Raw genomic sequence first — 72,089 nt, forward strand, 5'->3', positions numbered from 1 at the left:
TACCACATCTGCCCTTGAGATGGCTGGCCTTCTGCAATCCAAGGATCCTGGCTGGCCTATGTTGGCTCAACAGCTTTATCTGTATTTGCTTCTTAATTGTCAGCTGTGATAAAGAATCCTCCCTACAAGGCTTTATTTTATAAATTAATAATTCCAAATTAGGAACAGTCAACCGCACACATAATTTACTATAAAGAAGAATGTCAGTGAGCTGTCAGAATCTCTCCTTTCTAACCTTGGCTTTGAGAAGGACAGAGTTTCTGGTAATTGGCAGACTCATATTCTACATTACTTTTTATGATCAATCATAGAAATAGGGCTTATAAAAAAAGAAAATGGCATTTTAAATCATATCTATTTGTATATAAGGCTTGGGGCTGTTATAATACTTCAATATAATTCATCACGTTGAAGTGAACCATTTATCTCGATGACTGTGATCTGTAGCTTCTTCTACAACGGATATGCCACATGTCATATTGAAATTGACAAAGCCTGCAGTTCTATGTGATGAAGAACAAACGCTGAAGGATGCTTTAGAAAAGACTTTCCCTACTCATGCAAGGCGGCTTATGTTTAGATAACAATGTAATATGATCATTTGCACTCAAGAATGGTGGAAAAGGAAAATATCTCAGAAATTGCCTTCCTTATTTTCTTTATTGCTCCCATTTTTTCTTTGTTTTTTAAAAAAGAAAATTCAGTACTATTAGCTGCCTTAAATCTTTATTGAAAGTACACATATTTAAAAAGGAAGTAATAGAGATTCGTGCATTTAACAAATACTCATATTTCATCAAGTATTGACTTGGCCCTGAAACCTAGCGTTTGGATATGAAGTCTTAAAGAATTAAAGCTACCGTCTATTAGCTTTGATTTTCATGTCCTGTATTAGTTTTAATTAGTGGATATCTGCCTCTTTTGAGCTTTATTTTCTCTCCAGGTTCTCCTCAACAAATTTCCCTTTACAGGTCACTGCCAGAGTTCACTCTGGCTCTTGTTTAGTTTCTGCCTCTAAGCTAGGAAACTCTGAGTTTTACTTCCAAAGTGGGAAAAAAAATCATGCATGGATGAAAACTGGCATCAGTTAAATCGCTCCATTCCCCTAGACGTCAATTAAGGGAATTGCAGAAGTGTTAATTCAATTGCATTTAAACACTTCAACTTCTAATTGAAAAGCAGAAGTCCACTAGCTTCTTGGTACACAAACAGTTTGTGATAAAGGTTTCACAAGGCTCCATCTCAATGTTATGAACAGAATCATTGACACGCATATGTTTGACATGATCCTTTTTGTTTCAATGGTTCATACATTAAGTCTAAGGCCATATAGCTTTCTGGGATCACTAGCCCAAGTTTTTTTCAGAAATTAATATACTAAAAGTTTAGAAGGTAAAGAAGGAAGATCATACAGAAACTAGTGGGGCAGCTGATTCCAGAAAACGATCCTCAAAGACACACAAACAGGCCCAACCTGCCAAGCCAATGGCCGGGGCCTGCCAAGCCAATGGCCGGGGGGAGGCATTTAACGCGGCTCTGTCCCTGAGGGCACGCTGTCCCTCTGGCCTCGCTGGGCTCCTGCGTCCCAAGCTGAGGTCCAGACCCCTAGCTCGGCAGGTGCAGCAACTTGTGCCGGGGCAGCGGCTGAGCGTGGCAGGCTCTGAAATGCCATCGTGAGAGAAAAGAGGGGCTTGTTTTGTCTTCCCTCCTTCCTGCTGCTAGTTTAATCGGGTTCTCACCAGGGGACATTCGGCAGAATGCCCAAGACAGCATTCGACTCCCCTGGTGGAAATAGTGTGTGTTTGAATAAAGGCTGAAAATGAATAATATCGGATGTCCAAGTCCAAATATTTCCATAGAAGGAGGATGACTGGAACAGGTTTTCTATTTTCTGAAGCTTTGTCAGAAGGCGGCTGAAGACCACAGGGCCGCTGTGGAATCTTCTCAGGACAAGAGCTCTTGTGTTGTCCGCCAGACTCTGTTCTAAGGTCCTTGAGGGGGCTAACTCCATAATCCTTACAATAATCCTCTGCAGGAGGCATGCTAGGGTCCTTTCTCCCTTTCCACACACGAGAACCCTTGATGGAGAAGCTGACCAGGAGCTTCCGGTTAAGTAGACCTGGAACTTAGGCCCGGTTGCTGGTCTCCAGGACCCACAGTCCTGCCTACCAGGCTCCACCACCTCTTCAGTAAGAACGGGAAGTTCATCTGTGATTTCCATGGGAACTTTGAGGTCAGGAAGTAAAAGGCATGAGTTCCTTATTGCCCTCAGGGCGACCACAGACACTGTAGTTTTTACTTTTAAATTTTATTTTTAAATTTAGATCTATTAGTAAGCACTAGGAAAAACTATCCCTGTTCTAAAAAAAAAAAAAAATTTCCCATAAGACAAAAATAGGGAAGAAAGGAAGGAGGGAGGAAGTGAGAAATGAAGGCTCAGCAAATGGAAAGCAATGGCAGGAGTTCAGAGGGTTGGAGGAAGGGCGAAGTCAGAGTACCTCTTCTCCCTTTCCGCCTTAGACAGCATCCTGGCTGTTGCCACACAGACCTGTGGCCCCTACCTGTCAGGTCATCCATGTTCCCAGCTTCCTCCAGGTGGTCCCTCTGGTAACATCCTCCCCAGCTCCCCACCGCCACTGCCCGCACAGCACCGGGGAAGGGCGGGGTAATGGCTCATCAGCCCTCGTCTCCTTTGGTCTGTCAATGCTCCCATCAACTTTGCAACCAATTTCTTTTTTAAAATCCCTTTATGGAAATAAAGGGTGTCTGTCCCCTTGGCTGGACCTGTCTAATACACCTTGTAATACCTTTCTTAGAATGCAGCAACATGGGTCACATCCATCCCTTCCAAGAGCAGAGAATGGGCTTAGAAATCCCTTTCCCAGTCCAAAAATCTATATAAACATGGTGTTTAGTAAGCCAAATGCTCCCAGTTTGTGACCAGAAATGAAATTATAAACTCAGAGTGCCAAGAGTGTGGATGTTGCACTTGCTTTAATCCCATCCCGCCACTCCTCTCCGCAAATACATACCCTTACTCTGCCCATAATGATGTGGGTTTTGTTGTAATTGGTTTATGTCACTACCAAATCTGAGAGACCCAGGCTCTCTTTTTTTTTCCTCCAAGAGTTTCCCACCAAAAGTGCAGAAAATGTTTTGGTGAAGTCACCCGATCATCCAGAGATGGCATCAAATTGCAGGGATTCCCTGCAATGTGAATCCTATCAGACAACAATTACCAAGCCCTGACCATGGACCAGGCCGTGTGCTGGGTGCCCAGAGGACACCAAGCTGAACCAGGCTTGGTTCCTGTGCTCTGAGAGCTGAGAGTCCAGTGGAGGGCTTGACTCGAGGAAGAGGATGCAAGTGATGTAGGAGGGAACACCAGGGATGCTCGTAGGAGAGAGATGAGCCCAGCCTTGGTCTTCCCCAGTAGAAGTCTGATTGGAGAATCTGGGGAGACTTCTCCAATAAAGTGACAGAAAGCTGGGCCTTAAAGGATGGGAGGATGAAGCTGGGAGAAGTATGTGGAACAGATGTCTGGGTCTGAGCAGGGAGGGCAACCGTAGGGGATTAAGTGGCACCGAAAATGGCCTAGTTTGACTAATCAGGACCCTGTGTGGGGAAGCAGACCGTCTGAGTGATGGTGGGACACCCCGATGCTGGATTCTTGAGTTAGTTCTCTTTTATACACTCTCTGAATACATGCTCAGCCGAGCGCTCTATCTGTCTCTGTCTCTGTCTCTGTCTCTGTCTCTCTCTGTCTCTCTCCCTCCAGATATCCGAGTCTGGTGGAGCTGGTCCTTGGGGACTAGGAAAGACTGTTAGCGCCTCTGTGACTCACATCCCCAGCTCCTCTCTGCCCCCAGCCCACTCTGCCCTTGCCCTTTCTCCAATTGTGCCTCTTCAAGCCCCCTTTGGGGGTTTCATTTTCCTTCCTTTTGGTGGTCCTGTTCTCTGGTTGCTGCTAAATGATACATACATTCCAGGCGGGATCCAAGACAGTGTGTGATGAAAACCAAATGCAAATCAGCTAGAAAAAAAAAAGCCAGAGTAAACACAAACTTCAAGCCCTCAAACTGAGTTTCCAAAGCTGAGCCTCCATCCAAGCTGTCCTCTAGGGCTCAGCCGCTCCACCAAAGCGGTCCCCAGGGGACGTGCGGGGAGCAGGAGAGAAGGTCTCTTGGTGTTCTTTCTTTGCTTTTTAAAGATTGATGTGATCTCAGGGCTTACACAGGGAGCCTCTGCTGGGTCGGCATTCCCTCTGCCAGCAGAGTGGCCTGTCCCCCAAACTCTCCCTCTCTGCTGAGATTCTGCATCCCCCCATCACCACAGCCCCCTTTGCCCCTGCAGCTCTGTTCCTATACTCTGAGTCAGATCCTCGCCTGCTGAAGAATCTTCAGGAACTACCCTCACCTCCACGGGGAGCGTGTGTCTGGCCCTCACCAGCTCAGACCCCATGGGCTGGCCTGCTGGCTGCTCAGTGTGAACTCACTCCAGATTTTCTTCCTGGGGCAGAACTTTGGACCTACAGCTCAAGGGACTGTGTTTACAACGACTGCTTCCTTTTTGGCTTTAGGGAGCGAGCAGCCTGTGCGCAAATCCCAGCTTTGTCCCTGAGATAGTTTGTAACCCTGGACAAGTCACTGCACCCTTCTGGGCCACCATCTTCTCAGTCATTCAACAAATACTTACATAGCGCCACTGTTCGGGGCGCTGGGGATACTGAGGGAGCATGAGTGATAAGACGTCTTATAATTTAAGTGTGATCATGGAAGACCCTCAATATATGAGTCTTAGAACTCGGTGGTTGGGGGGACCGAGGAGAGCAACTTGATAATTTCTAGTTGAAATATGAATGCCCTTCAGCCCAGCAACTTTCTGCCCAGTTATATATACCCTAGAGAAACGCTGAAGACATTTAACAAGGAGAAAGAATGAACAGGAAAGAATTTAAATGCCAATTCACAAGAGAATGAATAATGTGGGATATATTCCCACAATGGATGGTGCAGAGCTGCGGAAATGAATGAACCAGAGCTTCTCACAACAACGTGGACTGTGTCACAGACGTAACACTGGCTTAGAGAAGCATGTCACAGAAAAAATATGTAAAGTGCAACATCATGTGACATTAAAAATATGCAAAATCGTATCACTTGTTATTAAGTGGCAAATTCACTACACAGGGAGGTTGGTGCTTTCCTCCCTGGAGGGATGGATTTGGGGAAGAACGTAGGAGGCATCAACTGCGCTGATGATGTTCTGTATCTACCCCAAGTTGTGGTTATGTTGTTACTTATTACAGTATTCTTTAGATCTGTGTGCATATTTTAAATGTTGCCTTAATTTAAAAACTTATTAGATAATGACAGTTGCTATGAAGAGAATAAAGAGTGACTGGCCTGGGGCTATTTGGATTAGATGGTCGAAGAAAGCTGTGCAGAGAGGTCACAGTTGAGAAGAAAATGTAAATGACGAAGAGGAGCCAGCGCCACAACACCTGGGGGAGGAGCATTTTAGGGAGAGAGAACATTTATTGCAAGGTGTCAGGAACTGGGAAGGATCTAAGCATGCACCCACTTGCATGCTAAAGAGGTAGCCTGCCAGTTTTGGTGCTGGCAGAAGGCCCAAGGCACCTGGGTCAGACCAGGAGATTGTACCATTCACAGCAGCAGGTAGTGCGACCTTCGTGTTCACCTGGGCTCTCCGTGCTCCCTGCCTGTGGGCAACGCAGAGGTAGACTCAGTAAGACTGCTGATGGGTTTCAATGTGGGGGATAAAAGAAATGATAGAAATTTAGGATGCTTTCTAGATTTGAGGCTCCACCCAAAAAAGAATGAACTGAGGATCCTAGCAAGGGTTGAGAAGGACTCAAATTAATTACTTTGAGCACAAAAGCATCTAAGATGCTTAATAGATACCTAAGAGGAAGTGTGTAGGAAGCAGTTGAGTGTAAGCGTCTGGAGTTTAGGGAAGGGGTCAAAGCTGGAGGTACAGACCTGGGAGGCACCGGCAGACAGTGCGTAATTAAAGCCCTGGGACGGACGAGCTCACTTGAAAATGCTGTCGATGTTTATTTATCAGACTAATCTGGTCAGCAGAACCACCTGGAATACTGGTTAAGACCATAGATTTCCAAGTCCCATTTGGATCTCACATTTAAAAATTGTTTATAATATAGATACATGTATTTTTGCACAAATTCAATCTTTTCCTAATATTTATTGAGCACCTATTATGTTTCAAGTACTGCGCTTGGTTGTGATGAAGTAAGCTATATCATCATCCTGCAGTCATGAAGAAAACCCTGGAGAACCACTGAGATTTTGGCACTGATCTCATGGAAGCCTGGACCTGCATCCAAGCTTGTCATTATGAGGGGAAAATACCCCCCTATTTATTTAAGCCACTATGGTTGGGGGTTTTTGTTTATTTGTTACTTTCTGCCAAAAGCATTCTAACGTGAAACACATGTTTTATTATTACGTTTCTAAGTCTAGTACATTTAAATAAAATAAAACTAATCACTTGGGGGAAGAAGGGCTTTAATTAATGCTTGATTAACCCATGTTGAATAAGCAAGACTCCCTTAAACCATCAGTCTCATTTACAAGCATCATTTATTGAAATCTCTTAAACATTTTAAACTCCTTGTATGGACTTAATCATAGCTGACTTTCTGTTTTAACACTTCATTTAATTGACCTGGCAAGTTTACAACCAATTAAACCAAACTGTTCTCATATACTCAAACATCTCTTCTAAACCTACTAAATTAAATTTATAAATATAAATATATTATATATATTATAAAATATAAATATAAATATAAATAAAATATAAAATCTATTTTAATACTGTTAATGAGCTAAGTCAGATTTTATTATACCTTTCAACATAAAATTATAAGCTTTAATCAATTTTACATTTTAAATTGGAATCATAAGTTTTAAATATTTAAATTACCTAAATAAGAAACATATGCAAGATTATTCTTAAACTTGACATGAAAGTATCAATATTATGGGTTTGTTTTATTCATCATCTCCATATTTAATACTAAACATTCTCAGACTTGGAAAGTCACTTACTCAATAAAGGAACAGATTTTCAACTTCAAGGAAGTCAAAGTTACTGAGTCAGGGACCCATGACCACAAATACGGTGAAATCTCAGATAAGAGGGTTTTTAGGAGCCAAAATCGGGAGGGAGGTGAGCACTCTGACCCTCTCCGTGGTTACTATGACAACAGGAAACACCTTCAGAGAGGTTTGGTTTTAGAACCTTCATTCCAAGTACCTCTTAGTTACTGTACTTTATTTTTAATTATTAGAAAGTTGGCAACTGTAACTCCACCCAAGTTAGCTAACTTCCTTTATTACTTCATTGGCTCGTATATTTACTTGGCCCTCGGCAGACATTGCTAGCATATTTCCATGTTGCTCTAAGGACATTTTAATGCTGTTGAATTTAATCCTGAACATTTGGCTCTATACCATGACTCTAAAATCATGATGATAACACAAACCATTCCTCTTTCTTGTGACTTTTTAGGAATTCCCCAAATGGGATTATAGCATCTCACATTTCATCAGAACTACTGTAGTTAACTTGCAGGATGTCTGCTCTGGATACTGTTCTCCCTCGAGCCTGGACATCCTGGATGTTATCTGAGACCAACCAAAGGGAGCACTTTTCTGGTCCCAATCTCAGATGTATTAGCCCATTCAGTCAACTCCAGTGCGGGGAGTCTCCTTACTGGCCCCACCTCCTGTTCTCTCTAGTCACCTCTCTCTAAAAGATAGATAAGTACTTCCTGTTTTGAATGTCTGGCCTTTTGTGTGTGTGTGTGTGTGTGTGTGTGTGTGTGTGAACATGAAGCCACCACAGCAGAGCTGGGGCAACATTTGTTTCAGACTTTTCATTATTTAAAGATATGTGTGGATTGACTATTTACAATAGCCAAGACATGGAAACAACCCAAAAGTCCATCAACAGACGACTGGATTAAGAAGATGTGGTATATATACATAATAGAATACTACTCAGCCATAAAAAAGAATAAAATAATGTCATTTGCAGCAACATAGATGGACCTGGATATTGTCATTCTAAGTGAAAAAGAAAGAAAAATACTATATGATGTCATTTATATGTGGAATCAAAAAAAAAAAAAGGACACAAATGAACTTCTCTACAAAACAGAAACAGACACACAGACATAGAGAACAAACTTACAGTTACCAGGGGGTAAAGGGGGTGGGAGGGGATAAATTGGGAATTCAAAATTTGCACCTTTTGGGAGTGATGGAAATGTTAGCTATCTTGATTGTGGTGGTGGTTTCATTAGTGGATACAGCTATCAAAATGCATCAAATTGTACATCTGAAATCTATGTAGTTCACTGTACAGGAATCATACCACAATAAAGGTGTTAATAATAAATAAAGATATGTAAGGATTGAAACATTACAATTGTTCCCATTTCACCAAATTATAAGGGAGTGCTCTGATGATATCCGGCAAAAGAATAGTTATGTGCCTCCTGCCTCTCAAGCATAACAGTCATTGATAACTATGTTTTATCTTAGGTTATAGATAATTCTCAAAAATGTTTACTTTTTTTCAGTGTCATATCAGTTCAAATATTCTTTGAAAACTCCAGTATTTAGATAAATTCATTGATGTATCATCTTTCTAAGGTGAATAATCACCCCTATGTTTAGGAAGGAGATATATATGTTTATATGGATTTCCTTGGCCCAAACTGATGTTATATTTAAAAGCTGTATCGGACAAATACCAACCAATCTTAATGTTTACCTTTCAGAAGAGAATCTTTAAGCCTTTCACAATCCTAATTCTAGTTTCATCCATTTCTTCAGCCTTCCTTTCTCCCTCCACTTTTTTTAAACATTTTTTATTGATTTATAATAATTTTACAGTGTTGTGTAGAGCACAATTTTTCAGTTATACTTGAACATATATATATTCATTGTCACATTTTTTTCTCCATGAGCTACAATAAGATCTTCTATATATTTCCTTGTGCTATACAGTATAATCTTGTTTATCTATTCTACATTTTGAAATCCCAGTCTATCCCTTCCCACCCCCCGCCCCCTTGGCAACCACAAGTTTGTATTCTATGTCTATGAATCTGTTTCTGTTTTGTATTTATGTTTTGTTTGTTTGTTTGTGTGTGTGTGTGTTTTTTATTTTAGATTCCACATATAAGTGATCTCATATGGTATTTTTCTTTCTCTTTCTGGCTTACTTCACTTAGAATGACATTCTCCAGGAGAATCCATGTTGCTGCAAATGGCATTATGTTGTCAGTTTTTATGGTTGAATAGTATTTCATTGTATAAACATACCACCTCTTCTTTATCCAGTCATCTGTTGATGGACATTTGGGCTGTTTCCATGTTTTGGCTATTATAAATAGTGCTGCTATGAACATTGGGGTGCAGATGTCATTTTGGAGTAGGGTTCCTTCTGGATATATGCCCAGGAGTGGGATTCCTAGGTCATACGGTAAGTCTATTCCTAGTCTTTTGAGGAATCTCCATACTGTTTTCCACAGTGGCTGCACCAAACTACATTCCCACCAACAGTGTAGGAGGGTTCCCTTTTCTCCACAGCCTTTCCAGCATTTGTCATTTGTGGATTTTTGAATGATGGCCATTCTGACTGGTGTGAGGTGATACCTCATTGTAGTTTTGATTTGTATTTCTCTGATAATTAGTGATATTGAGCATTTTTTCATATGCCTATTGATCATTTGTATGTCTTCCTTGGAGAATTGCTTGTTTATGTCTTCTGCCCATTTTTGGATTGGGTTGTTTGGAATAACTCTCCCAGACTTCAGACAATGCTATAGAGCTACAGTCATCAAGACAGCATGGTATTGGTACAAAACCAGACATATAGACCAATGGAACAGAATAGAGAGCCCAGAAATGAACCCACAAATTTTTGGTCAACTAATCTTTGACAAAGGTGGCAAGAATATACAATGGAATTAAGACAGTCTCTTCAGCAAAAGGTGTTGGGAAAACTGGACAGCAGCATGTAAAGCAATGAAGCTAGAACACTCCCTTATACTATACACAAAAATAAACTCAAAATGGATCAAAGATTTAAACATAAGACAAGATACAATAAACCTCCTAGAAGAAAATATAGGCAGAACATTATCTGACACACATCTCAAAAATGTTCTCCTAGAACAGTCTACTCAAGTAATAGAAATAAAAGCAAGAATAAACAAATGGGACCTAATGAAACTTACAAGCTTCTGCACAGCAAAGGAAACCATAAGTAAAACAAAAAGACAACCTACGGAATAGGAGAAAAATTTTTGCAAATGAAACCGACAAAGGCTTGATCTCCAGAATATATAAGCAGCTCATACGACTTAATAAGAAAAAAACACTTTTTTTGTTATATCCAGCTTTATTTCCTAAGGTCAAAGGTGTTTGTTTGGGGGAAAGAGATTTGTAATGCTCTCAGCCTCCCCTCCTTCCAGACGAGGGTGACATTTCTTGATCTTCAGATGAGGCGATGTGACTAGTTTCGGTCACATCAGGTTTCGGGTTGTGAGGGTGAGGGAGACGTTCCTGGGCCAAGGTCTGTAATCACTGGGTACGTACCTCCAATTTTCTCTTCCCCCAAGTGAGGAGACAGTGTGCTCTGGACAGTAAAGTCACAAGACAGCTGAGTCACCCCAGGGAGAGCAATGGTTTTGGAGGGTTGTGGGGGCCTGTGGGTGCTTTTCCTGCCAAGAAATAAACTTTTAAGTCCCAGAAGTGTTGGAGTCATTGATTGTCACAGTCCTTCTTGGTTTTTTCTCCCCTCTCATGACATTGACTTGTTGGAGAGTCTAGGCCTATTTCTTGTAGAATGGTCCATATTCTGGGTTCTTCTGATTCTTCCATCATGTCAATTGGCTTGTTTCTCTAACCTCAGCATTAACTGTAAACTGGGAGTTAGGTGTAGAGACTTGATTGGTTTCTGCTCAGACCTTTTGGGCAAAGAACACTTCATAAGTGATGCTGACCCCGGCATATTGCATCCCAACAGGAGGAACTCAGTGTCCGTTCTCCTTCTTTAATGATGTGCTAAGAGTTTATCACTGAGTTAAGGTGACAGACAGAACTTTCCATCATGATTTTTAAATAAAAATGTTAAAAATGCATGCAAACAGTAACTACCTGACTGCATCTCAAACCAATAACATTAACTTGTACAGCAAATTAAAAAAAGGCATTTCCCAGTGGTGGTGTTTCCTGAGAAGCTCTCTGTCCTGGTGAGGCTGACCCGCTCTGGTCCAACTCCACCTGGCCCTCAGCTGCCGCCTGAGTCCCTGCCAGGCTTCTCCTCTGAGGGGAGGGTGCCCCTCCTCCACTCTTCTTACCTTTGCCCACCTGGAACCCAGAGCAGGGCTGCCTTACAATGACAGTGGTGCCAACCATCACCACCGCAATCTGAACTCCTATCATGTAAAAATGCTGTGTACCGGGTGCTGTGCTAAACTCTATGAGGTAAGTATGATTCACCCCATTTCATGCATCGGATAAGAGGCTTAATTAAACAACTAGCTCAAGATTACCAGGGAAATAGAATTTTCCTCTTTTTAAAAATTTCTTCATTTTTCAGTTTTATTAGGTAGAATTGTTACAATTTGACTGCACATATACAGTATGTTGCATGTAAATACATATACACAATATACTGCACATATTTTTAAAATTTACATATATGTACTGTTCATTGTTTCTAAGAACGTTTAGAGCTTTAGCTTTTCAAGCTTACATAGTTATCAAAGGAATAAAGCCAACCAAAAAATAAGAATTAAGAATTTTCCCCTTTAGATCCCTGACAGAGCGGAGATATGAACCCAGGCTGTGTGACTCCTAAGCTCATATGCTTAAGCATTACACCCGCTGCCCCCACTGTCTCATGGACACGACCTTGATGGTGATATTGACATATGAGGCTACACAATCTCCTCCCCTCTCCCCTCCCCCACCTGTTAAGAAAGGCCTCCCTTCACCTGTTATTATTAGGCCTTTATTACCAGGATCAGAATGATGTATGGGGGAGAGCAGGTGGTGAGGACAGAAGAAGCCAGAAAGGCCAGCTGGGTTTATAACTGTGAAAAGTGAGAGGGAAAAAATAGATGCAGAGAACAGAAAGAAGCAAAGGATACAAGAGAGCTTGTACAGGGCCAGTCTGTGACAAAATGCTGAGATGATTAACAAATGGGGATGGCAGATACCTTGGGAGCAGCTGTCATACATGGGTTGCATGTATATTGAGAGAGAGGGAAAGATGGGAAAGAGGGTTTTCGGTTGTGGGATCTTCCTTCGCTGCGTTTACAGTTTAAGATGATTTAGTGCATGAAGGGCAAGGCTTTTAAGGGGTGCCATTTTATTTTTAATGGGGTCAAATGTGCATGGCACGTAGGGTTAATAATAGTGATAATAACACTAATAATAATATCAAGAGCCCAGAGGAAAAGCTAACACTAAGTTTTACCACCGTATGCCGGGAACCATGGGAACCATCACACGCAGTCACACAGTAGTCCTGAGATAAGCACTGTGTTCATCTTCATTTCACAGATGAAGAAATTGAGGCTGAGAAAAGTTCAGTTCTCCACCGCCACCCAGCTTATGGGCACCAGGAGGGGACTTGAACCCAGGCTCATCTATGCTGTGCTGTCCAGACTAAAAATTACTAGTAGTTCCACCCCTCAAAAAGAAAGCCAGCTGTAGCTCTCCCCAAATCTATACCTTTGCAACTTTGCCGAGCATCCAGGAAAAAGGGTGGTGTGTCTGGGTGATGTGATTAGAACGCAACCAGATCAACTTTTTGCTCAAGGGCCCTACCTTGTGCTTGAACTTTCACTTTCCTTCAAGTGACTGTACTTAAAAGACCCCTGCCCACCACTGGTGATTCCCTCTCCACCCCGTGCCCAACAGGCAAGGTACCCTCAGCCTCTCAGCAGGGTGGACTAAAACTAGCAAAGAACTCCCTGGGCTCAAATGGTTCCAAAATGTAAGAAATAGAAAAGAAATTCATAAATACAACTTTGCTTTCTTTGCACTGTGATGCTAAAGTGCAACTCAGAGTATCTTTTTCCTGTTAAAAACAACGTGAGTTACAGTGATTACGTTCTCAGCTCACATAAGTCTAATTAAAGCCACAACGTAGTTAAAATAATGCTCATTTACATAAAGACAAGAAAAATACCTATCACAACACTAATAATTTTTTTAAAAGAGTAGAAACAAAATGTAAGAAATTTTGCATTTAGTAAAATGTGTAGACTTGGGGAAAGCATGTTTAGAGATAAAAGATTTAGATGGAAGATTTTAGAGATTCTAAAAGAGACTTTTGGGTACTAAAGAGATCAACAGCATAAGTTCTTGTAATATCAAATTATATTTTAAACGGAAAAAGTCTTCATTGTCTCTGATACAGACTTGTCACCAGCTCTGACTCTTATCAGTGATACCATCAATGATCTTATCAATGCACGATGTGACTCGCAAATGAAAGGAAGAGAGGCAGGAGCAATTTTTCTGGAGGGAACTGAGTTTAAAAAAATAGAAGAGAAAAAGGACAGTGGGAGGGGATGGAGAGATGAGTAGAGTTGCTTGATGAGCAGTTATCTGAGCTATGTTTACGAATGCACCTGCGTGAGCAGCGCTCCTGGTAGAGAAGACAGAAGATCATTGGTGAAAGACAAAAACTGGCATCTGCCTCCTGGTACATTGTGACCCCATCAGTTTCAAACAGCGTGACTGCCATCTGGAGAAAAAGGATAAGCGTGTTTCATGGCAGAGAGTAGAAAAGAAGGGGGACACAGTTAGTGCTCCCTCATGTACGGAAAGCAGTTCTCTTTAAGAAAAAGAAAGCAAACCCTGATTTGTATGTCTGCCCATTGTGATGGTGTAAGTACTCCCCCAATGGGCAATTTCAAGCTCCAAATGGTTTAATCACTGGCTTGCAAAATTCCCGAATATGTAACACTCAGCTTCCGTGAGCTGGTGCGAGCCAGCTCCAACACACACTGGTCAGGGCAACTAGCCATTAATGTGTCCAGATGGTTGCCAGTCCGACCCACTTACGCAAGCACACACTGTTCTATTCTGCGCTTGAGACATTTTAATTATTTCAAAGGTCACTTATTAAAAACTGGTGGAATATCCATGAAGTTCAGGAAGAGTGTATCTCAAAAGCACATCCTTGCCTAAAAACCACCAGAAAGCCGAGGGCAGAAGGTCGTTTGATCAGTGTAAATTAAAATTCACTTGCTTAGCATGTAGGAGGTCCTGGATTTATTCCCTAGTACCTCCATCAAAAAAAAAAAAAATCATCACATACCTGAATTCTTGGGGCTACGTTAAAATTTCTGATAATTCTGTCCTCTATGAAGTTTTTAAAAAGTAAAAGAGCTAGAGGGAAAAAGAAAAAAGTAAAAGAAAAAGTCACCAGTGATTTTTCTGGAACAATTTAAAAAACTTAAAAACTAGGGCATGTTCTTAGTAAAATTTTAATGCATTTCCAAAGTGGGCAAGAAATGGGAGAGAACATACTTTTTCATCTCTTACTCTATGTTTAGCTAATCACACTGTCAGAAGCAGGGCTTCTAGGACTCAAAGTGCTGGAGAAAGTGGAAGGGTTTCTTGAGCACTGAGTGGCCACCCCTGTGGAGTGGAGTGCAGGGGAGACCCAACACCCAGGGAAAGAGCATCTGTACACCCAAGAGGAACAGTGGTGGCAAGGCCTTCCAGCATCTCCCTGCCAGGGTCCTTCCTACACAGTCACCATGATCTGATCCAGGGGTTTCCGTGTGAGGTCAGGCACCGTGGCATCTTCACTGGGGTACCCCACGGGAAGCAGCATCAGCAACTTTTCATTTGCAGGGCGGCCCAGGAGCACCCTCAGACGGGAGCCACAGTTCAGAGGCGTGGTCGTGACAGTCACCAGTCCTGCGTTCTACAACAGGAGAGGAAAAAAAAAAAAAACATTTAAAAGTCAGCAGGCAAAAATCCCAGCTCTGCTTCCAGCCTGGCCACGGTCTAGTCCCTGTTACATCTGCTTGGCCCATCATTTCCCTGAAGTTGGGCAGCAGACAGGGTACCAGCTCAGGCAATGGGTATCTTGAGTCTTATAGGTTCCCCTCGACCTCCCCAGACCCCACCTTCTTTTAACCAAATAGTAGAAAACTTCTCAAAGAAGAAAATACCAGTTTTATCTTCCACTGATGCTTAAGAAATCAGAATGGTTATTTCATGGAAAGAAATTTGGGGGATCCAACTACACCAAAGGAATGGAAAAACGAAAGGGAGTTCCTATGATTATATAACCGGCAATGGAAGCAGAGCATCACCCCCAGCTGCAAACACCTGTGTCCAGTGGCGGAAGACCCAGTGGTCAAAGGCTACATTGGAGGTAGAGGAAATACTCCGTTAACCTCTCCCCAGTCCCTTCGAGTGATAAACATCTAATAAAAATCATGTGAGGCTTCAAGACACTTTCCCAGTTGGCTCTCTCTGCCCCCTGCTCTTCCAGTCAGATGGTCACTGTGAAGCCTGGGCCAGTAGGAGGTTCTGGAACTGCCTTTGAGAGGCCTGCACGCCTCCAGTCCCTGTGCAATCTGTCTTCAGGAAGATTCTTTCCTCCCTCACAAAGCCAGACCCATGCTCAGAATTATGCCTTACAGAAAGCCAGAGGGCAGCAAACTCAACAGCAAAGTGGGGAAAGTTGCTGATTTGAAGGCACAGAAGTGAAGGGAGCTCGCTCCAGGCCTAAACAGCTTCTTTGGGGACCCCAACTAAGATGAGTGGCTGTGCCCTGTGGTCTGACGTTGGACAGCGACCCCTTTATTTATCTGTTACAACATCAGGAGGGAAATAGGATGCCAGCTCCTCTGGAGCCATTTTTCAAGTAATCTGAAAACACATTCCTCTTTTGTCACAAGGACTATCATTTGCAAGGGGTTTCCTGCATACACATTTTCCTTTGAGATACTGAAGAAGCATATAGTTTTTTTTTTTAATCAATTGTCCCTTGGAAATAGGCTCATTTACTCTTATAATCCTGTTGGCTTTATTTATTTCATGTGCTTAATGTCTCGCTCCAACACTTCCCAGGACCCCAGTCCCTGTTAGAACATACAGTTCTCAAGGCGACTATCCTGGTGACTCCTAGGATCTGCCACATAGAAAGAACTCAGAAAATATTTGTTCGGTGAATGAGCTGAATCTTGCAAAAGGCAGACCTCAATCCTGCTCCATTTCATGCTTGGCATTGCTTTAACTACTATATAGATGGAATTTTTTTAAGCACGTGGACATCTTTCTAATGCAGTACAATGTAAGCTCAACTTCTCAGGAAAGGAGCTCTATGATAGGGTCCCCCTTCTAACTTTGTAATCATCCCACTGGCTCAGACAGAAGTAAACAAAACTAAGAAGCTAATCCCTGAAACCTTCAGAATCTGAAGCTCTTCTTGTGTGTTTACCAAAGCCCTTAACGTTTCCTGTCATTACAGGTGAAGGCCAACACAACGACCATTCTTTTGACCTTTAAATGATGTTCTAAGTAAATTTCAAGGAAGGATTCCAGCTTGTTCGAACCACATACTCACCAATCCAGGTTTCCAGAGTCAGTTTTTACATCCGTTACTTAGGAATTCAGTGTTAGATAAGTTCCCAACGTCCCTGAACCAGAAACTCAGCTGAAATTTGCAAACAAAACTGCATTTGGCTGCTAAGTATCACCTGTCTCTCTTGGGCTGAGCGGGAGGGTAACATACCTGCAGGGCAGCTAAGAGGATGCCGCAGGCGATGGAAACACTGATCTCGTTGTAGTAGTGGATCTTTTTCTTGCCATTTGCAGCAAAACCATGTACTTGTTTGAAAACGAGAATCAAAACAGGAGCTGTGTCCAAGTACTCTTTAATCCAGTTGGTCCTAAATAGGGGAAACATAGGGTTCAGACGAATATTTTCTCTTAATGGTTTTTTGTTCTCTTTTTACTGCCTTAACTTATTGACATTGAAAATAAAAATATTTACCTGTTTAGGGGGGAGGTTAAGTTGAAAAAGAGCGAGTTTTTTTTTTTTTTTTTTAGTCTGTGTCACATTCATCTTTTTCTATCCAAAGTCAATAAACAGGCATTAATAAGGGCCTACTATGGCAAGGGACGTGAAATGCTAAAAGGTACAAAGATGGATCCTATAACCTACAGGAAGCCAAATTTATCAAAATAAAACCTGGTAAGTGTTATTAAAGAAATATAAGCCAAGCGCATTAGGAGCCCAAAAAGGAAATGTTAGTTTTGAATAAGAAGATTGTCAGAATGTTTCCAAAGTTTCTCTTGAGGCTGGGCGCTGAAGACCAAGCAGAGAAGGGGCATTGGGGAGGGCATCCCAGCGAAGAGATGAGTAAAGGGCAGTCAGGAAGGAGAATGCTTGGCCGGCCAGGGAATTTCAGAAGCCCGGTAGGCTGGAGGATGGTGTGCATGGTGGGGCATGGGTGGGCTGGCAGTCTTCATACAGAGTTTGCAGGGTCATGAACTCTGTTCAGTAGGTAATAGAAAGTTATCACAAACTTCCGAGCAGAAGCATCACATGATCAGATCTGTTTCAGAAAGAGGCGTATTGGTGTGGGCAAGGGACCAGCTCATAGGGGAGCAGACAAGAGACAGTGGCAATAGCCCAGGAGAACTTGGGGCACTGTAGACGCTGGAGCTGACAGACTGGCACAGGAGTGAGCAAGGGAGAAGGAAAAGGTGGCGGTGAGTTTGAACGAAATTCCAGGTGGGCAGATGGTGATGCTCTTAGCCTAGTTATGGAGAAAAGGAAGGAAAATTTTGTGGGAGTGAGATTACTCAAGTGAGGTATAAATGCTGAGTTTCAATTTTCATTTTCCAGCCACGAGTACCTCTTTATTTCATTACCCTACCTATGCACTTCAGAGAAAGCTTTATTCTAGCACAGACATTCAAAGGAAAGATATTCATACAATGCTATACATTGGAATTTTTCTTAGGACATATTATGTCATCAATAAGCAAAAGCTAGTCATCATTTATTTCATTTTTAGCTTAATTATGCTGCCTTGTTTAAAACACACTCAGCTCACGTGTGCGTCTTTCTGTGGTTCCTCTGACACTCCTAACTTCTATACGTTACACTTTAAAACGACTTTACCGTTCTTCAACCAGCTTGCTCGCATTTAACTAGCATCACTTCTTTCTCTCTTTACAAAAAGGGAGACTGTTAATAGTTTAGGGAAGAAAAACTCTGGCGTCAACTAGCTTTGCCGTGTTGGGCAAGCTGCTTACCATCTCACAGCTCAGTTTCCTCGTGTGTAAAATGTACGACTGTACACTCACCTCGAACAGTTACTGTGACGGTGAAATCAATCAAAACAGACCAAGTGCTTAGAAGACTAACTAGCACATCGTGCTGTGGATGTGTTAGTTAGTATTACTATTACTACTAAGGATTATTTTACAGTGAATAATTCAAAACAATTTTTAAATACAAGATGAAGAACAAGCAGTTTACCCAGGTTCGGAGACAGGGGAGTCACTTTTACCAATTTTTGTATTTATTTATTTTGCCTGGGCATACATTAGTAACTAATCTTTTGGGTTTGTTCAATTTTAAAAGAGTTTATTATGACATCATATAAAAGACAGTAACGTGCCAAGGCCTGATAAGAAAAGGACAAGGGGCACTTCTGTCTGGGGTGGAGGGCTCACACCAGCAGCAGGAGGGGGAGACTTGACAGGTAGGTCGGGTCCAGATTGCATATGAAGCCTTTGATGACAGCTTTGACTTTCAGAGTTTACTCAAACTGGGTATCAGGACATATGTTCGTTTGTAATTCAATTTGACAAACATTTATTCAGTTACCTACTAGGCATCAGTGCTGTGCTAGGAGGTGTAAGACATTTTTTAAACTGGATGTCCCTGGACCCTAGAGTTTTTCATGTGTAAGTGTGTGTGTGTGTATGTGTATTGTCTGCAGCGAAAGCCTGTAATGTTAATTGGAATTTCAAGAGTATCTTGGTGTACAACAAAGGTTTCTAAAATAGGGCCTATAAAATGAGAAGAAGAGTAAGCTAATAATGAAAATAACTACGTGGTGATGACTACTTTAAGTTCATAGAAGGTGTAATTAGGTGCTTTGAGCATGTAGATGAGAGAGCAACTCCTGCTGCCTTAGCTGGGGAGGGGATGGGGACCGGCTGCATTTTGTATGTGCTGCACACACACAGCACAGCATCTCTCTAAGGGCAGAAATTCAACTTGTCTTTACCCACCCTGTTTTTTCTCATGACTACTGAATGAGATTTACATATTCATTATTCACTTCCTGCACATCTAGAACATGGCAGTAAGTTACACCACCAGTAAACATCCATTTCAGTAGGGTTTAAATATCTCTGGAAAAAAATTATCCTCTGCGGCCTAATAAACAAAACAGGAGCAGAACTAAGAGGCCATTCCTTCTCACCACCTGGCGCTAACCACTGGGGGACCAGTTCCGCTTTACCCCCAGACTGCAGCCCCATCGCCCTTTCCTACGCTGGGAGCACAGTGCTTGCTGGGCGGCTGGTATCGGAACTGGCCACAAAAGGCCCACCGTGGACAGCCAGAGGCATGTGTCTTCCTTCATCCTACGTGCCAAGGACACGAGCTAGCTTCCCTTCGGGGCTGTCTGAGGTCAGGGCCCACATCTGTGTCCCATTCCCCCCCCCCCATGCTCACTCTGAGAAGAGATTAGAGCAGAAAGGAAATGCCACTGTGGGGCGGGCAGCCTTTGTAAGGGGCACTCTGTGGCAGATGTTTTAAAGTGACAAGGCTGAGTCTGAAAAATGGACTGTTTTAATTACAGATGACTCAGAAATTATGGAATCGATCCTAGATACCGTGTAGGGTGACTGGTCCTTGATGGGAAAAGAGGGCTAAATATGGCATGGTTAGTTGTAGCTACTAAGGAAAATAGAAACCTTGTGTGTCCCTGCTCTGAGACACTGAGGCTCTGTGGTAAAACCAGTTACACTGAGTCACAACCCACTTCTTTCCTGGAGAGAAGGAAGCCCACAAAGTCACTAATGCCTAACAGGTATCATACTTGTACCAAATTTGTGCTGTCACTAAACATGGACTAAAATTAAAGCCTGCTTAAGCAGATCCTGTGGAAGAAGTGATCATTATAATAAAATGTAATTTATTTCACTCAAGAACCTGAGAAGTATTTTATGATCTTACCTTCCAGGTGGGAGAAAAGTTAAGTCCTCAAAGTTTTATTTACTAATAAGTATTTGGGTCAGAACCTACTTATTTACCCACGTCATGACCCTTACTATGTGTCCTTATCACTGTTCTGGGTGCTGACAAGCTCACCTAACTTCCATAATGAAGTGGATGCTAGACTTATCCCCATTTTACAGATGAGGAAACTGAGGCACAAAGAGGTTAATACATGGTAGACCTCATATATAAACCCAAGCACTCTTGTGAGCCTCATTTAATCTGCAGAAGCCCCAAATAGAACAACAAAAAGTGGAATAAGGGAGAATTTTCTCTCTCTGCCTAACTGTTTTCGAGCTGAAATCTCAGTCTTCTCCTGCCTTTGGGCTCAGATGTGGATTGGAATGTACATCGTTGGTTCTTCTGGCTCCCAGCCCTTTGGACTCAGGCTGGAATTATACCATCATCTCTGCTGGGTCTCCAGCCTGCTGACTGGGTCAGGGCTTCTCAGCCTCCATAACTGTGTGAGCCAATTCCTTGTAATAAATCTCTTTCTGTGTTTCTCTCTGTCTCTCTTTCTGTGTCTCTCTTTCTCTGCATTGATTCTATTTCTCTGGAGAATCCAGACTAATGCACAAATAAAGTGCCCGAGGTCTTGCAGTTGGAAAATCAGAGCTAAGACATGAACCCAGATTTGATTCTAGCCAGCATTCCTATCACCTGCCCAATATGTTTGCTCAACTTAGTTACAGCAGGGACGCCCGACTTAACGTCCATAATTTCTCCCACAGTCGAATGCAACTTTAAAGCACATAAAACAAAACCTGCAGTCATAGTTACTTCACTTTAAGAAGCCAAACCAAACACCCCTATTTCTATCCACTTTTGTACCTGAACTTCCTCAGGTCTGTAACCCATCGAGGACCCATCCTCTTCAAGTAGTTTATTTCCTCTTCCTCCTCAATGATCTCCCGAATCTGATGCTTCGTGTCCGGGTCCTTCACAACCACAAAGGTCCAGGGCTCTGTGTGGGCCCCACTTGGGGCTGTTCCTGTCACCAATTAAGTTAAAATCAATAGTTAAAACTGTGGAAAATGTGAGGCTGTTAATTAAGAATAAATATAACTCATATTTGCTCAGGATGAAGTTAGATCACCCGGCACACAGAGCGCCTGGCAGAAGCCTCTGGGATGTCACTGTGAGAGTCTCCAGACCAACTCACTGGGATCAAGGCCGGTAGTCCCAGGGCTGTGGGGATTTATCAATGTTCCTCTTATTATATGGGAGAAAACATCCTTAAGTAACTATACTGTGACCAGTTAGGGGCCTCAGAGGGGAAGTTCTGACAGCTAAAATCCCCCAATTTCGTTTGTTTTGTTTCTTTTTGTTTGTTTGTTTGTTTTTGTTTTGTTTTGTTTCTTGATAAAGTTGTGAGGGTTATTGGAAATGATAAAACTGAAATGGTAAAATGGTTTCAAAAGTACCCTCCGGAAGGCAACTAAATTGTAAACTGCTCTGAGTGCGGCGCTGTGGGTTGGTGGTCTTGCTGGGGATGCATGAGAACTCTTGGCCCTGGGCGCTCCTACACACAACAGCCGGTCTTCCAGCTCCCACAGGCCGTGGGAAGCTCTGCCCGCAATCGAGCCAGTCTCAGTGTCCCAGAGAGAACTTCAGAGTGTGTCATGGGATCCAAGGAGCTTGAATTTCCTTTGAGATTCCAGCCAGGGCCTGGGCCAGCTTCTGATCTGGGTGTCACCCCTCTGTCCTAGAAATGCCCTATTTTTCCTAGAAGTAGCACACAGGGATCCGCTGGGGAGATACTTCAGAAGCAAGTTTTCCTTTCTTCCTAGTGAGTAACTTAATGGCATAAACTCTACAGGAGGGGCCTCAGGCCTGCCAGCCTTAATGGGGTTCTGGTTCGCAACTACCAGTCCCCACAGTACAGAGGGCATGATTAAAAAGTCAAATCTCAACACAAACCCCATTTCTGAACATAGTGACTCCAGTTCACTTTTTGCATGTTGTCTGTTCACTAAATATTTGTTTCACTAAACATAAGAAATAAATTGTCTCCTAATATTTTTAATTATGCCAAATTTATCTGAATGTCATATGCACACACACACATATTTAGGTACAGATATATACACAGAAGAAATCCAGTAACTGCTATTAGTGAGATGAAGGACTCAACAGTCTAGTGCATTTGTGTTCTTAACTGAAATGAAATGTTTTATTCTTTCTTCTCTTTCATTTGGGCAATGAATTTACAATGGTCATGCGATAATTTCTGCAAATGAATTTAAATGCGAATTATGCAGGAATAAGAATCCAATCAGAGGAGACTCTCAAATAGGGATCTTTCTCTTTTATCTCCTCCTCCTTTTTTTTATAATTCTCATTTATTCTTCTGGAGGGATATTAATTTGCGTTGAAAATAGGTTTGCCTTGCTTTGATTTACTTTGGAAGTTCATATGAATAAATTTTGCCAGTTCATTAGCATACAGTATTAGAACACCACGATATGTAATGTAAGAAATTTGTTTCCAAAAAAGGGAATGTGTAAATGTGAGTGAGTGTGTGTGTGTGCGTGTGTTTTAAGGAGAGGTGAAAATATGAGGATATTTCTCTTCCAGTGTGTAATAGTGTGTTCAGACATTTTCATTTTTAATAAAAGTTTATAATATTGAATAATTTCAGAAGTTTTAAACCATTGTCACATCTGCTCTCAAGAAGTTTGTAATAGTTGAATGTTTGTGGAAAGTGGAAATCATTATGTTCCTGGCAGTAGTCAACACCTGGGTTAGACTTTATAGATAAACATATCTCTCCAGGCTTTATTCACTGTGTTTGAATAGATATTGTCATTTGCAACTGATGTTCTGAAGGACCCAATGTGCAATTACAGACCTGCTGCTTTGATGACATTATCAATGACTTCCATTGGGACTTGCTCATTACTTATGAATCTAACAGACCGTCTCTTACTGAGAAGTTCGTAATATTCTTGGGATCTCCGAACCATTTCCCTCTCAGGATAACGGGTATGGGAGAATGGGATGTGTTCAACGTCCTCCTCTGACTCTTGCCATCCATTGGCATCTGCAGGTAAGAACAAGAAAGACTGTGAATTAAATGACCTCTCTTGGATATGCCCCCCAAAATATGCCTTTTTAGTGTAAGAATTATTTTGAGTTGGTTATTTTTAGGAAACGGCAGACACAGGAGAAGCCCCGAAAAGCAGAGTAGAAGTCACCCTTTTGCAAGAGACATTAACGTTTACAAAGGAAACCTCCATTTGGAAGTGTCTCCCTCTCTGTACCAGGAAGAGAAGGATGACTCAAAATCACAAGAAACTCTTTTAAATAGAGAAGATGTGGACTTAAATCTCTGAAACAAACTTACCCTCGCTTACTGTCTTTTCCTGATGACCTCCCATGACTGGCTCTCCCCAGCCCCCAACATGTTTCTTTTGTCTTTATTTGAAGATGGTATTTAGGGCCGTTTGGGGGAGTTACTCAGTTTTCCTGGGTCTCTCCCATGTGCACAAGAGGTACACATGCTATTAAACTTCTGTTTGTTTTTCTCTTGTTAATCTGCTTTCATTACAGCGGCAGGGGTCTCAGCCTAGAGACCCCAAAGGGTAGATGGAAAACTATTTTCCTGGCCTATATTCATAAGGTGGCCATTGGGGAGACGGAAATGAAGTTCTCAAAAATGTCGGTAAGGTTTCATAAAACATCAACCAAAAAATGAGAAGAATAGATCTACAGAAGGCTGCACTCGGATCTTGACTGTCCTTCAAACTCCAGGCTGGTTATAAATCAAGAAAAAGAAAATTTTTACCTACACAAAGATGAGAAATACAAATTTCTATTAACTGTGAACTACCTTATTTGAAACAATCTCCCACTGGCTGAAAACCACTAAGATCTCAAAATAAAGTAGTTTTTTAAAAGCCCTTTTAAAAATCAATGAATGGCTGACAACATAGTAAGAAATCCCCAGGGCAAACCTGAAGGGAAAGTATGAACCTGCAGAGGTAAATTAGCACAGAAGCCGCACTCACCCTGATAGTATCTGTCAGTCTCAATAAATCTGAATTTTTAGTTTTATATTTTCAGGGATTAAGAGGGGCAGAAATCAAAGCCCAGGCCCATGTACAATGGGAAGTCTAACAAGCCAGGACCTCAAGACTACATCCTTAGAAAAAGCAAGAATCATAAATAAATCAGCCCCCAAGGGGTTATAGCATTTCAGTGGATCCTGCCTCAAACTTGAATTTGGAACAAGGTGTTCCTGCTTGGGAAAAAAAACCAAAAACATTGTTCAGCAGAAGTAAATACCAATATACAAATAATTCTAAGTACAATTATCAGCAACCCACCAAATACAACCAGATATACAAAATCAAAACATCTTGAGCAAGAAAGAGCAGAATTGATTTTTTAAAATAGAGTCAGACATTCAAAGTCTCCAAATATTGGAATTATCAGACGCAAAAGGTAAAACAACTAAGATTACTAGGTTTAGCAACAAACAGCGCTGTGAAGTTCCTGGGAGGCTTTTTAAACAAGGGTTCAGAAGACTTTACTGTTGAATCCCCGGACGCTTCATTCCAATATTCTCAGAATTGTTGGTTACATATCCAAAATGTCACAGCTCTACCTCTGAATACGTGTTTCTTCATTCCTTTCAGAACCATGAGTAGACACTACTTTTGGTTTGAACTACAAAGACTTAAATGTGAACTACAAAGATTTCAACAGAAAGAAATTCCAAGATGCTGTCTTGAAATAGTTAAAATTATTGAAAATAGGAATGCTTTGGATGGAGAATATATACATATATTCCTTGCTTATCTTGATTTAGTCTTGGACTTCTGGTTGTTGGTGAACTTCATCAATTCCTAGAATCTAGGAGGCAAAAAACATCAAAAAGAGGGCAGGACAGAAAGTGGATCTCAGTACATCAAATCAGAATGAATTGATACTAGTTGGATTTTTCAGGGAACTTGAAATCAGATAAATAAGGCTTCACCAAGATGGCTACCCAGGAAATATACACTGAATATATCAGTGAAATCTAATGAGTTCCTTTACACAATTTTGCTTTTTCTAAATCTGCTCTGTTTTTCAGCCTGATGAAAACTGGTGTAGAGAAGCCATATTACCAGTAGGAGGCAATTCCCACTTAGATAAGAACAGATATCAGAGTCCACAATGAAAAAAGTGCTGAAAATGCTCCATACTTACTTTCATAAAGTAACAAATTTAGATTTTTAAACCATTAACATTTGTGTGCATGTGTATGCCTTACCTGAATTATTATTAATACTACCTAAACTGTGTCTTTAGAGAACTGAATATGATGCTGTCATATATCTTCCTCATTGATGACCACCCAAAACCCAACGAATATTTGTCTGATAGGATGTACATCCCACACCTTCAACTGTGTGATGAAAACAACTTGTTGTTGCTTTCTTCTTTGCATAGATACGAATCCACTTTGATGTGCAGATTAGCTGATGTTGTGGTTGTGGTAAGGTTGTTGTGGCATTTACTAAAGGAGTTTCACTTCCAATAATGGTTATTTACATAATTTGCATGAACCCTCCAAGTTAAAGAAAGTTAATATTCTTAGTAGAATATAATTTTAAGCATTTTCTTCTAAGTACTAAAGAGCTCATCTGTGCCTGTGGGACATCACAGTCAAAATCTAGATGAAAGTTAGTACCCACAGAGGTAGACCAGCACTCAACTGTCCAGAGAACATTTTCCAGTTACCAAGAAACAGCTATGAGGCTGAGCTGAGACAAAAGGATGGTGATAAAAGTCAAAACCCCAGGGCCACCCAGGGCCTGAAGGTTATGTTGCAATAGTAAGAGTAAAATTTACGTAAGCCAGCCCTGATGTCTAAGAGCCTGCGGTAACATCCTGTGAGTCCTCAGCCTTGACCTCAGATTGAAGTTTCCCCAGAGTATTAGAGTGTTGCCCAACTGGTAGATACAAATGTGAATATTCCCTGGAAATAGGTAATGGTATTCTAGACCTCAAAAAATGTAAGGTTTAGCCATTTAATTGGAGTCCTGGAAGAAAAGGAGAGAAGAGAAGGAGAATGGGACAGAGGTAATATTTGAAGAGCTAATGGCTGAAATTTTTCTGAAATTGTTGAAAGACATCAATCCACAGATTTTAAAACTCAGCATTATATAGTGAAATTAAATATATATATTTAAATATATATATTCTACAAGTCTCTACTTGGCTTCTCCAGGAAGCAGACTCAGACTGAGACTAGTGTGTAGGATGTTTATAGGAAGTACTTCTGGGATCAAAACCTGGGAAAGGAAGAGGAAAGTAAAAGGACTGGACAAAAGGAGAAGTCTAGCTGTAATGCAAGTCTGAGTGATGGCTTAACCAAAAGCAAGAGCTTCTTTGGGACAAAAATAGCCCATCAGAGTTGTCCCAAATTAGTGCTCCCAAAATGACTGGGCCTTTATACCACTGACCCAATCAGTCACTGGATTTGGGCCACCCTGAGAAAGGCAGGATCTTGGGCAAGGCAGCTAGGCAGTACGGGTAAACCCTGGAAGATGCTGACAGTTGAAGGCTGTTTGCTGATAGCACTCCCAGCAGAAGGGACAGCAAGTCCTTGAAGGGGAATCTAGGTGGTACATTTCCATGCCAATCACACTATAACCCTGCAATTCCACATATGCCTCAGAGAAGCTCATGTACATGGGTACCCAAAACAAGTATTAAAATGTTCATAGAGGCATGGGTTATAATAATCCTAAACTAGAAATAGCCCATATATTCATCAACAGTAGAGTGAATAAATTGTGATATACTCATGAAATGGAATACTATACAGCAGTGAAAGTGAATGATCTCCAGTAACACGTCTAACCTGGATGAATTTTACAAATACAATATTAAGCAAAAGAAGCAAGTGGAAAGAATATAAACAATATAATTCTACTGTTTAGGAATGCATACATAGGTGATACATCAGTAAAGAAAAAAGCAAAGAAGTAATTTTCACAAAATTCGAAATAATAGCTACTTCTGTCAGATATGGAAGAGGTTATGACTGGGAAGGAACATGTAGGGGACTATGGAGTACTAGAAATGTATATTTCTTGACCTAAGTGATAATTACATGGATTTTTGCTTTAAAATTATTTGTTAAGCCATTCATCTATGTTCTGTGTAGATTTTCTATGTTCTGTGCATTTCATGGCTAAGAGGTTTTGTTTGTTTGTTTGTTTTAACAAGAAGGCCATAGAAATGAATTACCAAAAAAACCAAGGGTAGATCAACTAACCACAACTCTTAGATAAGGACATCTGAGAAAAAGAGCAAAGACACGATATTTTCTTAGGTGAGATGAGAGCACAAGAGATGAACCATTTGGGGAAGGTGGAGCAGAAGTAGGAATAGGAATCAAGGGCACAATTAACTTGTCCTGGCCACGCAGTAATCCTTATGCAGCCAGAACTATAATCTAGGTTACCTAACTGCTAAGTCAGTGTTTTTTCTCCCAATATAGTAGTCCTCCCTTAGCACAAGTTTTGCTTTCTGAAGTTTCAGTTACTTATGGTCAGCTGTGTTCTGAATATATTACATGGAAAATTCAAGAAATAAACAATTCACAAATTTTCAATTGTGTGCCACTCTGAGTAACACGGTGAAATCTCACACCTGTCCTGCTCCATCCCACCCAGGATGTCAATCATCTCTTTGTCCACCGTATCCCCCCAGTTAGTCCCTTGTAGCCTCTGAGTTATCAGATTGACAGTCAGGGTACCACAGTGCTTGTGTTCAAGTAACACTTATTTTACTTTTTACTTAGTAATGGCCCCAAAGCACATGAGTAGTGATGCTGACAATTCAGATATTCTCTTCCTGTGTCTAATTTAAGTTAAACTTTATCATAGGTGTGTATGTATATGTATAGGAAAAAACATAGGATGTGTTGGGTTCAATACCATCTGCGGTTTCAGGCATCCACTGGGGGGTCTTGAAACATATGCCCTGAGGATAAGGGGGACTGCATTAAATGTCCAGAAGGCGAGAGGTCACTTTGGGAGCCCTCACATAAAGATGAGGATGACAATAGGAACAGAGAAAAGAGACCAAAAAGAGAGAGGGCCTGGCCCTGTGGGTCTGGGACGTTCCGGGTGGAAGAGAACCCATTTCCCACAGGCACATCCACGCACTTCAATCCAAGGTACATGCAGATGGGGAGAAGAAGCCAAGAGGGAACAGAATGAATAAGAACTTCAAAGAGACTGAGAGCCCAAGCACCGTACTAACAGCTACCAAGGTTAGCTCAGTGCTAGTGTGAGAAACTTCCTTTCCCACTTTGCGAGCTGGAGCAGCTGGGGCCCACACTCTACACATTTAATGCGGAGGCCCAGTTACTAAGTTAAAAGGAAGTAGGTGTGATGGAGGAGTGGCAACAGACGCCTATCAGCTTTCTAACAATCCACTCTGTATCCAGCCCAGGTATCATTAGTATCAACCCCAAACTTTATCAAATGGGTCAATAAAGACTTTCAATCCCAGTGAAACTTCCCCTCCCTTTATTATGAAGTCTGCCAACCTCTCCAAGTCAGTAAGTAGTAAATGAACCAATGCACAAAAGACCTCCCTGACTTCCGGTCCGTTGAGCATTGTATAATCTAAAGGCAGCCAGGGGACATGACTCCGCAGTGTTGCAGCCTCTCAAGTCCCGGGCAGCCTCCTGCTCTAGCAGAAGGACGGGCCGCTGCCTGAACTTCATCAGCGCAGCCGTTATTTCCGAGCAGGGCAGACAAATGGTCCCAACCAGTGCTGGGTTGGAGTGTCCTGAAGAGCCCTCCAAGGCACAGGGGGACTGCTATCCCTGAGCCTCTCCCAGGGCAGAAAGTCCATGTTTGGTCTGAGGAAAAGGGGCATGCCTGGAGAGAAAGCTCCAAGGATCAAGGGCCATGAAGCAGTACAAGAGGTACCACTCTGTCCTTCCTCTTGAACTCCTGACTGCGCCCGAGGAACGCCACCCTCACCAGAGGGGACAGAAGAGCTTCCTTCCACAGCTGTCCTGCCTCCACCCCAGACCAGCCAAGCCACTCTGGGAGGTTCATTCAAGCAGCAAAGCCCACCTATTCCAAAATAAATGTGTGCTATGATGCTCTGCTTTTTAATATAGGTTCTGTGCTGCCACACGCCAGGTTTGCTATTGACACCAAGACCAACTGGCCTTTCATCACTGCTTTAATGCCAAGGAACCTTGAATTGCTCCGTAATTAGGTTTAATGGCTAAGAAATTCTAGGCCACGTCTATCCTTTAATGTTTGACTTGGAGGCATTTTTCTGGCTGCATCTCTCCATAAATTGGTTTTGTGTTTCTGCAGTTCTACTTCAAAATCTTTGCAAATGGGACAAATATTTTCTAGCTGGGAAACGACAAGGCCAATTTGTGTCAAGTCTTCCTTGTTCCCTCCTTGCAATTTTGGGGGAAACTTAAGCAGCAATATTAATAAGCCTCAGGGTGACACAGCTCTTGTAGGAGACAGATTCTGAAGGTGGGGATGGGAGCAACACCTGTCCTGAGGACTCCTCCTACCCAAAGGCCTCAACCATCACTCTGCTTTCTACACGGGCCTCTCAGCCATCCAACTCCCTCACTGCAGTATAGGCTGATGATTTCACTAGCAGCAGTCGGGGTGGGTGGGGGCCAGGGAGCCTGGGAGTGTCCAGATAGAAAGACCTTGAATACAGCAGGGCTATTCTGGGTGAAGCTGACAAGACTTCTGAGCCCCTTCACCTCTTCGTGGTGTCCCCAGTGTCCTGTACTAATCTTCACTCTCCCCCTAGAAGAACTCACTCAGGTTCAATCCCAAGGACAATGTCTTCATTCAATTCCTTTCCCTTCTCTAATCTTCTCTCATCTGAATTCTAACCTCCCTCCCCTTGGTCCTGGAACCATAATGTCTTATAGGAGTCCTGGTAAACAAACCTTTTAAAATTAATCATTCAGAAGCATTCATACGTGAGTGTGTCAAATGATGATGAAATGCAAAGATGAAGCTGAATTTATTACTCCTATAGCAAAGGAAAGCTATGCTGGTCATGTTCTGTGAACACAGGAGAATGCTGACTTTATATAGTGTTTTTGTCAGTGGTGTGCTGGTAAACCAGTTCTCTAATCAGGCGAGAGCCCTGATTTACAGCATTTACCAGTTCCAGTGGAGTAAATATTCCCATCATGGCCTGACTTCAAGCTACTGATAATTGAACAAATGGCCCAGGATTTCCTGCATATTTAACAGCTGGATCTTGCCGGCTCCACAGCCTAGCTCCAGCACACTGCTTGGTGGGGAAGCACGGAGTTCAGGGATTGGTGGACTTCCAGGACTTACACAAGAGCATTGATGTCATCTCTAGGGACAGTGTTACTACACTGAAACTGTTTTTGATTGGTTGGCACTCAGAGGGGCTGGTACTGGAGTGAATCCACCCCTGATTGGTTGACTCCCTAAGCTTTTACTGAGATGAGTTGTCATTGATCCATTGAACAGGTTTGAAACCAATTCTGACAGCTGCTTATGGGTGCATAAAAATCTGTCTGTTCCCAAGTTTGTGGGAACATTTTTATTCTCAGTTGTTACCCACACTAGATAAAAATTTTAACAATGATCTTTTTAGCAGTGACTGTGACAATCAAAATTTCAGTTAGAATAATAGCTTGTGGATGGCTAATGACACTAAGGGAAGAAAAATCCTCACTAACATTAAAACGGACATATCTTAGTGAGTCGTGCTTCCCATATCTTCTTCTCCTATTTCCAGTTCCATGAACTGTCAGGAATCTGGGCCTGACTAGAGAATTTTTGTGCTGGATTTTTGGTTCGTTTTAGGGAAACAATCTGAGGTTTCCACTTTGAGATTAAATGCCAGCCATTTCTCCTCCTTAAACCTTAGACGCTACAGATAAACAGGGAACTGACAGCATTAACAGGACACCATATTTGGTCCCCAGAGGAAGTATGTGTCTGCCATCTACTCAGCATGTCCTTTCTGTGCCCCAACCGCCATTCCCTCACCGGCCCACACATTTGCTGATTTCCTGATCTGTGAAGATGGAACAGACATTCTTTGTGAATCAGAGCAGGCAGAGGCACCTGTATGTTCCTTAACTCACACTACAATGGCCTACCATGCTTATTTTACTGTTTTGTCTCATTGTTAATTATCCAATTGGTTTGAATCTGGTATTTATTTACTGTTACCAAATCCACCTCATGTTCCTTCAGTAGCAGAATCCCTTCTCTTCTCCACACACACATACACACACACACGGGCGCACACACACACGTGCACACACACACACACCTTCAGGTGGCCTCTGTCAGAGGGAGGGTGGAGGCATTACTAGCCTGGCTGAGAGTCACTGAGCCTCTTCCAAAGCAAATCCATCCTACAAACCCACCTCAGACAGACCTCAAACACGGATTACTCAAGGCTCTTTAAGAACCTCTCCCTTCCTTCCTGCCTCCTCTATTATCTCTTCTTTCTCAGGTCATGCATCCCCAGACTGTCCTCAATACCCCATTTCATTTTTGCCCTTTCCCTGGTGAGTACAATCCTCCCGACTTATCAGCATCCTTGCCAGTACCAGTCCCTGTACTGAGGCTCTTTTTGTGCCTCTCGCCTGAGCTGCCTCCTACCCTTTGCTATTCATCTCATTCATCTACCAGCCCCGGTTCATTCTTTTTCTAACTGCTCCACCACCCACTCCCAAGCCTTCTCAAAACACCTTATCATCAGTTCCACCCTGTTCATCTCTGTTTTACTCTTATCAGTTGCCTGTTTATTGCCTTGTCTACTGAATTGGATGCTCAGCTTTGAGGACAGCAGCCTCTAACCCATAGAGAGGTAGCGAGCCCGTAGGCCGGTGTTCCTTTTTGACTTCAAAGTTCTTGATCTAAACCTGACCACTAAACCCACGGCCACCCCAGCCTGTGACAGGCCCCTTCAGAAAGATTTTAGCATCCAGAACAGGACTGGAGCCAGGGAAAATGTCAGCCCCCCTATAGCTTTTTACTGAGAATCCAGGAATAAAAGGGGGTTCGTGCCAGCAGGTGACAAGCTGACCACTTGAGAGAAATGACCAGTCTCCATCACACACTAATTTGTTTGCACAAGAGAGGTTGACGATGACCTGCCTATGTTTCTTCCTCTCCACAAGCCCTGCCATCGACTTGCCCTCATCATAACAATGCAGAAGGTGGCAGCTGAGCGGTACAGCCAGTGTCCTTACCTTCCTCCACTTGGTGGACGTCAGTGCAGTCTTTCAAGTCTTCATCCACCCAGGGACAAGCCTCGGCCTGGGCTCTAGCCTCCCCCTTCCTTCGCTCGGTGCCTCCATCAGAATTTTTAAAGATCCACACCATCAAAATGCTGACAAGTGCTACCAGGACTGGAGTCAGAAGAAACATGGTCGTCAGGCTGACCCTGAATGGTGCCCATACTTCCCAGGCCGGGATTTAAACAAACAGGGGCAGGAATGGGGAATGCCGGGAGAGGCAAGGAACAAAATGAACTCTGATTCTACGAGGACTTTGCAAAGGTGCAAAGATCACAGGCATGTGCATCAGGGTGTGTTGTGGGTTTGGTAGTGCATGGATGCGTGCACTTTTTTAAACTGTGTGCTCAATCAATATATTCTTAGACAATAATTGCCAAGATCTGAGGACACTTTAGTGCACTAGATCTTGCCAGGAATGGTGAAAGGCATTTAATCTTCCTCCTTGTAGATTTTCTGAGAGCAATGTGTCTTCAAATTGCCTGGGGCTAAGAATCACCTGGAGAACTTTTTTTTTTTAAAGAACAGATTTCCAGACACCAACTCAAATCTGCTGAAAGAAATTTTCCAGGAAAGAGGTCTGATAGTCTGCATTTTAAAATAGCGTGTTTGGGAAACACTGCCCTGAGGTTTTATTTACTTATTTTTTTAATGAAGCCTGAGCCAACATATACAGCATATACGTGATCCTGTTTTACATTAGAGAACAAAAATTTGATCCAGGAAAAGTGATACCAAAAAAATTTAAAATGGCAATTTAATTAATTAATTATAAAGTAACTTAAGTAAGCCTTTAAAAAAAAGTCTTGTTAAGCTGCTGTAACAGAAATACCATACATTATATTTTTGAGGATCAATGTGAAAGGCATTTCTTTAGGTGCCAGAAATTTCTTTAGGTGAACAGAGCAGACAGTACCTGCCTTCCTGAAGCTGTGGGCTAAAGGGGGAAGCAGGCGATCAAGTCTTGCCAATTAACGTCTCATTTCAGTTATCCCGGAGCAGGAGACAGTGAGATTTGGCCAAGCTGGTGAGATCAGAGATTTCCCAGAGAAAGGAATGGTTGAGCTGAGGTTGGGATTATGAGAGGGACTGATTAAGTAGGGAGAGGAGGAATCTTCCAGGCAGAAGAGAAAATGGGCAAAGCCTGCACTTTGGAGGGAGGGCATAAGCAGGGGATGTGGGGAGCCTGCTGATGCCAAGAAATAAGTAAGTGCTAGAAGATGATAAATTGTTTTCTTTGCCCTAAATGGAATGTGGGGAGGGGAACGTTAAGAGCTGACACTTACCACGTGCTTGCAGTATGGTGTCCGGTTCTCCTCTGAGCACTTTATGCACAGTAACTCACACGTGTATCACAACAACCCGCCCCGTAGATCCCAGTGTTATCCCCATTTAACAAATGAAGAAAATGAAGTTCGTGGAGGCTAAGTAATGTGCCTAAGGTCAGTGTTATATAAATGGGCCAGAAATAACCCCTGTGTGTTAGCCTAAAATGGCCCCATGCCACTCACTGCCTCACAGCAAACTGGGATCAGTAGCCCAGAACCCTCTGGAGCCAAACTGGCTTGACTGGGGAATGGAGGGTGGAATGCTATGGACTAACTGTGGGTGTTCCTCCCCAGATATGTATGTTGAAACCTGGACTCCAACACTGTGGTCTTTGGAGGTAGGGCCTTTGGGAGGTGACAAGGACATGAGCACAGAGCCCACACAGGTGGGATTAGAGCCTCTGTGAGAAGCAACCCGAGAGCTCGCTCGCCCACTTGCCACCACATGAGGACACAGCGTGAAGGCAGCCGCCTCTCACCAGACACCGAATCTACCAGCAAGTCGCTGTTGAACTCCCAGCCTCCAGCACTGTCAGAAATAAATGCTGGTCTTTTTACACTGCTCAGTCTGTGGTATCCTTGTTGTAGCAGCCTGAGCTCACTAAGACAGAACTTCCCATGGCCTGTGCTCGGCTTAGGAAGAATACAGAAAAGAGGTTTGAAAACAGGTCTAGTTCAGAGAGAAAGAATTTAGCAGTTGTTATCAGGTGAAGGGCAAGAGGAGGAAAGAGAGGAGCCAGGTAGTTCATGGTGATGCCTGGAGAAAGATGCAGGGTTCCCAAGCTTTGGTACCCAAGCCGCCTTTTTTCCAAAGCACCCGCAGTGCTGGTCTCAGCCAAGGTGACTTCTCAGGTCTCCTGGTCAGTCTTAGATGTCCAGGAGATCATCCCCCTCTCATTCCACGTGAACTCCTGCAATACTCATCTGAGCTCGTCCAAGAGGGTCTCTCTTCACAGGCCCTTACCACCCACACAGCCTCCACAGCCGGCTTCCCACTCATGATGAAGTCAAGATAGTCACATTTTTCATTGTCATCAGCAAGCACTGTAGTAAAGCCTTCTGATAATATCACAGTTTCAAATCAGTTACACTTTGGACACAGAGCTTGTGGTGTAGGGACAGAGAGGCCCTGCACTGCTGACGTTTGAATGGCCCAGACACACCTCTCCACTGTGAGCAGGTCTGACGCATCTTGGGGTAATTGTTGTCCCAACACTTCCTCCTCATCAAGGCAGGAGAAGGGGATGAGCGCGGAGGGTAGATGCCATGGAGGACGCCCTGAGACACTCTGACATCATTTATTATTGTAATGTTTTGTTACTCACTTCAGATTCGTTGTCCATCTTAATCATTTCATTTCCAAATATGGCAGAAAACTTAATTTTGATTTAAGACAATTCTACCCCTTCCATTTGACACTGCAGACAATGAGGATTCTCTCTTGCCCTTTCTTTCCCTGGGCACCCTCAATGTGCCCCGAATGGAGGAGAAGCGTCTGGTCCTTGGTGTGAGCCCCCTTCCTGCTGGATTCCACCCAAGGATACAGTGTTAGGTGACAGGCACCATACGGGCTGTCACCACATGAAACCTCCTCAGTCCCCCAACGTCCTCTGTCTCCTCCAAGTCCAGATCACAGGGCCCTCTGGTTGGCCCACTCTCCCCCAGCCTCCATGCCCCTTTCGAGTGGTTACCAGATCTCCTGGGATGGTGCGGTTTGGGAGACTGGGGGAAGACTTGCCTAGCTCAGGCCTCTCCCTCACATTTTGCCATATATGTGTATCTATTTGAATTTTTTCAACCAGTATGTAATTTTTTTCCTAATTTTTTATTGTGATAAAATATAGTAACATTTACCATCTTAACTCTTTCGAAGTGTACAGTTCAGTGGCATCAGGAACATTCACAGTGTTGTACACCCATCACCACTCTTTCCAACGTGGGCTTCATCATCCCAAACGGAAGCTCCCTAACTATTAGCCACAACTGCCCACTTCCTCTCCCCAGGGCCCCTGGTAACCTCTGGCCCCCTTCCTGCCTCTCCGACTCTGACTCCTCCAAGTACCTCATGTAAGCGGATCACACAGTATTTGTCTATTTGTAACTGGATTATTTCACTGAGCAGAAGGTCTTCAAGGCTCATCCATGTTTTAACATGTATCATAACACATTCTTTTTCCTGGCTTTAGCGTGTGCTACTTATTTTTATAACTTCAAAATAGATACTAAATAAATATTCTGTGATATTTTAAAAAGACCATTACAATACAGTGCAATGATTGCTATGATAGATGTGCACACTGTCCCTCATTCAGTCTAAGGCAAGACAAGACCTCACGGAGGACATGAAGATTTTTATCAAGTCTGGACAAATCCAGTATGACCTGGGACAGTGCTTCTCAAGGAGCGTGTGCCAGAATCTAATCAACGCACTGTTTCCTTCCTTCTGAAAATCTTGTTACCAAAAAAAAGTCAGCTGACCTGACCTAAACACTGTGTAGTGCGGTGACGTGGTCAATTTGCCTGAATCCACGTTCCAGTGTGTGCTCCATGTCTCATTTTATGCGTCAAGATTGGATGGACTGGCCAGTCTGCAGACCACACTGTGAATAGCATTATCCTGGAAAACACATTTTCCCAAGACACACATATGACTTTTAACTTCCAATGCTGATGCTGAATCTGATTTCCCCTGTCCCCGTTTCCTTCCTGCGTTTGTAGCATCTGACAAGTGTACTTGCAAGGGAATTCAAAGGACCTTAAAGAGAATTTTCCAGGAAAGAGACTTTCTGGGGCACTGAGTGTAGGAACACAGTGTTAATGATCCCCACAAGTGACCTGCCATCAGACATTTCTATCAAGTGCCAGTTTAGCAAGTGTTATATCAAGTATTCAAGCTAAAGGCTTGAAAGAGGATGTGCTTATGTCTGCACCAAAATCTTATCTCAGTTCAGGTGTAAAGTTGGGGGAGAAAATTCTAAATGTTTTTAAACCTAACGGGCCCCACTGTGCACAGTCCATACTCACTAACAACATCAACACCATCAAAAGTTATTTATTATATATTTACACCTAACTACTCACACATTTATGTTACTATGTGCAAGCGCTGTGGTGACACTTTATCTACATTATCCCATTTAATTCACAGGGTGAGGCGCTTTATAAGAAACTCCACTGCTCCAGCAATTCCACTACTGGTCATATACACAAAAGAATTGAAACCAAGTTCTCAAAGAGATATTTGTACACTCATTGTCATAGCATCATTATTCACCATAGCCAAGACATGGGCTGGGCAACCCAAGTATCTATGATCAGATGAATAAATAAATGAAATGTGGTAGATACAGGCGTTGGAATATTATTTAGCCTTTAAAAGTATAGATGAACTCTGAAGACATTTGCTAAGTAAAAAAAAACACCAGACACAAGAAGATAAACATTGTATGTTCACAGCAGCATCGTTTAAAATAGTTAAGACATGGAAACAACCTAAATGTCCATCGACAAATGACTAGATAAAGAAGATGTGGTATATACACAATGGAATACTACTCAGCCATAAAAAATAATGAAATAATGCCATTTGCAGCAACACAGATAAATCTGGAGATCATACTAAGTGAAGTAAGTCAGACAGAAAAAGACAAAAATCATATAATATCACTTATATGTGGAATCTAAAAAAAAAATGATACGTATCTTACTCACAAACTAAAAATAGACTCATGGACATAGAAAGCAAACTATGGTTATCAGTGGGGAAAGTGGAGGGAGGAGGGATAAATTAAGAGTTTAGAATTAACAGATACACATTACTATATATAAAATAGGTAACGAAGACCTACTGTATAGCATAGGGAACTATATTCAATTTCTTGTAATAAAATATAATGGAAAAGAATCCAGAAAAAAAGATAAACATTGTATAATCCATATATATGAGGTATCTAATGTAGTCAAATTCATGAAGACAGAAAGTAAAATGGTGTTGACTACAGCTGGGGAGGGGGGAAAAGGAGAGTTACTGTGTAATGGGTGCAGAGTTTCAGTTTTGCAAGATGAAAAAAGTTCCGGAGATGGATGGTGGTGATAGTTGCACAACAGTGGGAATGTACTTAATGCTGCTGAACTGTACACTTAAAAATAGTGAAGACGGTAAATTTTATGTCGGATATATTTTACCAAAAATTTTTAATTAAAAAAAAAAAAACTCCACTGTTCTGAAGAGAAAAGAAAATGAAGGCTTATATACCATGACTAAGGCACTGTGGATGAGTTAGAAAAAGGTCCTCAAAGTGTGGTCTAGGGTCACTACCATCAGCATCCCCTGGGGGATTTGTTAGAAATGCAAATTCTCCTGCCCTACCCCAGACCCACTGAATCAGAAACTCTGGGGGAAGGGAGGATGAGCCTGGCATTCTGTGTTTCCAGAAGCCCTTCAGGTGATTCTGACTCTTGCTAAGCCTGAGAACCACTGGGCTCAAGAAAAGGCTGTCTCCTCACATTCTCTACTTTATCCCAAATTTAGATTCTCCAAGCCTAAGTCCTCTACCCATCCAGGAGAGCAAAGTATTGTAAATACCCAATGCTAATTGAAACTTTTTCCCAGTGTCTCAATAAAGCACAGTATACTGAACACAATAAACTCCTAATAAATATAAATTCAAAGTTTTAATAATGAAGATGATGTCTTAAAAACTGTATTACAGAAGATTCATCTGGTTACAAAATCAGATGCCATTAAAGGCTGTGGCCAGGGATCATTGCAGCAGTTCAGATGAGAGCTAACAGAGATCTCATCTAGGGAGAGAACCATGGGACTGGGAAGAGGTAAAGGTGGCATGAAATCTGGAGGTGGTGGCAATGACAAGCTCCAGCCATGGGGGGTTACAGAGTGGGAATCAAAAAATTCATCCCTTCTCCTCCAAGAAAATCACAACTTCCAATCTGTACTTTTTCTCACTCCTCACGCTCTCTGGGAAAAGAGTTTGGGATTTCACAGCCTTCGTGTTATCAACCCAGTGAGCATTTAAGTGGAGAGACTGGAGGGAGAGACTCTTCACAAGAAGGAGCTCTCAGGAAAAAAAGCTCAAAAGAAAATGTGAGTCTCACAAAGCTGGGGATTGTTCCCAAACCTGATTTATCAAGTGAAACTTTCCCTGCCCCTATCAAAACATGACTTCTGAGACTGGAGGGTTTCCCAAGAGTTTCTTGTGCTCACTCAAACAATATAACAACATAGAAACAGCAGAGCCAGGTCATGGACTGGGGCTCACAGAAGAAAAATGATAGGATTTCTCCAACCACTGTATTATTATTTGTATTATTATTATTATTTACTATTACTATTATTTTTACCTTTTTTTAATTGAAGTATAGTCAGTTTCAATGTATCAATCTTTGGTGTACAGCCTAATGTTTCAGTCATACATATACATACACTTGTTTTAATATTCTTTTTCATTATAGGTTACTACAAGATATTGAATATAGTCCAACCACTGTATAATATTATCTTTTGAAAAAAATGCCTTTATATGGAAGAGCTTAGCCACAAACAAGATGGCATCCATTCTAAATAAGAAGACAAAAAACACTAGTGGTATTAACCAGAAATATTTTTAACAGAAAAATGGCATGTCCCAGAGCAATATTACTTAGCATTTATCAATACTGTATATATTTCCTTCCTATAAATTCATTATTGTTTTTCTGTAAATTAAAAAAAAATCACCTGAACTAATGATTATTTCTCAATCTTATTTCTCCTCTATGAATAAATTATGAGGCAGAATTTTGACAAAATAAGGCGACCCTTAAGAAAAGAATTGATTGCTTGGCATTTAAGGTGATGGCCTGGTTAGTTTCTGAGGGCAGCTGTAACAAAGTACCACTAACTGGGTGGCTTAATACCACAGAAATATATTGCCTTATAGTCTGGAGGATAATGGTCTGAACTCAAGCTGTTAGCAGGGCCATGCCCCCTCTGAAGTCTCTAGGGGAAAATCTGTTCCAGGCCTTTCTGTTAACTCCTGGTGGTTGCCAGCAATCCTTGGTTCTCCTTGGCTTGTAGAAACATCACTCCAGTCTCTGCCTCTGGAGTCACACGGCATGACTTTATTTTCTGGTCATCTTCCCTCTGTGGGTCTCAGTCTGTGTGTTTCTTCTCCTCTTCTTACAAAGACTCTAGTCATTTTAGATTCAGACCCACCTGCTGACCTCATCTTAACCTGGTTACACCTGCAAAGACCCTAGTTCCACTTAAGGTCACATTCACAGGTTCCAAGTGGACATGAAAATGTCCATGAGGACACGAACATGTCCATGAGGACACAGTTCAACCCTAACACCTGGTAAAATGGAAGTGAGGATACTTACTGCCTACTTCATATGAGAATAAGTTAATAGGCAAACATTGTTCAAATCATAGAGGGTCTCCAGGTTTTTAGTCTTTCTGATGGTAAAGTGGGCAGAGCAGGAGAAAGTGCATTCATTTCTCTCCCTCCTTGAAGACAAAGGTGTTCACTCAACCACCCTATCTGTAATCAGTTCCCTAGTGGAGGCGAAGGCTCATCAGTGAGTAACCTGTCCAATTAGGACTTTGAAATTGTTTAATATAAATGGTGGAAGACCAGAATTCTTCTTCTTTTTTTTTTTTTTTTGGTATACCTAGAGTCAACCCTGGACTCTGGAAAGGCCAGAGGTCCAAAGGTTACATAATTTAATATTCCTTATATTTAAAATGTTTGACTAGATAGTAATGTTAACTACTGTAACAAGCAACAGCTGGTCAAGTCCTTCTTTCATGTCATCACTCTGACCTCCACCTCTACCCACTTTCCGCTGGGAGAATGACCAGGGCAGGGGGTGGGGAAGGAAGGATCTCTCCTTCCGATTACACTGGGCCCGTCCAATAATCCAGGATAGTCTCCCTATTTTAATATTTCCTTGGAAATTTTGACATAAAAGAATATTTCTGCAGACAAAGGGAGGCATTCAGTACCTTTCTTCCAAATAATGACTCAAAATCTCTTTAATACTTCATGCTAAGTATCCATGTTGGCTGTTTTCCTACTCATTAATAGAGTTATGGTACTCTTGTTTTATGAACAATTGATCTAAACTAAGCCTAAAGCCAACGGCATAATATTCTTTTTTTAAAATTCTGGTAAAATAGACATAAAATAGAACACAAAATTTACCATTTTAACCATTTTTAAGCTTACATAAACAGTGCCATTAAGGGCATTCACACTGTTGTGCAACCATCACCACCATCCATCTGCAGAACTTTTTTCATCATCCCAGACTGAAACTCTGTACCCATCAAACACTAACTCCCTATTCCCTCCTCCCCTAGCCCCTGGCAGCCACCATTCTATGTCTCTATGAATTTGACTACTCTGGGTACCTCATGTAAGTAGAATTATATAATATTTATCCTTTTATGTCTGGTTTATTTCACTTAGCATAATGTCTTCAAGGTTCATCTACACTGTAGCATGTGTATAGCAGAATTTCTTTCCTTTTTAAGGCCAAATAATATTCCATTGTAGGTGTATACTGCATTTTGTTTATTCATTTACCCATGGATGGATTCTTGGTTTGCTTCTACATTTTGGCTATTGTGAATAATGCTGCTATGAACATTCTTGAGCTGTGCTATTCTTTAACACTGCTAACAATATAGTTCAATTTGAGAAACTGAAAACTGACTCTAAAATTGGTTGCCCCAAATGCATGAAGGCTGATTTTTAAAAAAACATTATACAACACAAGTAGCTAATTTTTCTGAGACTTAGTTTTTTTCCCTAGTTAACATTACAATTACCCTTAATTTCTTGTATTTTAATTTTTAAATATTTCTCTAAAAAACAAATAAATTTATTTATTAAATAAATAATAGCCCTGGCTCTTTAAAGAAAAAAGAATACAACATACACTAATAAATGTGAATAAGAAAAACACAACTGAACAGAATTAGAACTCAGATCATAACTAAAACAATTACAAAGTGACATTTTAAATTACATCAATGTTTATATAATTCAACGTGGATACATTTTTAAACTTGATAAAATGGGCAATTTCTGGGGAAAAACAAGCAAGATTCTAAAACTGACCAAGGATATCAGTGACTATGATAAAAAAAATCTTTAAATTATCAAAGAATGTTACATTTTTTAAAAAAATGTATATTAGTTCAGATGACAAACTTTTCAAACACCAAAGAATATTATCCAAGCTAAATAAAAAGTCTCAGAGTATATGTAAGAATGAAAAGCTGCCCAGTTTATTGAGCAAAAATGGTATAAACCTACTAACAAAGCTTAACAAAGATAGCAAAACAAAAAAATCAATTTCACTTATAAATGTTACAGAAAGAATTAACAATTTAAGTTGATCAATATATTTTAAATGTATCTTCACTAAATACAGTCAAGTAACATTTATCCAAAGAATGCAGAATAATTAAATATTTAACTAAATATTTAAATTTAATTAATTAAATATTTAAATAATTAAATAAGGAAGCCTACATATATATTTACAAAAATTGACCAAATGTTAAAATTATATAACAATCTTCAAGGATGTCCAAAAGCTATCTGATATTATTTAATACTCAACCTGATTCTTAGGAATTTCTTTAGAAGTCAATAATTTAAAAATATTTCCTTAAACTGGTTTAAAAATCCATCTTAAATGGAATCAACAATATTCTTAATGATAAACACTAGAGGCAATATCATTAAAATTAGGAATCAACACAAATAAAAAGGAAGGAAAGACAGAGGGAGAGAAGAGGGGAGAGAACTTACTGTCTGGCATTCTTGTTCTGGAACTCTGGTCAAAATATTTAAAATGAAACATGTTAATAGATCCATTAGACCATCAGAACATGGATGCTGCATTGTCCAGTTGAAAATAAATAATAATAAAAACCAATAATAAAATTAATGTTTTGGTTCTCATTTATCTAATTCCTAAGTCTATCTCTGAACTCCAAGCAGCAGAGAGATGATTTATTATTACAGTGATTAATTATTACATTCAAACCCCAACAGTAGGCATTTTTTTCTTCCAGTTTTATTGAATATAATTGACATACATACAGCACTATACAGGTTTAAGGTGTACAGCATGCTGACTTGATTTACATACATCATGAAATTGTTATCACAGTAAGTTTAACAAACATCCATCGTCCCATATAGATAAAAAATTAAAGAAATAGAAAAAAAATTGTGTGTGCATGATGAGAAACCATAGGCATTTTATTATTCTTATTTTATAGAAGAAACTGAGGTTTGCAGAGATTAAGCAACACATGTGAACGTGCTTGGATATGTTTCCGAGACAGGCCGTATGTTCATACCCACTGGGCAACTCGATGTAAATAGTACCTTTCTGAAGTTGCACAGTGCATAACTTCCTGCCCCCCACTCTGGCTGCTGTGATTCTGGTGCCTTCTAGAAAGAGTGCTTCCTTAAAGAAGAAGGAAATTGCTGGGCCATAGGGGAAACAAACATTCAGCTTTACACAATAATGCCGAACAGACTTCCAAAGTGCTTATCAAACTGCAATCCTATTAGCAAAGCACAATGTCCAAGAAAAAATTATTCTGACACTTGTTAAAGGTGACAAGGAAAACTTTGCTCAAAGGCCCACTGCAGTGGGAGTTTTGCTCTAAGGGAGAGACTGGGCTCAACTCTGCATAAAACAAGGACAGGAACAGATTCCTAGCCAAGAGGCAGGGCGGAGTCTTCAGGTGGAAAATTACTAAGAGGAAACATCAAGGCTAGGGGATTGTTGCTAAACCAGACAGGATTTCTGCTGAAGGCAGGCAGACTTGAGATGATATGGAGGGTGGGGGGTGAGGAATTTGATCAGCTAGGAAGGATGGGGGATTTTCACTAAATTGACCCAGCAAGATTCTTGCTAAAGCTGGACTTAGAGGGCCAAGGACAGAGCCCAAGGTCTAGGCCTGGTTGAGAAGAACCTGACTCAAGTCTGGTTGAGGAGAGCACCTTTGTCAATAAGAGTTTCCTTTGATCCACATCTTCATCAACATGTGACATTGTCCTCATTGAGGACACCCCTGGAGCAGCCTATACTTGCCTGGATGGGTGAGGGAGTTTCCTATGGGTCAAGTAGAAACCTCAGAAGGTAGCTGGGTGGGCACATCCTGCTCCTGAAGGCGCCATCAGAGGGCAGGACCTGAAGGCAGCCGGAGCTGGAACGCCGGAGCTGGTCTTCCACTTCATGACCACGCTGTGGGCGCACCTCTCACCAGGGCACCCGCACCAAGAAGCACTTTTTACATCTAAGAGTAATAAAAGAAAATTAGATAAAATGGATTATATGGAAATTTAAAACATCTATATATCTAAATCGTGTGTAAAAAAAAGTAGAAGAATCAAATCAGAACACAGAATAAACCAGATTAGGAGTCCCTCTTCAGCACTTCCTGCGGGGTGGGCGGAGGTGTCTGCTGTATCAGTTCCCCTTCTGTCCTCCCCTCCTACAGGGCTGACCCCAAGAGCTCTCTGAAAATGTCTGTCTTAGCTTCCCCTCCTGGGAGCTGACACCCACGTGGGAGAGACAGAAAGCCAACAAGCAGGCAAACCACTGAAGACAATCAGTACTGGGGGGGCAGAACTGAGAAGCCCCGACAGGACAGGGGCAAGGTGGTCAGAGGAGGCCCCTGAGGAGACAGCCTTGGAACTGAGACAAAAAGCATCAAAGAAGTCAAAGGTCAGGATCAGCAGGTGTTTGCGAAACAAAAACCAGTGAGCTGGAAGGAGTGATGCCGGTTGGGTGTGGGAGGAGACAGTAAGAAAGGGCCCTTTCCGCAGGGGAGATAAAAGGCCTTGAGGAGTTCAGATTTTATCCTAAGAGGATGAGAATATCTGGAGAGTTTTAAGTGTTCGAGAGAGCTGATCCAATGTAGGTTTTAAAAAGATGATTTTTGATGGCGGGTGGAAACTAGACTGGAGAGAAGGAAGAGCTGAAGCAGGAAGACTGCTCAAGAGACTTCTGCCTTAATCTACGTCACTGTTTCTCAAAATGCAAGCTGCAGTCCACTCACGAGAAGTGAACTCAATTCAGTGGTTGTAAGCAACATTTTTAAATGAAATAGCCTAGGCTAGACTTGAATAGAATGCAATAAAATAGAAAACTGAGTGTGTGGCATTCTGTAAGAGTAAATGTTATTTCATGATACTTAAAGAGTTAAAAATATTTTTATATGTGTGCATTGGCTCAAGATTCAAAGCAAATTTCTTACTGTAGATCTTGGTTAAAGAAGTTTTAAAGCCACTGATCTTGTTGATTTATATTTACAGATTGGGGTCATGAGCCGGGACCGGAAGAGAAGCACACAGGACCAAGGAAGTTTGATGTCCAGCGTGGTCAGTAGGGATGGGGACACCTGCGAGAAGCAGCAGGGGCGGGACAGGCGGAACAGCACATGGTCTAGAGTTAGGAAGACCAGCGTAAAGACCAGAGCTTGACTGGTCTTGGCTGGTCCGAAGATGAGAGAACAGCTGGGTGAGTAGCTGCCTCAGATGTTTTGGGCTTTGAGGCAAAATGCTCTTGTTTTACTTAGTAAAGATCCTGCCGGGGGAAGGCGGACCAGCCACAAGGTGGCAGGCGTGCACTCGGAGAGGGGCTCAGCTTCCGTTGAGAGCACTCCCCTGGCTGGCAGGCCCAGGCGCCCGGGGCGGGCTCCTCAAGGCGCGGGCGCACGTCCTCCCCTGGGCAGCACGGTCCATGGTCCTGGGAAATTGAAACGAAAGAAGAGTGGTGTCTGGACCTGAAAGGCATGGAAGCAGCATTGAGGGTAATATTCCAGTACACTGGAGAACTCCAGGAGGGAGACGTCTACAGGGCTAAGGGCATCACTTCACAGAAATGTTTCTCAGGTTGTAAATTCTGGAGGAGTCTCTTCAATCAAAAAGTTCTCTGGACACTTCAGTCAGGGAAACCCTGGATCCTGTATCCTCTCTTCTTATGTGTTAAATTGTGTGCCCCCCGACCCCCAAAAGGTATGCTGAAGTCCCAACCCCGGTGCCTCTGGATGTGACCTTATTTTGAAATAGGGTCATTGCAGATGTAATTAAGTAAATGAAGATGAATTCATATTGGAGTAGGGTTGGCCCCAAATCCAACATGACCAGTGTCCTTATAAAAGGAAGAGAGACATACATTCTAAGTGAAGTAAACCAGGAAGAGAAAGAAAAATACCATATGCTATAACTTACATATGGAATCTTAAAAAAAAATGTCACAAAAGAACTTATTCACAAAACAGAAACAGAGTCACAGACATAGAAAACAAACTTATGGTTACCAGAGGGGAAAGGGAGTAGGAAGGGATAAATGGGGAGATTGAGACTGCAAATACTAACTGCTATATATAAAATAGATAAACAACACGTTCATACTGTAGAGCACAGGGAACTATATCCAGTAGCTTATAATAGCCTATAATGAAAAAGAATGTGAAAACAAATATATATATATGTATGACTGAACTATTATGCTGTAAACCAAAAATTGACACAACATTGTAAACTGACTGTACTTCAACTAAAGAAATGTAAATAAATTTTAAAAAAATTTTAAAGAGAGACATAGATACACCAAGAGACAGCCACGTGATGGAGGCAGCAGAGATTAGAATAATTTGTCTACAAAACAAGGAATGCCTGGTTGCTGGCAGACACTATGAGCCAGGAGAGACAGGAAAGACTCTCCCCTACAAGTTTAAGAGGAAGCACAGCTCTGCCCGTAGCTTGATTTCAGACTTACAGCCTCTAGAATTGTGAGACCAGAGATTTCTGTTGTTTTAAACCACCTAGTGTGTGGTACTTTGTTAAGGAATCCAGGACACCAGGTATCTCCTTAAATGCCAAGCCACCAGGACCTTCCAGAAAGGATCCCATCTTACACAAGGCATCCTGAAAGCCTGAGACATGCACGGTTTGAGACACGCTAACATAGAATATTACTTAAAAGACTCTGCTTTAAGAAAAATATGCTCTAATCCCAATCTTTCCCTTCTTTTTACTCTAGACATTCTATCTGGGGTACCATTTTATGTCATTCCACATTCAGGTGTCCCACCAGAAAGGAAGAGGTTAAACATTCGGACCATATCTCAGACAAAACCCTGGAAAGCTCAGAGGTTTGGATTCACAGCATCAGACCAAGCTTCTGTGCCACTTCAAGGTTCACTTGGCAGTAATGATTTCTCCCCTTCTCCCTTGTCTCCTGCCAGCGAGGCTGCCCACCCATCTGCCTGTTGGCAGGAAGGAACTCACAAGAGAAGGTCCCTCAATGGATGCTGTTTGTGTTTTCACCTCACGCCCTTAATCTGAGTGGGAAGAAGGGCAAAAGAGAGGGCTTGTCTCTTTTCTAGAGAGTGCACCCACATGAATGATAAGAGAATGAGAACCAGAGTCTGTCACCTCTGAATCCCAGCAGAATGAAATTAAATCAGAGGGTACAGTGTTTCAACAAGACTGATAGAATTGAACTGTCTTTTAACTAAGATGCTTCTGGCTCATCCCTCCATCTGTTTAATAGAGCATCAACATCAATTACCACTGCTCTGTGGTAAAACAAGGAATAACAGAGTGATGCTAAAAGCAGAATGGCCCCAGGAGAGGAGGAGAGCATTGCTGAGCAGAAGTGCAGTACCAGGGGCTCCCAGGGGGTATGGTGGTGGCTGCCCTGCCTGAACAAATCCATTTCCTCTCGTGGACTCAAGATGGAGCTTGTATGATGTAAACTTATTTCTTTGTTTATTTCTCCTTTGGGAGGGGTAGCAGGTGGAGGCGTTACCATAGTTACCATAGAAATCAAGACACCATTCAGAAAGCTGAACCTCATTACTGACAGGGGAAAAGGTGCATTTTTAGGGTTAAAAACACTATCGGGTAGGTTACTGAAGGAAACATGGAGGGACTTCAGGGAGTAACATAAAATCCGAAGTAACCACAGCATTCGGAATTCAGACTCTGTAACGCCCTCCCATTGCTCACACTCTAAAATGACAGTTTTCCTGAGACAGAATTACAGGTAAAGTTAACAATCATGGTTCTGCAAGACATAACAGACCTTCCTACCGTATTGTAATGAGACTGGCAGCTTGCCAGCAGCTCAGGCAAAGCCAGAGCTTAATTTTGGATTTAGGCAGCACAAATTGCTTAAGGAGGTTTGGAGCTACTGAGGGATTTTGCTGATTCCCCAGTGATTTTTCAGCATATCTGTACTTACAGGAAAGAAGTGAAATCTCACTGGGAAGTATTAGCCTGTATTCCCTCATTTCCATATCTGAGGATGACTTACTGCGGGTCAGTGAGAGGTAAAAGTGGGTAGTCCCACTTCCCACCAGCCAGAATCACAGAACCTCAGGGATCCCCCAGAGTAACCCCAGCTGTTCACTTTCCAGTTGACAAGTGGCTTCCAAGGGCTGCACCCCTAGTCACCTGCAGGTGTTAACCAGATGTCCTGAATGCCCTCCCCACCCAGCCTGGAGTTCTGCTCCTGCTCAATCACTTGCAGAGTGTCTGACCTTGGACAAGTCACCTAACCTCTCCAATCCTTTTTTTCTTACCTATAAAATGAGGACAACAAACGCTTTCCTTTCTTCTTGCCTCAGGGGTGGTTGTGAAGCTCTAGTGAGATATGTAAAGAAAGTGCCCCTAATTGGCAGACATATTTAGGAAGGGAAGCTATTATTAGAACCTCCCCTCTGTGAGCAGGACTTCCCTCTGCCACATGAATGACAGATGGAAGGCCCCCGGGCTCCTAAGTCCCTGTCAGGAAGATGCTAACAAAAATACACCAAAACCTTGGGCCTTTAAAAATATTTTTTTAATACCTAATGTGTGTGTAGAGTTTGACATGGACTAGGAATATCAGACTCCCAGGACTGCAGACACACCAGAATAAGTTACAGCAGATTTGTTAACCCCCTGAAAAAAAGCCTGGGGCCACCACCCCCACCCTGTTCCCACTTCCTCACTTCCTTCAAGCTCCCCAGTCTCTTCCAGTAAGTCCCGACCCCTCACCAGCACCTGCCAAAAGATAAAAGAAAATGTTTGGGGTGCACATAAGGGCATCTCCTGTACCATTGTTCCCAGTGCTATCCTTTTAGCCAGACTTGCATCTTAACTCAAAATGGAAGAGCAAGGACAATGACTGTAAGGTATTAACTACCTTCCTTCTGATTCAATTTCCTCTCTGTAATTTTAATAGTAGTTTCCATTTTCCCACACGTTGTGAAATAAGGAGGCATTATTATTTGTGTCATCTTTCATTCCAATGTCTGAATCTAAGATTATATATACTTGGCAGGGGGGCACAGTGGTCATCTAGCACAATGCCAACCATAATAGGCATTCAATAAATGGTTAATGAATAAATGAATGAAGAGTATTCATGACTTTAAAAATATTTGGTATTACATATACAAAAATAAACTAAAACTGGATTAAAGACCTATCTGTAAGACTGAATACTCTAAAACTCCTGGAGGAAAACATAGACAGAACACCCTTTGACATAAATTATAGCAATATTTCTTTGGATTTGTACCTTAAAACAAAAGAAATAAAAGCAAAAGTAAACAAATGGGACCTAATTAAACTTAAGAGCTTTTGCACAACAAAGGAAACCATTGACGGAATGAAAAGACAACCTACCGGTTGGGAGAAAATAGTTGCAAATGATATGATCAATAAGGGTTTAATATCATTTATATATATAAACAGCTCATACAACTCAACATCAAAAAAACAAAGAACCTGATGAAAAAATGAGCAGAAGAATTGAATAGACATTTTCCCAAAAAGGACATGCAGATGGCCAATAGGTACATGAAAAGATGCTCAAAATCACTAATCATTAAGGAAATGCAATCAAACCCATTATGAGATATCAGCTCACACCTGTCAGAATGGCTGTCATCAAAAAGAACACAAATAACAAATGTTGGTAAGGATGTGGAGAAAAGGGAACTTTGGACACTGTTGGTGGGAATGTAAATTGGTTCAGCCCCTGTGGAAAACAATATGGAGTTTTCTCAGAAATAGAACTATCATATCACCCAACAATTCCACTCTGGTATATCTGAAAAAAAATAAATAAATAAAACTAACTCGAAAAGATACATATACCCCACTGTTCATAGCAGCATTATTTGCAATTGCCAAGATATGGAAGCAACCTAAGTGTCCATCAACAGATGAATGGATTAAAAAGATGTGGTATAGTTATACAATGGAATATTACTCAGCCATAAAAAAGAATGAAATACTACCATTTGCAACAAAATGGATAGATCTAGAGAATATCATACTAAGTTAAGTAACTCAGACAGAAAAAACAAATACTGTATAATATCACTTATACATGGAATCTAAAAAAATACAGCAAACTAGTGAATATAACAAAAAAAAGAAGCAAACACACAGATACAGAGAACAAACTAGTGGTTACCAGTAGGGAGAGGGAAGGAAGGAGGGACAATATAAGGGTAGGGGATTAACAGGTACAAAGTATTAGGTATAAAATAAGCTATAGGATATACTGCACAACATGGGGAATATAGTCAATATTTTATAATAACTATAATTGGAGTATAACATTTAAAAACTGTGAACCACTACATTGTATACCTATAACATAATTTTGTATACCAACTATACTTCAATTTTTAAAAAATGAGAAACAATATTTAGCAGTAAAACCATTTATTTTTTTAAAGTTCACTTTAAACCCCAATATTTTGTGCAGCTGATTCAGCCTTTTTCATTTCCCTGAAGAGATTCCAAGGCCACCCTCAGGAGCCCAAGAACAGCTACAGAATTTTATAGAATCACTAGCATTTTTATTCTTATATTTTGACCTTTCCTCCATAAGGAGACATCTAATTTTAGGCCAAAAAAAATTGTCAATTGGATTTGTTCAAAGGATAATATTGTTTTGTTTACACTTCACACGTTTTCATCAAATTAGAATCTCAATTCCCTCATAATAATTAGCATGTAATGACATACACATTGTGGGTTCTGTTGAACCTTCCTTGAAGTCATTTCATTTAGTTGAGCTTGTTAGTGGACGTGATTGTCAGAAAAAACAAAAAGCAAAGGACCCCATCAAGTGTCCAGTTTTACAGAGATCACACTACCGTATTGATTGAAACAAGAAGTGACCCTATTTTTCCCATGGATTCCCATTGCAGCCTGGACACTGGAGTACAGTTTCTTAAAATGGATGAAAAGATTTATATATTTTGTGTGTCTGGGTAGGAAGCTGAAATATAGTCTCATGCTATTTACTGCAAGAAAGAGTTATGCAATTTTTTTTTATTCTTATTTTGTTTGCTGGAAGGGAACTTACAGTGCTCCTTATCCATGTCCCACTCAAAGGCACTACCATCAACCCTTGACATTTAAAGGAATTTCAAATTCCAAATTCCACTCCAGACTATGGTTTTCTTCACAGAGTATATTAATTTAATGAAAAGAGCAAAATCATTTCTTTGGACCTTTCCTGAAGACTGTTGCAAACAAGGTAATAAATAGAGAACAGTTCCATTCAGTGGAAATGGAGATACTGGCAGTTGGCTAGGCTCACTCACTACCTAAGAGACTTGTTCCTACCCACGAGCTTTAAAGCACACCCAGTTCCTAGCCTCAGCCAATCCAAAAGCTGCAACATACCATGGGCTTTCCCTATCACTCGCAAATAATTTTAACTCTGGAGGTTACAACTGAGATAAAGGTCCACTGTATTTTTTTTTTAAATCATCTGAGACTCTGCCATTCAAGGGCAGTCATTCCTACTAATCTCATCACAAGACATCGTCCATTTGTCAGTTGGTAGCTACTGAGCCATTCCAACATCGTGTTTGCTAAGTCCAGAGCAAGTAAAACGACCCTCTCACAACGTGTTTCCAAAGCTCCCGCACCTTCTTTAAGGGGCAACGTCACAAAATTCTGCTCTTGATGCCACAGGTGTTTGCTGGCATTCCATCAGTGTTTGCTTTCTTGTATTTTACTTTAACTGGAAAATTTGGAAACTTTATAATTAAGTGGCAATAAAAATAAAACATAGAGCATATACCATAGATAGAAGGGTTTTGATTTAGAAATGAAAAAGAATGAATATAAGTAAGAATCCTCTACCACTTTGTAAGGATTTGAGGCAAACTCTGACATAGGATGAGAAAAATACCACCGTAACTGGAGTAGAAATTGTATGCACTGAGATAGGCCTTTGAAGGACAGTGTTCAGCCTCTCCTAGAAAATGCTGGCCTCTTGGGTAGTCCCCTCCCCTGCCTTTCTCCCTTTGCCCTGGGGGCATCTGGCCACGGGGTCTTCAGAGCTGAGGTCTGTCACAGCTGTCCCTGGCCTACAGTCTCACCCCACATCACAGCACAGTAGACCTTCAAGACCTGCTCCCCTGGCAGGACTTACAGGTGACTCCCAGCTGCTTGTGGATTGTGCCTAGGCCACTTCAGAACCTCAGGCCACCTTGATAAAACCATTTCTGAGTTGCCATCCGCCTGACTACACCTCGTTATCTTTCTACGGTTTCCCCCACCTGGTGTAGAGACGGCCTCCCCAGGCTCCCAAATTACTCAGAGGCAGGATCACAGGACTTTCAGAGGCCCCTCAGCTCATCCAAAATATTTTCACTATGGCCCAAAGCTCAGAAAGAGGAAATCAAGAGACACACATGGAAATCCCCCGACTTGCTTACATGCCTAATCCTCCCAGTTCATTAGATGGGGGGCAGGCGGATGCCTCTGGAATACGAGGTCACGCTCAGGTGTTTAGGAAGACACTGTCAGCTACTGAACAAGTGTGACGACCTCTCACTGTTTGGTGCTTGTAGCTGAGAAAGTAGCTTCCCATTTTGTGTCTCGTTTGATCTGTACAACAATCTTTTAAGTTGGGCAGAACTAGTTGAGTCTCATTTTTTGTAGGAGCTATGTTGAAAAAGTCTCCACACGCATGGAATTGGTGAATACTGAACCACTTTCCTTAGAGGAGATACTGGCTTGGGTTCCTATGAGCCTCTGCTCACATCATTTTCACCAGTAGTCATTACATAAATGTGTTTCATTCAAAGAAAATAAACTGCACCAGGTCCTGAGCGGCCCTGGGGGCAATGCTCAGTGACCCGAGATGGAAAAGAGGAAGCTCCAGCCCCTGAGCAGATTTGTTTCAAAGAATGAGATTTTCATCTTCAACAGAATCACTGACTGGGTGAGGACAGAGCAGTAGAGACGACAAAAAGGAACTTAAACTCTTTTACCAGCAGTTTCCTCTTAGGGGAAAGGGAGGAACACAAATAGGTTCTGATTTATTAATTCTTAAAATGCAATTAAGAAAAAAATTTTTTTTTAATTTTTATTGAAGTCTAGTTGATTTACAATGTTAGTTTCTGGTGTACAGCATAGTGATTCAGTTATACATATATATATTCTTTCTCATGTTCTTTTTAATTATAGGCTATTACAGGGTATTGAACATAGTTCCCTGTGCTGTACAGTAGGACCTTGTTGTTTATCTACTTTATATATAGTAGTTAGTATCTACTGATCCCAGACTCCTATGCCATTTGCAGCAACATGGATGGATCTAGAAATGATCATACTAAGTGTAGTAAGTCAGAAAGACACGTATTATATGATATCACTTCAATGTGGAATCTAAAAAATGATACAGATGAACTTATTTACAAGCCAGAAAGACACTTGCAGACATAGAAAATGAACTTATGGTTACCAAAGGGGAAGGGGGGTGATATATTAGGAAAACATTTTTAAGAACAGTCAAATCAGCAGTGCAAAATGCATCCTGGTAAATCTGGAGATGACCCAGACGTCCCAAAGAACAGCCCCCTCATCAGGTGGAACTCAGTGAGACGAAGGAGGCGGTGACCTCTGGGGCTTCCACTCCAGGTCTCTGCCAGACCTCCTCCTTGGACGTGGTGGGCAGTGCAGGGGCTGCACTGGGCTTCCCGCCCTCACTGCCATGTCTCCTGCCATTGATCAAGGAGATGGCAAGTGTATTAGAAAAATCCAGGAGGTTTGGAAGAGGAATCGCCATCACCTCTGGTCTCCACCTGCTGCTGCAGGGTCAGGAAAGGGGAGACGATTTAAGGAGCTCCCGCTTGTCCCAGAGCTTGTCAGCAAGAGGACTCAATCACCAGCTTTGATTCTTGTTCAAAGGACAACTTGGAGGAGCTGCTCCCTCAGCGCTCACAGCTCTTTTTCCCTTTGTTCTTCTCAGCTGGCTGGACTGGGACCAAAACCTGTGAGGCTTGTCTCAAAATACCTACAACCAGCCCCAGCCTTCATGTTTCCTGTGATTGCCTGTCCATTTCTCTGTGCCCCCTGCTGGCCCTGGAAGTTTCTAGTTGGCCAGAACGTACACATCTTTTACCTGTGTGTCTCTGGCGCGATGCCTGACCCACAGTAGTGCCAATTAATGGGTGTTTACTGAAATAATGTATGAGCACTGAAGTCTAGATTGCTTAAGGGAAGAAGCCAGTAGGAGCCAAGGCCGGAGAAAGTGGAGTGAACATCCTCAGGGGACAGAAAGTGGAGAAATGGAAAGGGAAGTTTCTTCTACTTCTCAGTCCTCTCCAGGGCAGTTCCTGCACAGGAGGGTGTCCCCATGGGAGACGTGACCGATAAGCCTTGCAGAAGAGCCTGTGTGTCCAAAGCCCTGTGTCACTTCAGCTGATTCCTTCAGTTCAAAGTGAAAAAAAAAAAAACAATGAAGATCCACTGCCTTCTGTCACTGCTTCATTTTTTTTTTAAATTTACCTCTGTATTTAAAATGAAATGAATGCATCTCAAGGGCTTGTGTTGAAAAGGAAAGTTTTTGTAAAGGACCCAATAAATAGGAAACACTGAATGTCGTGTTGCTGGTCAGGTGACATGCAGCCTTCGGTGTGTTTGCTAATTCAGGAGCCCTCTGCAGCCAGAGGTTAGGGACTGATCCTAAACCTTGTCACCAGTCATTGGTCCCGGCTCAGGACACTGAGGCTAAAAATCCCAGGCAGCGTAAGTGGTAATACAAGCACCCGCTTTGTACTCACCACAACACAGTGCTATCTGGAATGTTTACTCTCAGTATATAAAGAGAAATGGGCTTGATACACTTCTTAAGGATATAAAATATAACGCATAAAAAGAAACAGAGTCTTTCCTAGTTCCTAAATTGCCACCTACTTTCTGTTGTTTGAATAGTAAAGTTAATATGGAAAATTAGATTGTGGTGTAAACAAATGTGATAATGCTTAATTTACTTTTGGTTTTGCTCATACTTTTTTGTACATTAAAGAAAGCAGACTTCTATTAGAAAAAAAAAAAAAAGAAAGAAAGAAACAGACTATCTTAAACATTTACCAAAAAACCCTACGTGATAAAGAATAGGAAGTACAACTTTCCTTGCCATATCGCAAAAAGAGTTGGATACAGACTTTTAAAAATTTTACAAAAGTTTATACCTTTGTGTTCTTAAAGTATTATTTGTACTTGATATAAAGCAATTATTCTTTTTAAATTGTGGAATTTTTTTCCTACATACATGACTATACACTCCTTTCCCGTCCAATAAATTCAATCACTGCATCGCCCTGGCTCATTCTGGGCATTAAGACGGAGATCTGGCGTGACCTTCATCATTCAGCATGTTTCCTGGGTGCCAGGCCTGATGGTCACTTCTCAGCGGATCACTAGTGACAAGGTGCTGCCTTTGTGGTATGTACATCCCCGAGGAACAAAGAATCAAGTGAGCAAGTGTATGGAGCCGGGTCCATGGTGACCAGCGCTGCAGGGCCAAGACCAGGGCACTGTGACAGAAATGATGTGGTCAGAGAGCACGGCCTGGGAACCGAGATAAGAAGGAGGAGAAGAGGTCAAAGGAACGGCCAAGAACAACCAAACCAGATGAAAGCAGCCCGCAGGTGCCAACGCTCCGAGGGCCTGTGGGCCCAGCCCGGCCGCAGGGCGAGAGCGCTCCGCTGTGCAAGGAAGCTGAGACGTTTTTGTCGGAGCTTGAGTGTATTCTAGAAGGATGAGGAGCCCTGAAAGATTTCAGCAGAGAGATAGCATGACTGAAGTACAGTTTTTGAAGATTATTCTCTTGATTGTGGTAGTGGTTTCATGAATCTACACACACGAGTGGGAGTAAAACTGGGGAAGTTAACTTTGGGTTGCCTCAGTGTCAACTTCCTGCTTTTGATCCTGTTTGCTGGTTGTGCAAGATGTTACCATTGCGGGAAATTGCGGGAGGGGTACATGGGATTTCCCTGTGTATTGTTTTTTGCAGATGCCTGTGAATCTAAAATTATTTTTAAAAAATAAAAAGATCATTTTCTGACTCCAGTGGGGAGAATAGACGTGAGGCTTTGCAGCAGATGCAGAAAGAGCTGGTGGGGCTTGGAACAGAGATGGAGGTAGAGAGAAATAGAAGGACTTGAAATGTGTTTTGAAAGTAGGAAAAATACAGGAGCTCTCAACAGATTAGATGTTGCTCTGGCCAGGGGTGGGGGGCAGGGGTTGGACTGAGGATGACTCAGTTTTTGGCTTCAGCAGCTGGGTAGGTGGTAGTGATACTCTATATCTTCACTTCCCCACCCCCCCAAAAAATAAATAAATCCCAACCAGCCGTCACTTCAAAATAACAAACCTAAATAAGGATCTTGGAAAAAATGTGTCCTTAGTGATGTTGAGGACAAAAATGTTTAGAGGGGCTAGATTTTAGACAGTCCAGGAGTTTAACTAAAGTTAGAAACTCTGGTCTCTCATCAAGGTTTTGCTATGAAATGCATGACCCTGGACAAGTCACTTCTTCCCTCAGAATCTCGGTTTTCTCACCTGTCCCCTCCTAAAAATAATTACTAAATAGAAGCTCCCTGAAATGCCAGCTTTCAAATTCTGTAAAACATGATCTATTAATACTGAAGCCGGATGACTATGTCTTTACTGAGCTCAGCCATGGTAAGTAGCAGAGCAGCGTGGTTTTCTCTGGACACCAATTCACAGAACATCAGTCGCTTTTAATTCTGTACTTATGCCAACTTTGCATTCCAGGAAGAGCCCCCATGGGGCTCCTAGTCCTAGAAAAGCAGCATCTTTGCAAGATATCGCAATGTGTGGGTGGTAATAAAATACACCAAAATGCTTCTCTGTCTCGCACAAACTGTCTAAGCTCTACGTGGTTTACACCAGGATTAGCAGGGACACAGAGAAGCCACTGCTGACAGGGCTGAAACCGAATCTGGGCCTGATGGATGTGTTGAGTGCACGGCCTGGCTCACCGCCGGGACGCTCGGCTGCATGCTGCCTTCTTGGCTGCTCTGTTAGACCTTGTCCTAGACTATAGGCGGGGTCATTTCCCTGGAGGCCCTATGTTGAGTCTGATTTAATCGACACGCCACACTTAGCACACTGTAGCTGCTGCCCATCCACGTAAATCCCTCTCATGAAGCCCAGAGAGCAGCCTTCGCGGAGGTGTGGCCGCCAGAAGGATACTAGTTTGAGCCCGAGGCCTGCACAGGAGCTTTAGAGAAATCAAAACTCCACCCAAGCAGGAAATGGACGCACCTCTTCTCTCCCTTCGATGGACACTTATTGAGGGCCTACTGTGTGACAGGCACGTGCGAGGGGAGCAGGGAGCAGCTGCAGACTTCAGGGGGTCTTGCTGAGGCCACTTGTCCACACAGAAACACCCAGAAAAACTCGGGCCTAGAAGCCTTTTCCCCTGTGGGCAAATCGCTTTTCAGATTACATGTAATTAGACTTTCCAGATTCTCGGTGGCCCTCTGTGTAAGAGGCATCACTCTCATGTCTGGTGGATAGAAAATCAGAGTACTGGAAAGAACTAAACCAGGATTCTTATCACCCAAACAGCCCTGCATCAAAGTTCCCATTCGTTTGTCTCCAGTGGTCTTCAGATATTTTCTATATTGAACACTTGCTTTGTGTCATGCACAAAATCCCTATGTCATTGGTCCTGAGGACAATCTTGTAAGAGGTAACATTATTATCCCCAGGGGGAAACTGAGGCCGGGAAAGCCGAACATAACCACAGCTGGGAGATCGCCAAGTGCACATCCGGACGGAGTGCTCCAGCCCGGGGCTGTGTGAGCTGGTGCCTGGGGACCGCCTTGCCTCTGACTCCAGTCCTGGGGTCTCCCCAGCCTGAAGGTGGATGGGATGAAAAGCTGACGGTCTCTGGAGTTTCAATGCTGCCCAGAGAGGCGAAGACCTCAGGCAGCTCGGGCTGCTCTGCTGAGCTCAGCTGCAGAAACAGTACTTCACCACGGGGGCACCACGTACGACTCACAAGACATCAAGGGCTGTGCGCTCGACTTCATTAGGGCTTTGCAGCCAGAAAGCTACCAAGGGTACCAGGCTGGCCTCTAACCTTTCATGTCCAGCCTCAAGCCAGTCTACAGCGCCACCACTCAAGTTTGGGGTGAATCCAGAGTGGCCCCCACCACAAGAGCTCAAAGGTAGGGGGTGCTTACAGAGTCGTTTGCATCCCCTGCTGTCTGCACTGTCTCCTACCAGACAGGACAGGGAAGACATTTAGGGTCAAGACTGGCAAACTTGATTGTTTTGCAGCATAAAGATGTGAGCAGTTCGGTTCTGGGCACTTCTGGAGTGTTTCCCAAAAGGAGAAATTCATCCAGCACTAGGTGTCGGCACCAGCCCATGAGGAGGGACAGACGACAGACTGGCCACTTTGTCCAGCTGGCATAATGTGCTTTTTTAAGGCGGGATTTCTAGGAATTGAGTTCCTGGCTGCAAGAGTGTGAAGGACATGAGGTCTCTGGGGAGGGGCCTGTCTTGATGCTAAAGACCACCTCCTTCACCCACCTACCCCCACCCCACCCCGGCAGCTCTTCTGCTGTCCCCACCCTGCCAGGCAGTTACAGGCCGCTCAGCGATGAATTATTACCAATATCCTCTGACATAATCCAACTATGATCAACATCCTCATCAAAGGAGAGGGCCCACGTGGGGAAAGATTCATCGGGGTATGTAGTTTTCTTTAAACAAAGGTGTGATGTTCAAATATTTAACTTGCCTGACCTTTGGGGTCATTTACTTCTCAGAGCTTTTATGCTCAAAGCAGCTTGGACGTAGCAAAGGTTTGGTTTCCCAGAATCGGTCATGGGCAACCTGAGACTCTTTCACCTGCATGAGCCAGAGCTCAGGGGCTCCAAGGACCCCACGTGCACGTTTGGCAGCCTTCTCTCTGGGTGCAGGAGTCCCCACCAGCTGCCACGTGTCCTCTGAGCAAAGCCCGGGAACCTGAGGGACAGCTGGCTCTCAGCAACAAGAAACAGATTTGGTCAATCAGCTGCGGGGGCAGAGCAGTGAGGCACCTCTGAAGGTTGATCGACCCCCAGATCATTATCTTGAAGATGGTGAGCTCCCCCTTCCTTCTGGATTTCATGCCCTGATTAGGTCCCTGAAAGGCTAGCGATCCCCGAGCCGGTGCCCTGATCTTAAAAGCAAGAAAGGAGAAAAAGAGACAACATCTCAGGAGCAGCATCCGGCGGTTATCTTACAAAATCATCTGAGTTTCTATTTATAACCAGACCATGGCTCAAAACGCCAGCTCTGTAAAATTATAAACATACACGCACATTCTCCCTAGCCTCCATCAATGCTTCCCTTGTCTTGTAGACCTTAACATCATCTCACATATCTTATTACTCATATAGTTAGTAATATTACATAGATAATGTCAATTAGGAATACTGCTTGGTGCTCACATCATGCTGCCTAGATGCTCATACCAGAGGTGCTCAGCAATCCTTGCTGAAGGAATGAATGATGAAATAATGGACACCACCAAGTCAGCCATAAGTCTACTCAGAGTCTACCTGCCTGGGCATCAAGTAGCTCCTTTGTGTGGTCCCTGATATGGGCTGTATGGTGTTCTTTCCAAATTCCTATGGCAAAACCCTAATCCCCACAGTGGCTGTATTTGGACAAGGGCCTCTAAGGATAATTACAGTTAGATGAGGACATAAAAGGTGGGGCCCTGATCCCAAAGCATTAGTGACCTTATGAGAAGAGATACTGAGTGTGTCCCGCCCCACCCCTCCCCCTGGCCTCTCTGTCTCTCTGTCTCTCTGTCTCTCTCCCCACCATGTGAGGATACACAGAGCTGGCAGCAGCCTTCAAACCAGGAAGCCAGGAAAGGCACCCTTACCAAAACCTGACCTTGCTGGCACCCTGATCTCAGATTTCCAGCCTCCAGAACTGTGAGAAGTAAATGTCGGTGTATAAGTCCTGGTCTGTGGTTTTTGTTCTGGTGGCCTGAGCTGGCAAAGACAGTCCCCTCCCCTTTTGCAGCCTCCCTGGCCCCTTCAGTCTTTCTGACTTTTTAGCACTGGGCCCTGCCCCCTGGTCCCTTGGTGTCAACCTGGACAGGTCTGGGAGGCGCTGTCTGTCCTAAGCAAGGCTTAGGAGGAGACCTTAGATTTTTAAGTGAAACATCTGCCAAGTCTCAGCATGACTTTAATGCGTTACTGTTCCTACGGCATCCCAGTACTTTCTTTTCCTAAAACCAAAAATTCACAGTGAAGGGGGAAGTTATCAGTGAGAAGACTCTAGGCTATCACACAAGAAATCAAACTCACGCTGGGTTCTGGGAATCAAGATATCATCTTGAGGATACACAAGAGTGGGAGGAAGGAAAACGGGCATCTCGTCCAGGCTTTGTGGGAATCCCGGAAATGCTGAACCACCAACCAGCTGGCCCCAGGGACACACAGGAGCTGCTGGGCAGCCAGCCCCACAGACAGCGACCCCAGTGCAAGAGCTGGAAGTGGCCTGGTTCAAGGCCATCCTGGTGACCCAGAGGCCTGTCCTTAGTGGTGGGAAGTGGCTCCCCCACCATCAGGGTGAGCCAGCCTCCCTGTCTTCTCGGCTCCTGCCCGGCACCACCGAGGATGACCTCGCCCTGTGTCTTTCTCCACCCTGCTGCCCTGTGCTCTCTCATCACTACCACTCACTCACGGCCCCTCCTTTTTTGTGCCCCTGTGTTTGTCTGCAAGTCTTTTCAGCAGAATCCTCTGCTAACTCTGTGACTTCTACCGGTTTCTCCAATGCAGATTCCAGACAGAGAGGCTCTGATTAGTCATTTGCCCCTCTTGGATAATCACAAGTTGACAAAAGAGATTGTATGCCCTTCAGACAGGCATCCCCCTTGAACCCAGTTGTCCCGAGGGGTGGGATTGGTGGGGGAAGTGGAGGACCCTTGGGTCCTTGGGTGCCCAGTGCACAACTAAGGAGCACGTGGTGAGGGAGCCATTTCCTAAAAGAAGGCTGAGTACAGTCCGCGTGCTGAGGCCCAGGCCAGGCTGGTGCCGAGGGAGTGTCTGGTGGGTCACTTGGAAAGGCACTGCTAATGGAGGGGGTGGCAGGCCCTGAAGGCAGACCATCTATTTCAGAGCTTCACTTTGGGCTTGCGCTACATGATGTGGAAATTTACCCAAACTGCTCCACCTTCCCTTTACCACTATTCATACACTCCCTCTATGGATGTGAAGTAGTCAGAAGTATTAAATCAACTGAGTTATTTGTTCTGATTCTGGAGATGCCTATCTTTTTAAAAAGCCAAAGTTTGAAGGTCAGTGTGCAGAAGAGATGTGGCCCAGAGATTCCATGGCCATGTCACCATCCCTCTACCAGCAAATGTGACAACAGGCCAAGCCGCAGTGGGTGCCATCAAGGGGACACCTAAACTCTCTCCACAGGCACAAACACTTTCCAGCTTCTGCCGCTCTGCCAGCGTCAGAGGTCACAGGGCTGCTCTGACCTGAAACTACTTCAAGCTCTAAAAATGGCTGCTTCAAAAAATAATATCACAGAAATCATCTCAGCTGGACTCATACATGCGACTCCAAAGAAGGAAACCAAGTCACTCTTCTTTCCTTTCTTTCTCCTCTCCTTCCTCCTTCTGCAGGTGCTCTGAAATGTGCAGCCAAGTCCCCGACTAGAACAGAGAGGACTAACAGCATTACCCACTACTTAAGTGGTTCAGGTCAGGGACAGCCAGAGGTTTCAAACTCTCGCTGAGCGTTCTCTTCCTGAACCAGTAATCCCCCATTTATCTGCAGTCTGCCATCAGCATTCATGTCCATTTGAACGGTTTTGAGATATTATATGTAACCAAAGCAATTTGTCCTTCAGCAATAAAGGAAAAAAGAATTGGCTTTTCTCCAGCCATTTCTTTAAAAAAAATTAAACAAACAAATTTTTAAAAAAAAAATCTTTACTGAAGTATAATTGATTTACAATATTATATGAGTTTCAGGTGTACAATGTAGTGATTTGATATTTTTATACATCACAAAATAATCACCATCAGGCAGACCTCCCAGAGATGAGCTCTTACAGTCCCTGCTGTTGAACCATTCCGGCTGCTGAAGATGCAGAAGCACCCACTGGAAAGTGGAAGAATCAATTTTCATATCTGCTCCCATTCATTCACCGTGTGCCTGCCCTTAGCTGGGGTGGAGAGGGCACCAGACATGGCCACGGATCTCAAGGGACGTCATACTCCCACCAAGGGTGACACCCAGCTCTTACCAGGCACCTACTCTGTGCTAGTGCTTTACATGCATTGCCCCTGATCCTCACAACAACCTTCTAAGGCAGGTGACAGACAATTTAATTGGGGAACAGGTCAAGCATATAAACGATGAATAAAAATATAAAGAACTATATCTCACGTTTCAAATACATGGTAAAGAAAACTCAGTTATTAAAGTTTTGAGAAAGGAGGTCAGCTAGGTTTGTCTTGGGAGGCTTCCAGAAAGCACAATAGCAGGAGAGAAAGAGCAAGGCCTTCCAGATGGGATGGGCGGCCCGGGCCGTGTTTCAGAGGCAGGATTTGTGCACAGGGAACTGGAGGAAGAGGGGTCTGTGGAAGGGAGAAGAGGGAGGCAATGTTGAGATGGCTCAGGATGGCTAGGGGGTAGGGGAGGGAGTTCTTCCACTGGGTTGACCAGATCTCCCACATTTCTTTGTGTGTATCTCTGGGCTAAAGGGCTTCCCCAATATATTGCAGGTGGCTCAGAGCCCCCAGAGCCATATTTTCCAGGCTGAGCTTGCCTGCCTTCCCAGGAAGCCCTCTGCAGCAGCCCCATCTCATGGCATCGCTCCCTTCCTGACCACCTACGGCGTGTACTGTCCTAGAGACCAAATTGTCATGTGGTGGTTTTTATAGTCATGCCTCATTCTCCAATCCTTTGTGATGTGCATGTTTAGTGTCTCCCTCAAGATGACGAAGTCTTGGAGATCAGAAGCAGCATTTTACACTTCCCCTCTCCTCCTCCCTGACTCTGCATTTGTCCAGGACTCAAACCGTGGTCTTCTGATCTTTTCCATTGACAGTATCCCCTCACAGTGTCTTCCATTCTCATTTGAATCTACTGTTTATTTGTAGATGACTCCTAAACTTTTATCTCCAGTCTTTTCCTCTCATCCAAGTTCTACTACTGAATCTCCAACCATCTGTAGGCAGGGTCTTGTCATCACCTCCAATATAATATATTAAAAATAGAATTATCTATGCTCATTGCAGACCAGCTCCTACAGCCAACTTCATCACCTTTGCCAAATATATCACAATTCACTCAAACATACAATCCTTTTACAAAAATACAAAAGATAGGTGAAATGTTTATTTCATCAAATTCCAATATGCTGATTCCGTGTCTACATGGGCAGCCTTTACCGAGAGTGACAGCAGTTCCGACGGCACAAATGTCTGTAACACCTCATTTGTGTACCTGTCACTTGTCCAACGCCTCCACTACCTCCCACACATCTGAGAGCCCAGATCTGAGCCCAAATGTTCAATACATTTTCACTATTATTAAGTAATATTGGTGGCCAAAATGATGCCTCCAAAAAAGTTAAGACACAAAGTTTATAACTCTGCCCATAGGAGCGCCTTCTCAAGGTCACATTTAGCGCTCATTTATTCTTACTTTACATTCAGTCCTAGCAGAAATGGTTATCTGGTTTACAACTCCACGGTAGAGGCATCAGAGTATAAGGGAAGGGGATCCCCACCGAGGTGAGCAGCAGAAGGAAAGTTCTCAATGTGAGGACATGATTTTAAAGTCACGAGAGTCTCCAAAGAATGGCAACCTAACACCATCCTAGAAAAAGGCAGAAAGACTTACCTCATTCTGGAACAGCTCTATTTTATGTAGAGCACAAGCTAATATACATAATAATAGCAAATATTTGCCTAATATTTTACAAATTGTCTTCCAAATTATTTTGTCTACTTCCTCAGCCAACTTTTGAAGGAAATGAGTCAAGTATTATTCTACTTTTGTATTGAAGGAAACAGAGGCAGAGAGATGGAGTGACTCATCCAAGGTCACAGAGGGAGGAGAGAGCAGAGCCAGGAGACTCACCATTTCACAACCTTAGTATCCCCTTGCGGTCAAATACAGAGGGAGGAGTCTGGCTAACTTTTCCTCTCAGTTTTCCCACCTCTGTCTTCTTCATTCTCATGAAAGCTCTGGGGGCCCTGCCTTCCCCACCTGACCACTCCCCACCCCTAAAGTTATATGAATTTCTCCTGGCTGCTTCCTATATCCCCGTCCTGAACACCTGACTCCCTTGGCTCTCCAGGACCTACCTCCCCTCTACTAGCAAGCTCTCTGTCCCCCCTTCACTACCCCTACCCCATTCCAGGGAGGTGGAACTCACTGCCCTGGGACCCCTTTGCTCACTGTCTTTCTGTGCCTTTTTTAAAATGTAATAATCCAAATCATAGCCACACTTTAAGATCCAACATAATTGCCACCTCCTCCCAGAAGCCTTCCTTGATTGCCCTTTTCATTTATAATACTTTTTTTTCCAGTCTCTCACTTCACTATTTTTTTCCAGAGGCTTAATATGTCACAGTTGTTTCTCTAATGAGATGGAATGTGTACTACTAATAACAGGGATTATGTCCTAATCACTTTTGTGGTCCCCTCTATAGCTTCAAATGCAGGGCTGGACACCATATAGTAATCAAAGGATTAACAGCAGATCTTTAATAAACGTGCACTTATTGTATGAGACTGGGGCTTCAGTAGTCAGTAAATCTATAGATGTAAATCTATCTGAAGTGACTCTGAGTTGCTGTCACAGATTCAGAAAGTTTCTAGGTTAACAAAACTGTAGAACGATCATTTTGAGCTTGGGCATCTTTAGGCAAGGAAATCCAGGAACTACCCTCCTTCCTTCCTTCCTCTCTTCACACTGTCCACTTTAGACTAAAACCACTACCCACGTCCAACTGGCCTGGGACAAGTGGATTTCATTTCCTGAAAAATGCATTACCCATTGGCCTAGAGAAGACCATTCTGCAGAAATCTTTTAAAATTAGTTGTGAACTAAGGCTTCCAGTCTCATAAACTCTATTTACTTCACTCCAGTCTTTCAGTATTTAAAAATGAACACATGCATTATGGAGCTATAATCAATGTGTTCATGCTATTTTGAGTTCTGGGTTTTTTCTTTTAAAATGAAATTATTTCACATGCTGTATCCATATTAATCAACATGTTCACACAGCATCTGATTAGCGATCTCATGTTCCACTATGGTCGAGTAGCACAGTTTGCTGAATCTACAAAATACCCTTTAAAATACATTTCCAGCACACTGCATGGTGGGGGTGCCTTCTGCACTGACCCGGTGGGGCCCCACCAGGGAAGGAACCCTGACATTTCATTTCTCTTTCACAGTGGCTTCCACAAATCTTTTTCCTTTATCTGCCTCCAGCTAAATGCCAGATTGCACCTCAGGAGTAGGGGCAGGGCAGCTAATTTCTACTCCTGTCTTTCACTGGTCTCTTTCTATTAGAAGCTCGGGGGAGGCAGTTTTATCACTGGGAGAAGGAAATCAGGCTGCTGATTGGTGTTTTATTTTCAACCCTACCCATGTCCTTTTGTAGTAAATGTCACATCAAAAACCAGACTTGGGGGTCATTTAGTTCCCGTGATGCTGGAACACACCAGCATTCCTATGTGGTAAGTGGATGGAGCCCTGATGCTCTCATCATGGCCAGGAGGTGACACCTCAAAGACCCAGGGACTTGCTGCTCCCACACATACTCCCTCTCAATGCCACTGACCTCTACATACTTCATCCGGACACGGAATCCAAAGTCCTCGGGAACAGCCAAGAGGCATCATCTGAAAGTGATCTCTGCAGAGGCATCTGAAGTAATAGTCCACAAGAAACTCTACTGAACACATGTTGTATGCCTGGCCCTGGGAGTACACATGGAAATTACACGGAGTCCCCACACTCACTTCCTAAGGGGGAGATAAGGACCACTGCATAGAAAGCAAGCAGTGGTGGAGGCGGTAGCCAAGGTGCTTGCTTGGTGTGGATTGGCAGCATCTGCCCCTCCTCCATCACTGTCATATCTGGGGATTCCCTGCTCCCTGACCCCAGACAGGCAGGTGAGGAAAGCTGACCCCGCCCCCAGCTCCCAGGAAGCAGGAGAATCTGATTAATTTCTGCTAATTAGTGTAGCTCTTCTTGGCCACAGTGACTAGTTCAAAGATAGACACTTGACCCAAATGGTCCATATGTCAGGAGGAGATTTGCAGGAGCTTCAAGGAAGGAGCAAGTCTTCCTTCCATTGGAACCCACAGGAACAGAAGCTCTCATTCCCTTTGGTTGGGATGGAGGGTGGATGGAATGGCAGGAGCTGCCAGCAGTCATCTTAAGTCCATCTGAGACCTGAGACTTGGGGCCAGCGTCACAGAAGCAGAGCCGAGGAAAGAAAGTGGGACCGTGATTCCAGCTAGACCTCAGGCCAAGCCTACAGCTGGACCTTTCGGTGACATAAGAGAATAAATCACCTTTACTATCGGAGCCTGCCTGATCTGGATTTCCTCTTACTTGCAACACAGTAATAGAACTTGAGCACTGTTTGGCTGGAAAAACTGTCAAGCAAACAGCTGGCTCTAACGTGCTGTGATAGGTGCCATTTCCACCAAGGTAAAAAGCAAGCAGAAGAAATGATTTGCTGTGATTCAGAGGGGAGGGGTTCTCTGAACTCACAGGCCAGAAGGAAGTGTCCCGGTACAACCTTCCCCTGTCACCCACCTTCCCCTGGCAGCCGCCTTCCCCGGGCAACTAGGACATTTGGCCCTTAGAACCCTAGAGCTGCCGTTTCACACTCAGATAAGAAAGCTCCAGGTCATGGAGGGAGCACCTCGCCTGAGGTCTCAGGGTTATATGTCAGAGTGGGAACCGGAAAAAAGACTTATATATATATTTTTTAATGAATTCCTTAATTTTAATCCAACAAGGCTTTAAAAAATTTTTATTTGTAAATTCAAAAAGTGGTTTGTTATTTTTTAGTTATATTATCCCCTTCATTTGTTAAGCCCTAAATCCAGTTTTTCTCTTTATTTGGGCTCATTTTCACAGATGGAAGGGTTGGGGGCCATAGGCATTTTGCAGAGTGTACAAGTGCCGTCTTGGGAGCAAAGCTCCAACCTTCAAGAAAGCCCATCCTCAGGCAGGTTGTGCTGCTGTTAGACTCAGTTATGTTTGAGAACACCGGGGGTGGAGTCTCAGGGGACCTGAAAGCCCCAGGGGGTGAGGACGGAGGCTCTTGCAGAGTCATGAGGCCATAAACAGAAAGATGGTCACAGTCCTGGAACCAGCCTGGAAGAGGCAGCACATATCAGAGCAGAAAGGAGTGGACCTGAGGCAGTGGAACATTCTCCCATATGGGTGGATGGGGCGGGGGATGGGGAGGAGCAGGGGGAGGACCGGGGGAAGGGTTACCAGAAGAAATCATCAATCAGCAGTTTCCAGTAAACATTCATTATGTTCTCTTGGAATATATTTATATGAGGAGAAGGAGCAAGAGGAGGAGGAATCAGATCTTAGGACTAGCATTTTCCATGTCACAGGGCATTGGATGAACACGATGGGGAAGAACAATAGAGGGGCCCAGGTTTTTTAAAAGGCTAGGGGAAAAAGTCCAAATTAGGATTAAGGAAAATAAGTGTGGGATAGTAGAATGTGCCACCCCAAAATATGACTGTCGGGGTTCAGGACGTGCCACCCCACAATATGCCCCTTTGGCATATCGGTTATTTTACGCTGTAGGCACATACAGGGGAGAGGCTTCTCTGAGCCCCTTTCTCCATCTAAAGACAGGCCCTCCGGAGGGGCTCGGTTGTCAGTGATTTCCTCTCAGGGGGCTTCATCAACCACGGAGGACTGACTCATCCCAGGAGAGGAGACAGAGGTCACCACTGCATCCAGGCTTTGTCACAAACCATCACACCTCCCACTGAGTCTTCCATTCATCTTTCTTAAAAATCACTCTCCCCTAAGAAGCCTACATCCCCCACCCCTTTCCCTATGAAGTTCACAGTTAAGTCTAAATTCTAAGCCACCTTGGGGAGTTATTCACTTTCCCTGGGTACCTCTTGTGTGTACATAAAGTATACATGTTAATAAACTTCTATTTGTTTTTCTCTTTTTATTCTTTTATCACAGGGGTTTCAACCAAGAACTCAGAAGGGTGGAGGGAGAATTGCTTTTCCTCCCCTATATATGAATGTGTGTAGATAGCGTATTAGTCAGAACCAATAGGCTATACATAGAGGTGTATGAGGAGTTTGAGCGTAGACATTGGCTCACATAGTTACGGAGACCAAGAAGTCCCATGATCTGCTGTCTGTGAGCTGGAGAGCAGATGCAAGGGAGATGCAATTATGATTTTTAAAACCATCTTGAAAATTAATATTTTCCCTTCTTAGAATACAAAGCTAGTAAATTCTGGTGATGACAGGCGAAATTTTCAATTTTCTAAAAAAGATAAAATGCACCTTCATTCTTGGAGTTCAGAAGGCAAATAAAATTGTCAAAAATTGTAACATACTTGACAACTCCTTGGGTGCATTAATTCTGGTCATAACAGATTCTGATGCCGTTGGCCTGGTATGGATGGAGGAATGTGTATCTTTAACAAGCATTCCAGGTCACCCTAGGCAGGGAGCGCAGGATCTGTATTTGGGGGGAAACTCATCCAGAGCAAACCCTGGGAGGAAATGTTAGCCACTCTGATGAACCCGTCTAGATGAGGAGAAACCATCAGAAGTGACCCAACCACGCGTCCTCCTAGAGTTGATGGTTTACTAGTGACTCATGGTTGGTAAATAAACTAATTACATGAGATAATGCATTTTGCTTTCTTAGATGTTTTAGAGCCATGGTCCCCTATCTTTCATTATGAAGTACTACTTTTATTATTTTTTAATGTGAGTAATAGTCAAAAGAGTTTCTAATCAGCACAACACAGCTAGTACTTTAGAATAACCTGAGAGAATTCAGGCCCAAAGCAAAGAATCTTGATTTTAGATCTGGACTTGTAAACTCATGCTAACTGGTAGATAATAGATAATCAAGCCTCCAGGGGCGTGAACCCAGCAGGGCAAGAACCCTGTTAAATTGTAGCTGACACTGTCCTACTGTTGGGGAAGCAACAGGGACCAGTGAGGTCTGTGACAAAACAGAACAGGATACATCCCATCTAAAGAAGGCTGTGGTTGCCAGGCTCCAGCCTTTGGTTGCCAAGCAGGAATGTGGCCAAATTGCCCAATTATTTGAATAGCCAAAAATCAGACATTTTTTAGTGAAATCTCCTAGTTGGAAAATGTTGCTAATTCTGGTGAAACACAGCCATGCTGCCCTGAGAACACATATCTGCTGGCTAGGTTTGATTCTGGGCCCCAGTATGATATCCCAGCTGTGACCAGTTTCTGTAGCCATATCAGCAGTAAATGCACAAATTCCATTCGATTTTGGAAATAGAGTTGACCCTTGAACAATATGAGGGGTAAAGGGCACCGACAGCCCTTGTGGTTGAAAACCCATGTATAACTTTTGACTCCCCAAAAACTTAGCTTCCAACAGATTACTGTTGAGTGGAAGCCTTACTAATAACATAAACAGTCGATTAACAGATATTTCATATGTTGTGGTATGTATTATGTGCTGTATTCTTACAATAAAATAAGCTAGAGAAAGTAAAATGTTATTAAGAAAATCGTAAGGAAGAGAAAATACATTTGCAGTACTGCACGGTATTTATCAATACCCTAAATTTATGTCATCTGTTAATGAGTCATCTGTCTGTCAGCACCACATCTATATTGTCTTATGATACAAAGTGCTACAGATTTACACATGTGACTAACACTAGACCTCAGAAATGAAAACATGAAAAAGAAATTCATATTTATTTGCAGGTACTACGGCTCATGCATTGATAATGAAGAAGCAGCAATGGGATTGCTCTATGGTAGACTAGTGTCATTGATAGCAATTGCTTCAAGATAGACTAGCCTATCCAATAATGAATGAGTTGTCATAAAATCTTTATGGCATACAGTATTACAGTCATATTCATCATGCCGTATTAGAAACATCATTAACATTTTTTCAATAACCACTTACCTGTGATGATGGGTGGACATGCAGTTTCTCCAATCGGGAGCAAAAGAGGCATACTGTATGGTAATGCAATTCTTTGAAAGCAAAGTTATAAAACAGTACAAAAAATGAGCACTCTATTGATTTTATATTAAGTCACTCACCTTATGCAGGTCAAGGATAGACTAGAATCTACATATATTTTATGCATTCATGACATACCTAAGTTTTTTTAATTTTTTCAACACTTCGAGGCTCCACGGTTCATCTATGAGTTTTTTCAAATTGTGGCAAATCTCCAAAAAATTTTCCAATGTATTTATTTTTTAAAAATCTGCATATAAATGGACCCACACAGTTCAAACCCGTGTTGTTCAAGTGTCAGTCATACTGGAAAGAACTAGCCCGGGACAATTGCTCCACGGCAAGGCTCAGAAAACGTCCTTAAAAGGCCAGATCATAGATGCTTCAGGCTTTGTGGCCACTCAGTCTCTGTCGCACCTGCTCAGCTTTTCCATCGTAGACTGAAAGCAACCCCAGATAATTTACGAACTGGTGGGTGCCACAGTGTCTCAATAAAACTTTATTTACAAAAACAGGCTGCCAGCCTGTGGACCTTTTGCTGACCCATTCTGTAGTGTGTCTTGTTCTGGAAATCTTTGACACTTATTTTATCCGTCTGGTTTGTCTAATTTTAAAAAGAAAAATCTATTTTTAACTGTGTAAGCTGAAATTCACAGTGCTAGGAATCTTCCAGAAATAGCCTGGCTCCCTGTGTGCCATGTTGTTGACATAAACCACACAGGTGGGAAAGTGGGTCCCCACTGGGCTCCAGCTGACCCGCCACCAGCAGTCCCAGCTCAGAGACTTGCTGATGAACAGCCCATGGGGCTGCCTGTTCCCCGGGCCCAGGGAGCCTCCTGGCTCCCGTGGTTTTTCCCACCTTGACACAAGGCCGTGCTGCTGGAAACTGTGTTTAGCATCTTGCATCCTTGGAATAATACTGGCCAACACCAGTAAAGCCACGTGCTAAATTTAGCACAGCCTTGCCTATTGAATCAGACAGAGCTGTCACCCTGTAATTGTTGTCGGCAGCACTTCCTAACTGCTTGATTCCTGCTGATTTTCTCTGTGTCAGAGTGAAATTCAGCCTCTCACTTGCAATAACCTGTGTGGCTGGCTTTGATCTTTGTTCATAGAGCTGGGGAAGCCAGTGGTTTATACCAGGAGTGGAGCCCAAAGCTTCAACCGTCACAGTTGTACCAGGGAAGAGTGTGATGAATTGTTGGGCTGAAGGGGCAATAAATGGTCGTAGACATCCTTCTGTAGAGAGCTGGGCAGAAGACTAAATCAGGACCCCACATTTAAAGATGATCTGACAAGCATCTTGTAAAGGATGTCAGGTTGAGGGTGAGAAGTAAGTCGTGACCAGGATCTAGGGTCAAATCCCAACATCTAAAGCCACCGTCCCCTGCAGATACGCCTGAAGAGCCCATCGGCTGGGGCTGCAGGTACTGACTTCTTTCCCTACTTGTCCAGCTACCCAGGACCCTGACGCGT

General features: G+C 42.7%; 1 protein-coding gene and 1 pseudogene across 5 annotated transcripts; one reads left to right on the top strand and one right to left on the bottom strand.

Moving 5' to 3' along the window:
- Positions 1 to 10,441: 10,441 nt before the first annotated feature.
- Positions 10,442 to 32,869, bottom strand: IYD (iodotyrosine deiodinase). 5 transcript variants are annotated; one of them, XM_074368165.1, is made up of 7 exons: positions 32,603 to 32,869; positions 23,201 to 23,392; positions 21,181 to 21,340; positions 16,837 to 16,993; positions 14,845 to 15,015; positions 14,401 to 14,471; positions 10,442 to 10,783 (listed from the first exon to the last, which is right to left on the bottom strand). In XM_074368165.1, the coding sequence occupies exons 1-6, from the start codon at positions 32,778 to 32,780 to the stop codon at positions 14,445 to 14,447; spliced, it is 885 nt and encodes a 294-aa protein (XP_074224266.1). In that variant the 5' UTR covers positions 32,781 to 32,869; the 3' UTR covers positions 10,442 to 10,783; positions 14,401 to 14,444. The 5 variants fall into 5 exon arrangements, with proteins under 5 accessions (XP_074224266.1, XP_045380592.1, XP_045380593.1 ...); XM_045524636.2 differs by having other exon boundaries at positions 10,442 to 11,029; XM_045524637.2 differs by lacking the exon at positions 10,442 to 10,783 and adding an exon at positions 11,628 to 13,824.
- Positions 24,008 to 26,345, top strand: LOC123619844 (translocon-associated protein subunit alpha-like; annotated as a pseudogene).
- Positions 32,870 to 72,089: the final 39,220 nt, after the last annotated feature.

Source organism: Camelus bactrianus, chromosome 8 (assembly GCF_048773025.1).
Source record: "Camelus bactrianus isolate YW-2024 breed Bactrian camel chromosome 8, ASM4877302v1, whole genome shotgun sequence".
Lineage (NCBI taxonomy): Eukaryota > Metazoa > Chordata > Mammalia > Artiodactyla > Camelidae > Camelus > Camelus bactrianus.

Bases quoted from the DNA above. Each gene is read 5' to 3' on its own strand.
- IYD (XM_074368165.1), bottom strand. From the start codon at position 32,780: ATGTTTCTTCTGACTCCAGTCCTGGTAGCACTTGTCAGCATTTTGATG. The intron at 23,393-32,602 runs GTAAGGACACTG...TCTTACCTGCAG, and splicing joins CGTCCACCAAGTGGAGGAAG to ATGCCAATGGATGGCAAGAG. The intron at 21,341-23,200 runs GTCTGTAATTGC...AATTGGTGACAG, and splicing joins TAATGTCATCAAAGCAGCAG to GAACAGCCCCAAGTGGGGCC.